This window comes from Silene latifolia, chromosome 7, assembly GCF_048544455.1.
Source record: "Silene latifolia isolate original U9 population chromosome 7, ASM4854445v1, whole genome shotgun sequence".
NCBI lineage: Eukaryota > Viridiplantae > Streptophyta > Magnoliopsida > Caryophyllales > Caryophyllaceae > Silene > Silene latifolia.
The window spans coordinates 102,207,151-102,279,239 of NC_133532.1; the positions used below are offsets into that span (position 1 = coordinate 102,207,151).

Below are 72,089 nucleotides of genomic sequence, written 5' to 3' on the forward strand. Positions count from 1 at the left end.
AGCCTCGTATACCTCTCACATGCTTCATATAAGGTCTTATCCTCTTCTTGAGTGAAGCTTTGTAGTTCACTCTTAACTTTTGCCGTTCTTGAAGGTGGGAAGTACTTGTTCAAAAATGTCGAAGATAACTCATCCCATGTCTTGAAGGAATCCGCGTCACAATTCTTTAACCAATCTTTGGCCGATCCCCTAAGTGAACGGGGGAACAACCTAAGGCGTACCGCATCATCGGAGACCCCATTCATCTTGTACATGTCGCAATTCTCAAGGAACTCATTGAGATGGTCATTATGGTTTTCCAAAGGACCTCCTCCAAATTGATTGTCTTGGACAAGGTTGAGCAAGGCATTTTTGATCTCAAAGTTATTAGCTTGAATTCTTAGCCTTTGGATGCTTGGATTTACTATGTGCTTAGGAGCCATAGTCTCTCTTATCGGAACCGGTTCACCCATGATGTTAGGTTCTTCTAATTCCCCAAATGGATTCTCAAACACTTCAAACGTTTCTTGTTGATCACTTTCTTCTACCGATGGTGTGTCTAATAAACCTCTTCTTCTTAGAGAATTTAGTCTTCTTGCCATAGCCTCAATTTCAAGATCAATTGGGTAAGTTGGTTGACTTCGTCTTTACCGCCTATTCATGCAAAAGACCTACATACTCCAAAGAAAAAGTTAGTAACAAAAGGACTTAGTCTAAATATTAACTAAAGCAATTAATATCTAGCCTTTGCTCCCCGGCAACGGCGCCAAAAACATGATGGTATAAGTTTTACCTCACAAGTGCACGTATCGTTGCACTAGTAAGGGTCGAACACAAGGAGCAAATTAGATTACTAATCATTACGTTCAATGGTTTAGCCAAGTCTAAAAAAAAACAAGTTTGGGTGTTATCTAATAACTAGTCTAAAGAACAAGAAGTAAATGAACTAAGTGAGTATTAAGATTAAGAAAACAAGTAATTGAATATGGGTTTTTATCAATTAGAGAAAGGCCTAGGGCGCGACTTCAACCACCAAAATTTGTGATTCACCATTCAATTTCATTAATTAGTTGTCTAAGGGTAGATATTGGGAGGAACGCCTCTAATTTGCCTATTGTCTTCCTCCCGGGTTCATAATAGGACACTAGTACTATAAATCCAACTCCCTCCCGGGCTCATGAATCAAAATCATAACTCTAGGGTCAAGGCTCACCAAAATTGGCCTATTTCCGCTCACCTCTCCCAAAGACTCAAGGCATTAGGCTCGCGATAATCCACGGTCATCCCACTCCCTCTTCCAAGGGTCGATTTCAAACCGAAAACTAAAGGTACCCTTCTCAAGCTCTCCCTCCCGGGTTCAACTCAAGTAGGCAACTACTCCACAAGAAACGCTTCAACTCCAAACCTAGCCAATTCCCATTGACGGGTCAAGGGTCTAAAGTCAACTACAACCTCCAAGAAGCAATGACAAATTAATCTCTTTAGTTATCCAAACAAATCTCCTTTTAACAACTAATTTGGTGAAATCAAATAAGTAAACAACTCATGTTGGGGTCTAATCGCACCCTGGTAATTAGAATACTCACTAATCATGGTTATTATGGCAAAACAATTGATAAAGGGGGATGCTTTGACACCAAACATGATAATAATTTGATTTCTACAATTAAACATGCAATTGGCTATGTAAAAAGGGAATATAAACTAATTAAACTAAGATTAAGATAAGGGAATGTAAAAAGGAACAAACTTTGTCACAACTAATCAAAGATTCTAACTTTACTAGAGCAACAATATCAAACAACATGAACAAGAGAGAGAAAATTATATTCTAGCACCAAATAAGAGGAATCCAAGCATAAACAATCAAAATAAACTAAAAGAAAGTAAATGTAAACAAATAAAGTAAAAGGAAAGGGAGACAAATTGAAATATACCAACAACAAGAACAATGGAGAAAGAAATGAAGAAACTTGGTGAAAGGAAGTTTGAATCTTGTAAATTGATTGAAGGATTGTCACAAATTACAAGGATTAATTCTATTTATCCCTAAGAGTTGTTATATGAAGGTAGATATATGAAAAAACTGAAGTTTTTGTTTATATACTAGGTTACAAATCAAGTAAAAACGACTTAAAATAATGTCGTTTAAGCTAATAAGAGTATTGCACGAATTTGGAGCTGAGCACTATTGAGATGAGCAAGGCACGTTCAAATGCGCACGGTTGGTGCCTCCCTGATGCCCGTGCGCACTGTGAAGATGAGGAACACACGGTGAGCAAGGCACGGTTGACCCTTCCCTGTTGACCGTGCGCACCTAGCTTCTGGATCCACACTAGACTCCGCCTTTTGTTCTCTTAGGCCTTTCATTCCGTCTTGGGTTGGGCTTCTGGTCATGTGTATGGCATATGGGCCTCCCTTAGTGGGTGTAATATTTCTAAATCATCATCTTCCCTACAAAAAAATGGACAAATACAACCAAAACCGAAACAAACTTTCAAAAGTCGGGTTTTGAGTATTATAGGGAATTAAGACATTGAAATGCATATAAAATACATTCAAGTGAGCTATAAGAAAAGGTTCTCAGGCATAGAAAGAGCTTAAATAACGAAGTTATCAGAAAACCCTACCTCCAAGCTCAAGCACAAAACTAGAAGTCCTCCTCTATGAAGTCTGCTCCTACAATTAACTAAGTAATTCATATCACAATAGGTTCCTACAACAATAATACATATATAATCCCCTATTACAACTATTTAATTACATAAATCCCCAATTAAAACACCTAAATGACAAAACCCCCAGTTTCCCCCAAATTCTAAGGTTTGGGTAAAACAATAGAAGAGATTAAAAGAATAAACAAGGACTCACAATATGAAAAAGGCAAAGGAAAGATGAAGTATGATGCTAGATCCTCAAATCCCAAGCTAAATCCCCTTGAAAGATGATAGAAATGTTTAGAGAGAGTTTGAGAGGGTTTAGAGAGTTTAGGGTTCATAGAAAGGGGCAAAACACTTGTTTATGACCTTATATATATATATATATATATATATATATATATATATATATATATATATATATATATATATATATATATATATATATATATATATCACTCACCTAAAACACGGAATCGGATTACTGCGTTTTATGGGCCTGAACCGGAGTACTCGGACGAGTACTCGATATCACTTGGTCGAATGCCTTGCACTCGGTCAAGTGCGCCAGCCATTCGGCCGAGTGTCACCTAATCAGACCCTAGGTTAAACCTAGAACACACTCGGTCCACCATATTTGGTCGAGTATGGACCATTCGGTCGAGTGCTTCTTAAAACTTATGGGTATTACAGTTAGGATTTGAGAGGAAAGTTTTAGAGAGAGAGAGAGAGAGAGGAGTAAATGTTGTGGGTGAGCGAGGATATGAGTGAATGAGGAATTTAATGAGGGTTAGAAAAATTTGAACGATATAATGGGTTGGGATGAGTTGCCTTTTTTTTGGAGGGAGTAATTAGTGAATTGTAGTGGGTTAGGGAATTATTAGTGGGTTATTTGTTAGTTTAGGGTGGGTTTTGATGGAGAATTATAGTGGGCTAAGAGTGACATTTTGTGTAAATATTGGGTTTCAATTAAGACAAAATGAGGTTTTATTTTGCCAACTAAAAAAAGTGGTGGTGTGGAGTTGAATGAGACCAAAATAGAATAGTATCAGGGGTCGTTTGGTCCGCTTGAGGAATTGAAGTTACAAGGAAGTTACAATTCACATGATTTTACAATTCACATGAAATGGAAAAAAAAAGTGTTTGGTTGGAATGTGGGAAGTGAATTCGGGGGACCTAGGTAAGTAACTTCCCCCATCATGGAGGAATTAGAGTTATTATGGAACTTCAATTCATGTGATTTTGGGCAAACAAACAACCCACCAACTTTACAAATCACATAAATTGCAATTCATGTGTTTTATGTTGGGTAACCAAACAACCCCGTAGTGTGGAGTTGAATGGAGGGAGTAACTTTTATTAGGTAAAGTTATGAAAGGCGGTCCTTATGACCTTGGTTCATATCCCGCCCACATTAAATTCGCCTCTGTGGCTTACTTTAGACACAAAGAAAACAAAGGATGTTAAAGAGATATTCGTATTTATGATAAGAAATATCTCACGCAAGACACATAGACATGAAATTCATTGTGCATAATTTAATACACAATTTTTGAGTAGCATTGTACACAGTACACACAAATAGGGATGGCAATGTGTAGGGTTTGGGTAGGGTCCGCCTAGACCCGGACCCGACCCGAGATTTTCCTTTGGACCCGTACCCGACTCAGACCCGTAAGGGTCTAAAATTTGAGGACCCATACCCGGACCCTATGGGTAAGGGTAGGGTCTGGGTCTACCCGCGGGTCCGAGTTTCAGCCACTTTAGTAACAAGATTGACAACTATAGGGTCTATAATATTAGAAAAAAATCATACTACTTTAACATTATGAGTTTATTAATCTGCCGTTAATGGTGGTTGTCGGTCACGGCTATTAGAGAGGTGGTTGTCGATCGCGTATCGTCTTTGTTGTGGTGGTTTTTTTGTGTCAGTGATGGAGTGGTGGTATTGTCAGAAGAGTTTGGTTGAGTTTTATCACTTTATGGGATGAGAGAAGAGAAAGAGACTTTAGTTGGGTTTCTACAGTCTGCCAGTATGAATTCAGAAAAGTTGTAATTTTGATTTTTTTTCTTTAATAAAGGGTCTAAGGGTCGGGTATGGGTCTCATAACTTAGACCTGGACCCGAAATATTTTCTTAAGACCCATACCCGACCCATATCCATTGGGTCTGAAAAAATAAGACCCATACCCGACCCATTAGGGTCCGACCCTCAGGGTCTGGGTCGGGTCCCCGACCCACTGCCATCCCTACACACAAACCTTTGGAAGGAAGAAAATGTTAAATCATGCAACGGGCCTGGGCCACACCTAAATGGAGGAGAGATAGTCCGTTTTATAAGGTTAAGGAGGTTCCACTCTAAAACCAATTGGCAATAGAGGGAGTAGCCCCTTGCCTTATAAAGTGGTAACTCCTCTCCTCTTTTATCAATGTGGGACACTCACATGTGGGAATATATGGGTGATTTTCTTCACACTCCCCCCTCACATGTGAGACCCATTTAAATCGGTCTGGGGGGCAATTAGGCCTCTCTTCCAGTCGTCAAAGCAAACCGTGTTATTTTCCAACGGTTGCGAATAATAGGCCCAGTTAATTCATCATACCCAGGATAATAACCGTGGGCTCTGATACCATGTTAAATCATGCAACGGGCCTGGGCCACACCCAAATGGAGGAGAGAGAGTCCGTTTCATAAGGTCAAGGAGGTTCCACTCTAAAACCATTGGCAATAGAGGGAGTAGCCCCTTGCCTTATAAAGTGGTAACTCCTCTCCTCTTTTATCAATGTGGGACACTATAATAGGAATATTTATAATAGTTGGGCTTCAACCATCACCTTAAGGTTTTGGTTGAGTTGGTTCATCTATCATGGTATTAGAGCTAGTGTGACCGAAGGTCACGGGTTCAAATCCTGGCAACCTCAAAACTCCTCAAAAACTCGAAGTGGAAACCCAACACACGGTACGGAGGAGCCGGTGCACAACTAACCACTCTTCAAGCCCAACGGGCATTTGAGTGAGGAAGCGTAATAGGAATATTTATAATAGTTGAGCCTCAACCATCACCTTAAGGTTTTGGTTGAGTTGGTTCATCAATATTCCTATTAGAAAAAGCATGTCCCAAAATAACCGATCTTTGATGGAAGAAAATAAGAGGACTGTCTACCTAAAAATTAGGTGTAGCTCGATTTTTTTCTATGTTGGAAGATATTATTTTGCTTTTCATAACAATTGTTAGTATACTTGGGACTTAAAAAGAATGTAATAATGGGAGATGAAGCATAAACAATCAAACAAATTGATAGTTGTTGAAATATCTAAGTTCTCCGTATTTCTGGGAATTGGGATTGCTCATGCTCTGTTTCCTTACTTGTAATCGTGATATTTGAGCTCTAAAAAAAGGTGAAAATGTGTAAAAATAATCAGTAAATACTTCCTCCGTATCTATATCTTCTTCAATTTTATAAAAAAATATAATTTGAAAATACAATTATAACTTACATAAAATATACTTCTTGTATAAAACAGCTTTATATGAAAAGACCGTAAAAGAAAGCTTTTTAGTTAATAAGTTTTCATTTAGAAGTTCACAACACTTCTTTAACAATCCGTTTTACACAATTTTTATATAATGCGAGCTTAAAAAACATACTATTTCGACCTTATTTTATTCGGGTGAAACGAGTTGAAGTGAATTGAATGAAGTTGAGCTGAATTAAACTAAAATGAATGTAGCTGAGGTAAACTGAAATGAATGTAGCTGAGGTAAACTGAATGTAGCTGAAATAAGAGTTTATTTTGTGAAGAGATGAGCTGAATAGAATTAATTGAAGCTAAACAAAATTTAACTGAATAGAGTTGAGCCGAATTAAAATAAATGGAAATTAAGCTGGAAAAAATACGACATTAGTAGCAGTCTGCATATGTCCATCTCAAAACGTTCTAAAACTCCATTTAAACGGACAACCAACTATTTAGTGGACCAAATATATCCACAATGGCCCTTAACCATGGTTAAATGGTGTTAGGTAAGATTAGTAGCCTGTCTCATGACACTTTGATGGATGGTAGGGGAGGGGGATGACGTTGCTCATTGCTGACATGCTCACTGTTGGCGCCTCCCACCTCAGATTTCCCACCTAATATTGCTCTATTGTTTACTTAGGAATTCTCATTTTAGACGAATACTATATGTATCCGTTTAAAGTTATATACGGGTTAAATATTATACTAATTTTATAATAAAACAAATAATAAGTGGGATGTCACCACTTTGTCTTATTATGTAAGTGGTGACATATTTGACTTGTTACACTTTAGACGGATATACCCGTTTAAAGTGAGACTAATTGTTGTTTACCATCCTTTTCTTAATTGTGTATTTATTTTTCAATGTTTAATTATAATATAAAACAACGAAATATATTAAATAAAGTTTTGAAAATATTTTCCGCAATAAAAAAATTTAATTTAATTATATCATCTTGTACAAGCCCAATTAATAAATAACTCATTTTTATATTTTTAAGAGTTCTCTTAATTTTCTCCCAATTCTCTAATGCTTTTTTTTTAAAATTTTGAGATAATTTTATAAATATATGCAATGCCATGATTTTTTTCTATAAATGCAATTACTTATACACTGTACAATGACTTATCCTATCCTATAGTATTACATACAGAGTACCTTAAGTATGATAGAGAATTACTCACGATTGTCAACAAGAGAAATTTACACAAAAAAATATTACATACCCTAGTAATAATAATGAAGTCCTTACTTGTATATTCAAATCTATTAATTTTATGTGAAATCTCTTGACATTAATATTGTAAAACACGAATTACTATATCAATATAAAAGAAATAAAAGCGATTATAAAATTATTTTAGGTAAAATCTTATATAAAATGGTTTTAGACATGAATAGGGGCATTTAGATATGCACCATCATCAAATAGGGTAGATGACATGAGCAGATTTTTTAACATATTTAGGGACATTAATCAACACTATAATTATAATCATAATTTAGTCCTCTAATTTCTTCACAACTCTTCTTCTCTCATTTCCTCACAAGTCTCTCCTACCTCGACCACATTTCCAACCACACCCAACTAGAGAGAGAAACACTCTCTAAACTCCATTTTTTCTCCCTCATTTCATATTCAATCTCCATTTTCATTCATTTGGGCACTAATTATTCACCCCATTTTCTTCAAATTTCCATTTTTTTTTACTGCAAATTTGAAGGAAATTTCATCTGGGTCATCACCAAAAATTGTACATTGCTAATAAAGAAATTCCTTAAAAAATGGAGTCAAACACCATTAAAGTATCAGCTTCAGGATTAATTACTGCACTTCTTAATGGAAACTTTGATCAGTTAAACGCGTCGTTTAAAGATGCAAATACAATTATTGAGAACAAAGATGTGATCATGGTTGTTACTACTTCGATTGCTCTACTTATTGGGTGTGCTTTGTTGTTGATTTGGAGGAAATCCAACGGTGGGAATTCCTCTAAAGTTGTTTCAGATGTTCCTAAACCGTTGATTCTTAAGGAAGAATATGATGAAGATGCAGAGGTTGATGATGGCAAGAAGAAAGTTTCCATCTTTTTTGGTACTCAAACTGGTACTGCTGAAGGATTTGCTAAGGTATCCCAATCAATTGTTTCTTTTTTTTACAACCTTTTAATCAAAAGTAAATAAATGACGTAGGCGAGACACAAATACAATACTTGGGTAGCACGGCCGTACACAAGTTGTAAAACGATTTTTTTTAATAACTACACTACTTGTATACTAATATGATTATGTTTGGATCCGTTTTAGGCTGTCATTGTAAAAGACCGTTTTACACAAGACTAATAAGCGAGGAGGAGAGTAATTATTATCTGGACACAATTTGAAATGTAGATTTATATGTATGATTTTGTACGGTGAAATGTTGAATTGTTTGACTGAAATCAAGTATACTAATGATTTTGATGATGTTGGTGGGGTTGGTAGGCTTTTGCTGAGGAGGCCAAATCAAGATATCAGAAAGCAGCTTTTAAAATTGTGAACTTGGTAAGTTACTAAAATTTTGTTACTCTTTTATTAATTTTAATTTCAAAATTTTAAGTTGCAGATTGTTTGTTTCTTGTGCAAGGCATGGTAGTTTCAAAGCTTAGATAAATTACAACCTATCCTTTCCTGGATTTGTGGAGCAAGAAAAATTTCGATACGATTTGAGTGGATCTTTATGTTGATGATTGATTGATGTTTTTTTTTTTTTATTGGATTATGATGGTAGGATGATTATGCTGAGGATGATGATCAATATGAATCGAAATTTAAGAAGGAAACGATGGCCTTTTTCTTCTTGGCTACGTATGTATCTATTCCCTATCATTTATTTACTTGAGCCTCCTTTCTTGTTACATGTAGAGGTGATTAATTGTGGTTTTGGGATAAACCCATGTGGATTTTTCGGCCTCTGCACTAGCGAAGTAACGGATTTATGATGGGTTAGCAGGCCGGGCCTTTGTGAATATTTGAAAAGCATTCTCTTTACGTACGTGCTTTTTTTAACGGACTGGATGAACCAGGTTACATGTAATGGGAGATTAATGTCCTATTTTCTTTAGGTATGGAGATGGTGAGCCAACTGACGATGGCGCAAGGTTTTACAAGTGGTTTGCTGAGGTATATTTTATCAACTTTTTTTTTTTTTTTTTTTTTTTTGATAAGGAAAGAAAACTGGTATATTTCATCAACTGATTTTTATCTCTTGTATATTCTGGGGATTTTTCAAAAGTCTTAATATATAATACCGTGGTTTTGGTTATTTGGATGACTTTGTGTATTGATCCAAACAACGCAATTTCTGCTATCATTTGAACTGTGAACGGATGGGTTCAACAATGTTCAAATTTATTGTTATTGGAGAAGTGCATGTTTGAACAATGTTAATTACTCCGTCTGATGTCGGCATTGTTGCCGTATATGTTTCTTTTTGAAAAATTCACTCATATTTTGGATCTGCTGAAAAAGAACCTTTTGAAATTTGATTATTTGAACACTGATGTTATATGTAACGAAGACATGGGTTTGACGTGTATGGTACTGTAGGGTAATGAGAAGGGTGAATGGCTTCAAAACCTGCAGTATGGAGTGTTTGGCCTTGGCAACAGGCAGTACGAACATTTCAACAAGGTTTCTCCTTTCTTCCTTCAACTGCTCTACTCTTATTATGCTGTTGTGGACTAATCTTAAGAATTCCTATAAATTTATTGATGTTCTTGTTTATGTGAAAATAGATTGGCAAAGAAGTTGATAGGCTCCTTGCAGATCAAGGTAATACTTGCTTGTCCTTAAGTAAATTATGCTAGCTTGGTGTTTGCATCTATCTAAATTTGTGTGTAAGGACCATCACAATGTAATTGCCAGAGATTACATAGTTGATAGTTTTTTTAAGTCTTGAACATGCAATATTGTAACATGTATTTGCGCCTCTCCTGAAACAGAGCGATTTTACTCTTTTACCTTCAATGTATCTTTTTTGTTATATTATCATAAGTTATAAAATTAATTGTCTTTGTATTAACCAATGCTGGATGTCAGGACTAATCACTGGACATGTGATGACTGATGAATGGATACTTAGGAGTACTTCCATGTGTGTATTAGTTGAAGTGGATAAGCGTCATGTGCTTATAGGATATTGTTGTATCTGAATGTTTTTGGACTAGACAGATACTTTGAATTTAGATAATTCTCATATTAATCATGGGTCAAATAGAGTTGAAATTGTACTGGGGGTATCGATATGTTCATTTCGATGATATACTTTCACTAATCAACTAGGTATGAGGCTGTGAGCTATGTGAAGTTTTGGGTGTTGGGTTAATGTATCTTTGTACACTTTATGACTGTAGGTGCAAAGCGCGTTGTTCCAGTTGGCCTTGGGGATGATGACCAATGCATTGAAGATGACTTCACTGCTTGGTATTTGCTTTTGTTTCGGTCTAGTTCTTATTTTTAATTTCAAGTTTCAGTATGTGTAAAGCTTTATTTGATTACAGGAAGGACCTAGTTTGGCCAGAATTAGACCGGCTTCTTCGCGATGACGACGATGTTTCTGTCTCTACTCCATATACCGCTGCTATACCAGAGTATCGGGTAGTATTTTACGATGATGCAATTTTATCAAATAAGGCTAATGGCTGGGCTAATGCTAATGGCCATGCTATCTTTGATGCTCAACATCCATGCAGGTATATAAAGAGTAAAGTTGATACGTAAATCAATAGTCTGAATTGTTCTCTTGATGTCTGCTGTGATATTTTTGTACCCCTTCTGTTATGTTCACCCGATTCAATTGCAATCTATTTGAAGGGCAAATGTTGCTGTGAGGAGGGAGCTGCATACGTCTGCTTCGGATCGCTCGTGCACCCATTTGGAATTTGACATTTCAGGCACAGGGCTCAAGTAAGTTTCATATTGGTTTAGATACCTTCTTCATTCTTTTTAACTGTCATGTGCACATGCTTTGTTCCAGTTCTTTAATTTGCGTAGGAAATTTTGAGCCACAATTTCTTAACAGAGGGTAATTAACATATTATTCATTTTAACCCAGATATGAAACTGGAGACCATGTTGGAGTCTACTGCGAAAACCATGTGGAGACGGTTGAAGAAGCTGAACGATTACTTGGCCTGAAGCCAGATACATATTTCTCTATCCATTCTGATAATGAGGATGGCTCTCCCATCTCTGGAAGTAAACTACCTCCTCCTTTCCCTTCTTGCACTGTTCGAGCAGCTCTAACTAGATATGCAGATCTGCTAAACTCTCCCAAGAAGGTTCGTCATGCTTCTTCACCTTTTAATGTTTATGTCTTACATCTGTTTGACTCATATATGACTTTAACACTGTAAGCCTGCAACATGTTTTTCAGTCTGCGCTGCTTGCTTTAGCGGCTCATGCTTCTGATGCTAGTGAAGCCGAGCGGTTAAGACACCTTGCTTCGCCTGCTGGGAAGGTGGTTTAATTTTTGGTGCCTTTGAATAGTGCTGTTGTTCATAGCTTTCAGTTTTTTATTTTTTATTTTTTTTTATTTACATAATTATTAATTTGTAATTTCTGCAGGATGAATATTCTCAATGGGTTGTTGCTAGTCAAAGGAGCCTTCTAGAGGTCATGGCTGAGTTCCCCTCGGCTACACCACCACTTGGAGTTTTCTTTGCTGCCGTGGCACCACGCTTGCAACCTAGATATTACTCCATATCATCCTCCCCAAGGTAAGTATAGTTACTTTTTTTTCTTAGGTGGAAGACCCTAATATTTAATTTATTTTGTTCATCTGAACATCATTCCTTGCTCATTACAGGTAAGGGGTTGGTTTCTTCTTTAAAGACCTAATAGTGGCTCACTTCACGGTTTTGTAAATCAATGTTCAAATCGTTTTTTGAAAAGAAAATTAGCTTCTAATTATCTATGCTCTGACTTCTCATCCGTGGAAAAATGATTTCTTCTAATTATCTATGCTCTGATTTTTCGACTTTAGAAAATTACTTATTTTTACTCGTAACAGCCTATTATACATTGCCAGTGGAGCTTAAAGCTCACTATAATCTGACTTGAATCTTTGAGCCAGTACGACAATGTCGACGTTGTTGTTGATTAACTTTGGTTTTTGCCAAGGAAGATTCTAATCATCACATCACTTGTGTGTACAGGGTGGCCCCATTTAGAATTCATGTTACATGTGCATTGGTCCACGATAAAATGCCAACAGGGAGGATTCATAAAGGAGTGTGCTCCACTTGGATGAAGGTACACTGGGGTTTTGATGAAATTTTAATTTTTTTTTTTTTGCTATTAGACTTTGTCAAGGTTTCACCTTATACTTAGCTAGCAAACTGTTTCTGTGGAGCATAGCTCAAGTAGATTACAAAAACTTATATGAACCGTTTTACAAGTAAGACGAATCATTTACCGTATAGTTAAATGCGATATGCAAAGTATATGGGTTGGTCTCACATACGTAGATAGGTAGTCCCTCCGTCCCAATCATTTGTTGACCTTTGATTAAAATACCTCTCACAAAGAATAAGAAAAGGTAATCAAATGATTAGGATGGAGGGAGCATTTAACTATTTGTGTTATCGATGATCCTTCGAATGAGTGAATGATCTCCCTTTCCTTGTCTTTGCAGAATGCTGTGCCTCAAGAAGAAAACCATGAATGTAGTTGGGCCCCTATTTATGTGAGACAGTCCAACTTCAAACTCCCAGCTGACCCATCTGTCCCAATCATAATGATTGGTCCAGGAACCGGATTGGCACCATTTAGGGGATTCTTGCAGGTTTGATAATGAATTTTATGTTTCTTACTCTTATCACAAATTTTCGTGTTGATGTGACAATCAAGGTATTAACAATCTCTTTTCAATTTCCAGGAAAGGTCTGCCTTGAAAGAAGATGGATTGAAGCTTGGGCAAGCTACATTGTTTTTTGGCTGTAGAAACCGTAAAATGGTTAGATTCCTGAGCCTCATGTCCTGATTAGAGTTTTATTGTGGTGAACATGGGCCTGGCAGGCCGGATTTGTGCCAGGTCGGAGTACGTTGGATCATAAAATTAGGCCCAATTATGTGCGCCGCACCAACTCGGGCCAAGTGTGAGGGCCTTTTTGGTCGCCAAACCCGGCCCAATATGTAATATAGATATGTAGCTTATTTGCTCTTGTTGCTTATGTAAGTGCTGTAAACTATGCAGGATTACATTTATGCAGATGAGCTCCAAAACTTTGTTGAGACAGGTGCTATGTCGGAGCTCATTGTTGCTTTCTCGCGAGAGGGACCTACAAAAGAATATGTACAGCACAAAATGGCGGAAAGGGTAAGCTACTGCCTCGAAGCTTCTATTATCATTCTTTTGTGCACCCAATATTACATCACAGGAAGTTTTAATATAAGCGTCATCATTTGCTGAATTTAGGCTTTGGATATATGGAATGTAATATCACAAGGAGGGTACATTTATGTTTGTGGTGATGCCAAAGGCATGGCACGAGATGTCCACCGAACCCTTCACACAATTTTGCAGGAACAGGTAATGTCTTTTGTGTGAATATACCATGCATGACTTCTCTTCTTAGACAAATTCTTGTATGAGGTCTCACATTATGAGACCTTTTTAATAATACACAATACAACTTACTAACACAAAATAAAATAATATGTTCGTATCATACTACGTGATGGAACTAGTTGGTTTGTGGGTGGATGAGGGAAGAATTGGATGGCTGCAAAAGGGAGGAAAACAGATAAGGAAAAATTCCTTCGTCTTTGTGCATTGGTCAAATGGGCAAACCCTTTTTAATCAAATGGAGTATTTAGTAGTATATTATATTATTATTTTTAACGGTCTTTTACTATGTGGTAGCCTCGTAACAGATATCATATGTTGTTAGAATGTCATTGATGAAGAGTTGATGCTATTTAGGCCAACATTATGTAGGATACGAGCTTACCGTTGTGGTCATTTGTATAGGGTGGAATGAGTAGTTCGGAAGCGGAATCCATGGTGAAGAACCTGCAAACTACGGGCAGATACTTGCGCGATGTTTGGTAATGAGCCCTGACAATTTGTGATCCTGAAAGTAATCTGTAGCTATAGCTGGAATTATTCACAAGGAAATTCAAGGCAATGAATGCATCTCACTCCCATGGAAATTAGTAGAATTGTAGGAACAAACTCCAAACCTTCAGTCGATAAGCCTTATCGTTCCAATATGTTCACTCGATAGATAAATAAATAAACGAGGCTTATTAATTGGAGGAAGAGTAATGTACTCTGTGTCATTGGCCTTCCCTTATTTTGTCAAATTCTTTACATTATGAACCACAGTTAAGACTTTAAATTATGGTTACTGAGTAGACAGGATTGGTATCATGGTATGTAAAATGTCATGGAGCTCACATTTTGGAATGTAATACAATTCACATTTTGGACCCAATAACATTATTTTTGTCCTAATGCAGGTTAAACCTCATTACAAATTTACCCAACTAAACTCGGCTAAGAGACTCCTAAAACATCCTCCCAAAGGATAACGCTCAACTCTCATGTGAGGGTTCGAGTATTAATGACCTCTAGATTTGCGTAATTAGTTAGCTAGTTATTGAATCGGGTCAGGCTTGCCAGTTCTATATATAACTACCAACTTCAACCAATAAAGAAAGAGAAATAAAAATTGAAAAATAACTATCCAATCATGAGCTAATCTCACGAGTCTTACTTGAAAGACCTCTAATAGGAATATTGCTTTTATTACTACTTAAAACTCATTCTTAACACAATACACGTGTTATGGTAAAAACTTACACTTCAGCCCTTCAGGAGTACCATCTAGTCAGGGGCGATTCTAGGACTTGATCATAGGGGGTGCAAGTTTAACAATGATTTCGGCAACGGTAAGTCGGAAACTAAAATTTAAATACAAAAATTCGCGAGGATAAAGTAAAACACTAAATTAAAATAAAATTGGATCCAAATAATGAGTAGTCTAATAATATGAGATTTTTTTTATGTTAAACGCAATAGATAGTTGAGTACATACTATTTTATCGTAACTAAATAAATACGATGATTTTATAACTAAATGAGATAAAAGTGAAAAAATGACTCCTTTAGGGATCAAACTCAAGACCATCAGATTGAAAGTTAAGTATCCAACCACTGATCCACTAAACATTTGATGTTCCTTATTAAAACAAACTTCTACATATTTTCGAACAAAGGGGGTGCAGGTGCATCCCCTGCACCCCCATCAAAACCGCCAGTGCATCTAGTTATGAGACTTTGGGTGATGAGTTAAGTAATGTATAGTATCAGGGGTGGACGCAAGAATTTTTAGTAAGGGGGCACCCAAAAAAATTTTTTAATCTGATAAATAAATATTTTCGATTTTTTCCTCTTAAACTAATGTTGTATAAAGTAAAAGCGAAAAATAATTGATCCGGGGTTATTTTGTAATCTGATAAATAATATACAATATTATTTTGAATTTAAAATAAATGTAGTTATAGTTAATGATAAATAAGATCTTGTATTATAATATTACTTTCTAGTACAAATATAAACAATAAAAACAAATGACTCAATGGTTAATAAGTTAATCTACTACCTTGAGGTCTAAGGTTCAAATCCCATAACTATCAATTTTTGCCTACATATTATAACTAACGATGAGATGGGCTTGGCCCAATAACAAAAAAATTGGACACCAGGAATTGAACTTGGCACTTGTTCTTTGCAACTCAGAATCTTAACCAACCCGACTTGTTTATATACGCACTCATAAATATTTATTTTTCAAATTTCCATATTGTCAATATGATTATATACGCACTCATAAATATTTATTTCTCAAATTTCATGGTGGGCACGTGCCCACCCGGCCCCCTGGATCCGCCCCTGTATAGTACAACCCTTTTTAAAGTTTTTTTAGTGTAATTTTTTTTATGACGGAAAATTTGAATTTATATAATTTTAACATTTTACGAGTGTAACTTTGATGTTTTACGAGTGTAAATGTAATATTTTAAGTGTAATTTTGAATTTTTTGTGACGGAAAATTTGAATTTATATAATATTAACATTTTACGAGTGTAACTTTGATGTTTTACGAGTGTAAATGTTATATTTTAAGAGTGTAAATTTGATTTTTTAGGCAATTTTCTATAATAAAATTTGGAATTTATATAATCTTAACATGCTACGAGTGTAAATTTGATGCTTTACGAGTGTAAATGTAGTATTTTAAATGTAAATTTAAAGTTTTACGAGTGTAAATTTAATGTTTTACAAGTATAAATTTGGTCCTTTGAGTGTAACTTTGGTCCTTTACGAGTGTAACTTTGGTCCTTTATGAGTGTAACTGTAGCCCGACCACCGACAAACACCACCACCGTCCGACACAACACCGTCCTCCACCACCAACCCACCCTCATAAAAAAGGTAGACCTTTTAAAAAAAAATCTGAAAAATAAAGCAAAAAAACTAGAGCTGAAACCAAAAAAATAGAATATGAGTGTAACTCTAATGAAATACGAGTGTAAATCTTAAAAAAATATACTATATAACAAGACGAATTTAAACAAGTCGAGATTAAAAAAAAATTAAAACAAAAAGAGATTTGAAAAAAAAATATAAAACTAGTGTAAATGTGAGGAAATATAAGTGTAAATTTAAATGTGAGGAAATAAGAGTTTAATTGTGAGGAAATACAAGTGTACATTTAAAGAAATACGAGTGTAAATGTGAGAAAATACAATTGTAAATTTAAAGAAATGCGAGTGTAAATGTGAGGAATTACAAGTGTAAATTTAAAGAAATACGAGTGTAGCTGTAAAAGAACAAAAAAAAAACCCAGATCTGAAACCACCACAGTGTAACTTTGACATAATAAAATACAAAGTGTAAATCTGAAAAAAAAAAAATATATAACAAGACAAATTTAACAAGACGAGATTTTAAAATATAAAACAAAGCGATATTTAAAATACGAAATCTGAAAAAATGTATACTTCCTATTTTCCAGATTTGGGTTTGAATATGAACAAAACCGACTTGAATATATATAAACAAACACCCATAACAAAACAAAACACCATCCTTTTATGTTATTATAACACCACTTTTTCAACTATAAAAAAATAAAAAAATAAAAAAAAAATAAAGTAAGCAAAACACGACAACAAACACCATCAATAAAAGAAACCAATAAAATCAAGAAAAGACCAATAAAATCAATAAAATCACCAATAAAATCAAACGACAACACCACCATCAATAAAAGAAAAACACAAACAACAACATCACCATCAACGACAACAACATCACCATCGACAACAACCAGATCCGGCGTTTTGGCGTTGGTGGTGGTTGTTGTGGCAGCGTTGGTGAGACAGAGAGAGAGGAGCGGAGTCGTGATAGCGTTGGTGGTGGTCAGATCTGAAAGAACAAAGGAAGAAGTGGCGGTTTTTGGTGATGGGATGATGGAGAGGAAGGATAGTGGTTGTCGTTGGTGGTGGTCAAATCTGAAGGAAGAAAGGAGGAAGTGGTGGTTGTTGAGAAGGAGAACGAATGTGATGGATGTAGGTGAGTGAGGGAGGTATTTCAGGTGGGGTAGTGGTGTCGGGTGGGTGGTTGGTGAGGGGGTTGGTGTCGTGGTGGCAAGTGGAAAAGGTGGTGGATGGCGGCAGCGACGACGTCGACGTGGTGGCCGTGTTGTTGTCATGGAGTTGTTGAGGTGGTGTTGTTATTGTTGTTATCTAGGTTTTCCAGATTTGAAAAATCATTCACTTTTTTTGGGGGATTTTGAATGATTTTGAATTGGCCGGAAAAGGAAAGAGGATGAGGTGGCAGGGTGGGTTGTGGCTCCAATGTGCGGTCATTGGTGGTGCGTGAGGGTGGTGATGGGGGTTGTGGCTCCGGTGTGCTGTCGTCGGTGGCGCGATGGTGGCCAGAGTTGGTGAGGAAGAGAGGTTTTTTTGGAGGGATTTTGAATGATTTTAATTTATTTGGTTTTTGATTTTATTTTTTTTTGAGAGAGAAAGTGAAGGAGTTTTGTGAGATGAGATAAGTGGGTGTAAAAATAAATTATATATAGTGAATTAGTTTTTTTTTTTTGTTGAGAAAAGATCATTATCATTAATAAAAAGTCATACGACATCTACAACATATGCCAAGCTCAATCGGATACAAATCGATTACAACCATAGGAAATAAATTCTTGTTCAAAGAATGAAACACTGCAACAGAGTCTCTATCATCGATTCGCCGCAAAAGGCTTTCATCCATAAGAGGGTCTCCGAATCTTCCATGACGAGTATCCATTTCTTCTGACGTGATTGATTGTAGCCATGAATCGGGCAAAATATGCAAAACCATATAACGATTTATAACAACGCTGATCTTCTGCTGACTTATTAGAAAACTGCAAACGAACCAGAAAACGAAAGCTCTCAAACTGAAAGAAGGACACTACCGATAAACGGGGACAGAGCCCTCAGAAAGAGAGACGAAACAAAAACGAAAGGGGAAATTAAACAAAAACATAAAGGAAACAAAGCGGAACATAGGAGAAAAAAACGAAAGCTACCGCCTCCCTACCAACCCACAACACCGCCAGATCCAAGCACCACCCTGCCACACCACCTCAACAAACTCGTCCGATAAGACCCGAACAACCCACATACACCACGCAGACCGAGAGGAACGGGCAGACCCGTACGATTCGGAACCGGTGTGGGTAAAAAAGGGGAGGAGGGTTAATCGGAAGAGAGGAGACGGGTCGTCGGAGAAAGGTCTTGAGAGACCCCATCCCCGGCGACATGGTAGGGGGTTGATGGGTGGCGGTGGGAGGAAGGAGGAGAACGGCGGCAGCAAAGGGGGAGATTTAGGGTTTTGTTTTTTAGAGAGAAGGGGGAGAGAAAACTAGAGAGAGAAGGCTTTTTAATCCAAATTTATAGTGAATTAGTTTTTAATTAGTGATTAATTGTGTGATTATGAGAAAGAGGGTTAAAACACTCATTAATGATCCTGAGTGTAAATTGATCTAAGCCCTCCATCTTCCTCATCCAAGGGCCCTAAAGAAGACTTATGGACTCAAGGAATTGAAGTTCACTCATTAGATCTCATATATATATATATATATATATATATATATATATATATATATATATATATATATATATATATATATATATATATATATCAAAAATCGGTCACCACTTTGTACGAGTGGATATATGTCGGGTAGACACTACATCGCGTCCGTACCATACAACAATCCATAAGTACATTAAATAATAATTTTGCTGCTATTGATATGAACATTGTTAAAGATAATGTCATTTCTATAAAACCATGAATTCCACCAAATAAAGATAATTTTAATGAAATAATCTTTTAGAATTAAATCTTTGAGATAATTGAGTTTCATAAGAAAGCTTTGACTTGTAATATTCTCATAATTTGACAAAAAAATGTTACAACTAATAATATTCATGTCTTGGATAACCGAACCAATCAATGGACATTCGTAAAAGAATTGATCTTTGTTTTCAATATGATGGTTGCACAAAACACAAATAGGTGGGACATTAATATGACTTTTAAGAAGCTTGCTTTTCGTTGGGAGGCCATCAACACAGGCTATCGAAAGGCAAAATTTTAACTTTGGAGGAATATTCAATTTCCAAATCCAGTGAAATTCACATTTTTCAAGACTTTGATCGAACAAACCTTGTGCTAACCATGTTGCTGTTTTGGTAGAAAATTTCAATCTACGGACAACCCCCAAAGGAGGGTATCCAGAATATCATTATATGGCAGTGGAATGTTAGTAATCTGATTAACAACATCGCTGTTTACTAAATTGGATAATTTACAAACATCCCATTGTTTATAAGAGGTTATGAAATCTTTAACCAAAAGATTAAGATCAGGGGTACTATCATCACCAATATTGATAACTGGGTGGGAAAAGATCCAATTATCAGTCCAAAATTTAATATTGCTACCATTCCCTACCTTCCATCTCAACCCTTTTCTAAATAGAACTCGAAGACTCATAAGTTTACGCCATTGCAGCGAAGAGACTAAATTAGGCTTATGATCAAAGAGTGAACAATTTCTCAGGTATTTTTTAGTAATCACTTTGACCCATATGCTTTCCTTATCCGTAAGAATTTTCCATAAGAGTTTCATTTGAAGAGCCAACCAATCAAATTAGGGGAGCGGTGAGAAAGATTCTTATTCCAGAGAAAGTCTCGATTAATTTTATCTAATCTATTGTGGATTGATGAAGGAAGAAGGAAGCTTTGCATTTGAAAAGTTCCCTTCGCGGCTAAATTAGCATTTACCAGAACTAGTCTACCTGCTTGCGATAAGGAATTCGCTTTCCATTTTGGTAATTGAGTGCAAGAAGATTGAACAATACTTTCAAAAGTTTTTTTAGTCACTCTGCTATCAATTATAGGACATCGTAAATACTTACCTAAATGAGCTTCCTCGTATATATGAAGAATACCCCTAAAAGATTCACGAAGAGAGCGATCAATATTTCTAGTGCATTGAAAAGTAGATTTGTCAAAATTAACAAATTGTCTTGATATCGTGCAAAATTTATCTAATATCGACTTAATGGTTCTACAACTCTGATTAGAGGCTTTAGCGAAAATGATAGTGTCATCCGCAAAAGTAAGAAATGAAATTTTCTCCACCCAAACTCCAATTCTAATACCAATATCACTAGAACTAAGAACACTATTTTTTTGTAGTGATCTTGCTAAAATTTCGGCGCACATAATAAATATATACGGCGAAAGCAGGTCTCCCTGTCGAATACCTCGAGTGGGGCTAAAGACATCGACTGCTGTTCCATTTGGCATTTACTAACATCGAGAAGGAAGTAGTTTTTATACATTCCATAATCCAAGAAGTCCACTTAGCATTAAAACCTATTTGCTTAAAAGTTTCCTCGATAAAGTTCCACTCTAATCGGTCGTATGCCTTTTCCATATCAAGTTTAATCGCAATCCAATCTCCTTTGCCTTTTTTGCGTTTAAACGAGTTGAAAATCTCGTGTGTTAAAAGAATATTATCTTGAATAAAGCGATTAGGTGTAAAAGCACCTTGAAAAGGATGTATAATCTTATGCAAGACACTCTGTAGACGATTAGCCAGGATTTTTGAAATAATTTTATAAATTGTTGAACACAGACTAATAGGGTGAAAGTGGTTTACTGTATGAGGATTATCAACTTTGGGAATCAATGCTATAAAAGTATGATTTATTTCTGTTAGTAATTTATCTGAGTGTTTTGCAGGCTATCACGTATTCTCGAGAGTTTACTCAGTGCGCACCAAAAATAGCGGCTGTGGGTTCTTTTATCACCTAAAAGAAAAAAAATCAACACATTTTTCTTTTTTCGTGGAAACCGATACATTAGTTTCAAAGTATGGCAACTCAAATTTTTTTTGTTGGTTATCTTGGGAATTTTATTAAGACATACTTCTTTTATAGGCTTTTAAGGAAAAAAAAAATGTGGATTTCTATTCAACGTATTAAAGAGATCTCCTAATAAAATTGTTAAATTAAAAATAAGCATCAAAAGTCTAGGGCTACCGTCTAAATTATCTTAAGGTTTTCTACTCTCGCTTGAGGTTTTTCCCACGATTTTGATCGTGAGTGAGGTTTGTTTGGTTGTTTTTCTGTGTGCTTTCGTTTTATCTATGCAGGTTCATCAGTCGAGTATCACGCGAGGCCTATTCAAAATGGGAAAGAGCCAATGGAAGGGGAGGGAGGAAGTAATCAGTTAGCGTTCGAATGGGAAGAGGATACCGATGCTATTAGTACAAATAGTAAGTGCATGTTGGTAGGGAAATTATGGGCATCTAGGGCTATCAATGTGAAAGCGGCTACTGACACAATGATTAGGCTGTGAAATCCATCGAAGCCTATTATAGGTAATGTGGTGGATGCGAAGGCAAAACCTTTGTCTTTAGTTTTGATGCTGAGAGGGACAAAGCGAGGGTTTTAGAGGGGCACCCATGACACTTTGAAAAATTCGTTTGGTGCTTCAATGAGCCAAATCGAGCAGGTAAACTTACCGACGTTCCTCAGTATCATTTTCCGATTTGGTCGTGTGTGTATGATCTCCCCTATTTCGTAGATCAAGTGATAGGAATGTTCAGAAGATTGGATTGAGTTTGGGTTCATTCATTGACGTCGATAGGGGGCCTAATCATGACCTTGATAGGGCATTTAGGGTTCAAATTATTCATGATGTTCGTCAACCTCTTAAAGTTTCTGTGCCGATTAACGTGAAGGAGGGGCGAGTGGTGAAGTTTGATGTCAAGTACGAGAGATTTCCTATATTTTGTTATAGCTGTGGGGTGATGGGACATGGCGAGAAGGACTGTGAGCATAGTCTATATATGAGGAATACGACTTAGCTTTCGGGGAATGGCTAAGAGCATCACCTTGGATAATCACTAAAACGACGCAGGAGGGCTCGGGTAAGGCACTAAGGATCTAAATTCTGCCTTTGGACGGTGAGAAAGTAGACGATGCAGAGCTTGATATTTTGAGAATGATCGACAAACTTAAATCCGTTGCTATTGATCTTAAACATAAAAAAGGAGGGATGAAGGACAAGAATGATGATATGAAGAGTAATTGCGGGTTTAATTTGGAGCGCATGAATTTTCAGGGGAGGGAGGAGGTGACTGATCCAAGGAGTAAGGAGCGAGGGACGGAGGTTATTATTACTGTAATGGAAGGTGGAGATGGTGGGAATTGAATTATTGTCGTTGATGGTGGGGAGGTTATTGTGATGGGACGAGCTTTGGAGGTTGATGGGGCGAGGGCAGAGTTGGGGAATGACGCGGGTGGCGATGGCGGGGAGATGATGGGTGTGTGTAATGATCCCATATTTATAAAGGAAAAATACAGGGAGTAGAATAGGTTGGCGAGGGAGGTGGAGGAAATGCGGAAGAGAAGGGAATGGTAGTATGGTGGTAGTAGGTGGTATTGGTGGGAAGAGGAGTAGGGATGCGGAGGCTGATTATGAAGGGGGAAAGAGACTGAGCTACTTTTGATGGGGGCTTCATAATACCCGAGGAGGAGGTTGAGGGTTCTCAACCCCTCAAGGCCCAATGAGTCTTATAAGCCTTAATTGTAGGCCGGGGAATGGGGAACAACGATATAGTTATTGCCCTTCGTTCATCGTGGTGCGAAGGAGTCCCCACCATATTTTTTTATGCGAAACAAAACTTTGTGGTCGTGAAATGAGGAGCGTAAGAGAGAAGCTGGATGGGTATGATCATGGGGTTGAAGTTGATAGTGTAGGGAGATCGGGTGGTCTTGCCCTTATATGGAAGAAGGAGATCGATTGTTTGCTATTGTCGACTTCTGTTCACCACAGGGACTTTACTGTCCGTGAGGGGTGATGCGTGCTTTTTGTATGGGTTCATTCACATGTTTGACATGCATTTCTATATGCTTATTTGATTATTACATTCCATTTCCTCCCGTATTTGCTACTTTGAGTGTGTTTCATGTCTCTTGTAGGTTTGAGACTCATTTATGCATTTAGAAGCCAAATCCGTTCGGTAAAGGAACAAGTGACAAGCTTGGAAGAGTTTAGACGGGCTTAGGAGAGCAAGAAATGGAGTTTTATACATGTTGTCTATTGATTTGCTACTATTATCAATAGATAGGGGGTTATATGTCGTTAGACATTGCCAATAGACACAGACTCCATCAAAGATTGAAGTTTTTACTCTTTGTCTATTGACAGCATACATGATGTCTATTGACACCTATATGCTGTTTATCGACATTCAGCTGATTGTCGATCGACTACCCTACACATTGTCGATAGACTTGCTCCCATTGTTGATAGACTTGTTGCACTATGTCGATAGACACCTTCATTAGACACAGATTCACGCTATATTGAAGGCTATACTCAATGTCGATCGACAAGCCTTTTATGTCGATTGACTTCTATACAATGTCGAGCGACACTCTACCTATGTCGATCGACTAAGTAGACGGATAAACGAGGGCTTTTAGTCTATTTACTTTTGTTTGGGCTTTAGTATAAAAGCTCTTGTAATCTTTTAATTAGGGTACACTTTATTTTTTATGCAAACAGACACTTGGAAATGACACTACGTAGAAACTTTCTCAAAGTTTTAGATCCAGATTGAATTCTCTCCTATACTTTGCTCGTACTTGGATTTATTTTGGTAATCAATTTAATCTCCTCTTTCGTTTTTCTTATTTAGTTTTAATTATTTCTCTTGCGTTCATCATTAGTTTTAGTTATTGTTTATTTTTCTTTTGATCAATTTAATTATGAATCCTCTTTATTTCTCATCTATTTTAATTATTGTTATCGATTTCAACATGAGTAGCTAAATCTTTTGCTAGGATTTAGGGGATCCATGGAAAGTTAAGGGTTGTTAATTAGGTGATTAGGTAAATCAACTTTATTAGTCTTTATTGTTAACTGCAACATTAAATATACGAATAGTTAATTAAAGGCGACAATTGGTTATTTGATTTGGTAAATCCTGACCTAAGATCAAAATCCTGGTAAGGATTAGACCTGTTGTAATTTGTAAACATTAGAGTGCCCTAGTAAGTTGCGAGAGCCCGCTAGAAGCATTTTAGGGCGAATAGTGATCCGAGAGGACCTTTTCACTTCCTTTTAGACCGGTAATTGAGACTGACCTATGACCCTACCTTAGACCCGCGACAATCCATGGTGAACCGATGATCCTAGTCTTCTCTCCTTATATTTTCACAGTTTAATTTCTCTATTTTAATCCTTTTTACTTTAATTGTCTTAATTATTATCCAAACAAACAAAATTCCCCATTTGTTACATAACAAACTTGAATTAGCAAATAGATTATCATCTTTCTCCCTGTAGATACGATCCCGACTTCCTTAGCTGCATTAGTTAGAGTATAGTTGGTTAATTTTGATAGGGTTGCGACAGTCTCATCAAATTTTGGCGCCGTTGCCGGGGAAGCAACAATTTCTATTTGTTTATTTTAGTTTGTCTTGTCTCAAAGAACTCTAGTTCCTTGAGACGCTCTTATTCTTTTATTTAATGTTTGTTTATGCCCAGGTCTTACAGGTTCGAGCTTGTACCATTCGACTCTGAACCAGAAAAGACTTTCCGAGCTATATGAAACTTTTGGAGAGAAATCCATCAAGCCGAAGACTTGAGTACGCTTGATGTTGTCTTCGCCGCTTTCGTTGCAGAAAATCAGTCTTTAGAGGAAGACACATCTACTTTTGCCCCTACTACGATCATGGCTACACTAGCAAGCCATTCAGAGCCCACCCTTGCATCCATTCCAAAGGGATTCAAGCTACCCACCACCGATGATGACACCTTTGAGATCCGTCCGTCCTACATTAACCCGGTAGAGTGAAATATGTTTGGAGGCGGGGTTAAGGAATATCCTGCTAAACATATGGAGAAGTTCGTTACATACTGTTGCTCCATCCCTTTGACTTCCAGGGTAACTCAAGACCAAGTTAAACAAGTTCTATTCCCTATTTCTCTGCGAGATGGTGCTGCGGAGTGGTTGCGTGATTTTGACATGGAAGCTAATGCTATTACTGACTGGAATACACTAGCTCTTGCATTCTACAAGAGGTATTTTCCACCGCAGAAGACAAATGCTCTTAGAAGCCAAATTACGAGTTTTAAACAGGACCCAACTGAAGACCTTAATGAGGCATGGGTTCTCGTCAAGAGACTAGTCCGCTCCGTTCCTCATCATGGCTTCCAGTTCTGGTTTTTATGCAATCAGTTTTATAATGGGCTGTATGACGATCGTATAGCCTTGCTTGATTCTTCTGCAAATGGAAGGTTTCAAAACAACACTACTGATGCCAATGCTTGGAAATTGATCGATGAGATAACTACTCACACTGCTGAGTATGGTAACCCCATAGGTAGTACAAGAGGGGGTGGTTCAAATAGTGCGGTTGTAGCTCAGTTAGAGGCTCTAACTGCACAAATTGTAGAGCTGAAAACTATCCAATCTTTGGGTAAACAGCAGGCAGTCCATGCTATGGTTCAACAGGAGGTCCCTTGTGAGAGATGTGGTACTAATGGTCATATTGCAGCTGGATGTATGAGTACTATAGAACAAGTTCATGCCTATCAGTCTTTCAAGCAAGGTAGCCCGTACTCTAATTTCTACAATGTGCAAAATCCTACCTCGCCGCCGACCAATGCATATGTCATTCCTCAAAATCGTGGTAATCAACCATAAGGGAACTTTAATAGGCCGCCTCAACAGCAGTTTCAACAGATGCAACCTCCTCCTGAAGCTCCAAACAATGATATGTCAGAAATTGAAGCCATGTTACAATAACAAATGGCGTCTTCAAAGAATCAGGAGGCTCTAATTACTTAATTGTTAGTTCACAAAAAAATTTTGGACAATCAAGTTGCTAAATTATCAAACCAAAAGTCAAGTAGGCAGCCGGGTGCCTTACCTTCTCAGCCAGGTAAACCACATGAAATGGTTAATGTTATCAACCTAAGGAGTGGTTTTACTTATGACGGACCGGCGATGCCTAGAGATGATGCTGACTTGGTTATTGAAGAATCGAATGTTAATGACAAGATTGTTGATCCATTGCCTATTGCTGATGATTCGACTTCTAGTACTGCTAAGAAGTCAAATGCTGATAAAGAGAAGAAAGTTGTTGAGCCATCAATTGTGATCAAGCTCCCATTTCCAGTCCGACAACTGAAATACCAAGCTTGAGCAACAATTTGAGAAGTTCATCAAGCTAGTCAAGAATCTCCAGGTATCCGTTCCATTCACAGAACTCATTACTCACGTACCTTCTTATGCTAAATTTATGAAAGAAATTTTGACTCGTAAGAGAAGTTATGATGAGGTGGAGACTATTGCTTTTACTGAGGAGTGTAGTGCACTCCTACAAAACAAACCTCCACCTAAGTTAGCTGACCCAGGTAGTTTTTTTTTCTATCCCCTGTGCCATAGGCACCAATACTATAAATAATGCTTTATGTGATTTGGGTACTAGTGTCAGTGTCTTACCTTTATCTTTAGCTAAAAAGTTAAGTTTGACTGAGTTTAAATGCACCAATATGACTGTCAAAATGGCATACCGTTCCTTGTCACGACCTTTAGGGATACTAGAGTATGTTCCTATGCGGGTTGGGGAGTTCTTTATACCCGTTGATTTAATTGTGTTGGACATTCCTGAGGATACTCATACCCCTATTATTTTAGGGAGACCATTTTTGCACACTGCTGGTGCAATTATTGACGTAGGAGCAAGGACTCTGACATTTATGGTGGGGAGAGGGGGGGGGGTGAGAAATTGACATACACGCAGTCTAATGTTCGTAGGGCACCTATGCAAGTTGTACCTTGTCATGTTGTTTCCCCTGTAGAATCTGATAGGGTAGCTGATAGTCCTATGGTTGAGTTATGTCTTGTTATTGCTGTGATACCTCTGCCCCATGTTGGGAGCAAGATGGAGGACCATACTGTTGTTTCTCTTCTCCAGGACATGACAGGTTGAGCTCCTACAAGGATTTGGGAGATGGAATTGGTGCTTTGGGTCCAAAGTTTACAGTTGGAGATGTTGATTATGGTGGAATGCCAAGAGATTCGGTGCCGCATGCAAAGAAGGGACACCTGAGGGTTAAGTGTAGTGAGTTAGCCTATGCAACAGTATGTCCTTCTATTTCTGAAGAAGAGGTAACGTGGTGGCCTATGGCCAAGACAAAGACTGCTGAGAGTACTTCATTTAGTCAACAACCATGTTCTGGACTGTTCAGTTATTTTGGTATATGAGGTGATAGAGGTCGAGCGGAACGATATAAACCAGTGTTGAGCGGGAGGCAACCCGGATTGTAAAAGTTTTGTACAAGTGTGCTTTATTTCAGTTTTTAATTAGCATGTTAGTGTGGTTTTAATGAATATAATTTTGGGAAGAGACTTAATTTTTATTTGAGTTTCACACAGGTCCTTATATGCGTGATGTTGTTTGATGCTGATGACCCGGATCTTACGGGTGTTAATTAGTGGCAGCTGGCCACGACCTTCCTATGTTTGATGCTAGTTTGGGGAGGTCCGTTATGCGCTTATTGTGAGTCTATTTTCTTAATTTTTATTCATTTGCATTCATCTTGTTCGTATATCCTTTCCCCTATGTTTAATGCTGCTGTTGTTTGTTGAATACAATGAGGGCATTGTATGATTTGGTTTGGGGAGAGTATACATATGTCTGTGTTGCATCCATATGCATATTTCTTGCATTTCCGCATGCATTTATTTCAAAATACCAAAAAAAATTGAAAAATTTCAAAAAAATACAAAAATATGTTTGCATTTAGGTAGAGTCTTAGGTTGAGTCGGAGTGGCTATATAACGATGATGACATTGCTTTTATACTCTTGCTAACTCGTTTAAGCCTTGCATTTTTGACACCCTATTTTGATAATTTCATTTGCTTTGATTACGAGTTTTTGATAATTTCTACCAAACAAATAGACTTGACCTATTATGTTGGCAAACTACCTATACATTCTAAGGTTTAGAGCTTTATAAACCAGAGACATTCATGACCAGTTTCATTTAGAGTGTGAGTAGTACTCCTTACATGGCATGTAACATCAAATTGCATAAGCGTGAAATTTTTCTCTTATTGCCTGCATACACTCGGGTTTGTGGCGGTGACACATGTAGAGAGGCGACCCTTCCTTTATGTTTTACCTATTAGCCTCACATTAGCCAAATTTGCCTTGTTTTCACACGTTTATTCAACTACATTCGTATATGGCCTACCCTTGTCAAGCTAGTCTTGTTGGTAAGTTTGGAAGTTTTATTGTGGTCAATTTTATCCTTTTGTGATGGATGTTGGAAGGAAGGTGAAAAAAAAAGTGAAAAAGTTATGAAAAAAGAAAGAAGAGAAGAAAAAAAAAATAGGTTGAAAAAAAAAAGATGAAAAAAAAAAGAATATAATTCTCTTAGTACTCCTATTTTTTTATCATTTCCATATTATTTGAGGAGTATTGTTGTTATTGTGAGTGAGTTTATACCACATTTGGCATTATGCTTAATTTTTTGATGTTGGATTAGAAATGGAATATGTTTACTTTTGGTTGTATTCGGTGCTAGCTTGGCATTTACCTCCATATAGCCAAATTATTTTGCCCTTTCTTACCAATTTGCCTCACCTCACATTCATATGTAAGTCCTCGACATGTGTTATGGACCTCGTTTGGTTGAAGTGTATGTGTACGATTACTAGAGATACACTACGCCAAATAATCGGTGCAACAACGGTTAGATAAGGTGATATACCGTTGTAATACAAAATACGGAACCATTATTACATCGACCGTTGTTATTTCGTGACCACGGTTGTTAAAAAGGCGGAACCGTTATGAAATGTAAATAACGGGTTCAGATAACCGTAATACAATATTAAGAACGGTTCAAAAATCGTTGTCTATAATATTGAAGCCGTGGTAGTATTAGTTTGAATGCTCTACGAAAACCTATGACAACGGTTTTACTGAAACACAACTGTTGTAAAATAGTAAATATGACAACGGTTTATGCTTATTAAACTGTTTTAAATGTCATGAATTCGACAACGGTTTGTAATTATTAAACCGTTATATTATGGATGAATATGTCAACGGGTTTCTATTTAAATGCGACCGTTTTCAATAGATTTATTGACCTCGGTTTTATTTTTAACCGCGATCGAATTTATAAATATTTTTTTAAAAAAATTGTTTTAGCGAGTTCAAAGAAATTTCTTTGAAATGCTAGTTTTTGCGATAGTAGGTTCCATTAAAATGTCAGTAAAATAGCATTTCAAAGAACAAGACATTGCAAAATTTCAATCCTGCAACATCAAAATATTACACAGATTGATATATTCAACCCAGCATCAAAATATTATAAACAGGGTGACCAAAACTAAATACACATGGCTCTATATACACACATACATAATGACCGAACTATTGACACTCCGGTAATGAAAGAAAATAAGTGGCCCACTTATTTCTCATGTCGGCGATGTCTTCCTTCGAATAGGTTGGGTCTTTGTTGTTGATTGAAGGTGGGAACTACAAATCAAAATATACTTAATCAAAATAGACAAAATAAGTGAAATATTACACAGAATTAAACCCAAGTTACATTTGAAATAGTTATTAAAACACACTAACCGGTGAGGATATGTCGATATACTTTCGGGTGATAATCTCCCACATGGACCGACAACAGAAAAAGGCACAGTCGTTGTTGCCTGGTTGTTGTACAGGAGACTATTATATAAATCACATACAAATAAGCTAAATTAGATCAACCTCTGGCATACACTTACTTTTATCATGACAAAAGTTGGACTTGATGCTCCAGTTGTTTGAAACACACTAATTCATAAATATATACAGGAAATTATAATTAGCATTTGGCTCAGTAATACTGATGGGACATTAAAAGGATCCTAGTCTTCAAAGGTCATACAATAACAATTGACATTATAATGTAAGGTTGTAAACTTACTCAGTTATCATCTTTACAAATCTCTCAGTGGGAGGATGTTCGCAAGAGTCAATCCAAACACTATGCCTTTTTGCACACTCGATTGCCGTTAGCGACCAATGCTTGCTATGTAATATTGAAAATTGAACTGTTAGTTCATATACATGCATGTAAGTGTGTTAATAAATGAATAGAATCGTGATTCATTATAATAAACTACTATACATACCGATTCTCATTGTATGGGGAAAACCATAGGCTTTTGGGCGTCATCAACCGTTCAGCAATTCTCTCGTTGTACTCTCTGTATGTGTATCCAAAGGACTTATGAGAGAACAATTCAGGTGACACGAATTTGTAGTCATGAGAAACATAGTTCCTCTCAGCCATGTGTGTACACAGGTACCTATTACGTCAAATGGAATGAAGAATGTTATTTTCATTGATGATTTAAATAAACATCACTATTCGTAAAACCAAATGCCAAGTTTTAATTAAAAAACTTACTTCATCCAAATTCCAATGTGCATAGCATCTAACTCGTCAAGGTCGAGAAACTGACACAGTGTTTCCCCATCTATATAAATAGTGAAACCGAAACCCATAACATCCTCTTCGATGTCAATCATGAGTACTACCCCGACAGCTAGCTTCCTTTCAGCCAGCTGGTGCAAAGCTATGAACGTTGGAGTACTCCATTTTTGCTTATAATCATCGGTCTTATATTTAGGTTTAAGAGGAACACCAAGGTTGTGTGCAGCAAGAGTAGATTTAACCCTGGTCTACAATTTAGAAAAAAAAATATATACATTACACGAGACGTCATATATAATTTAAATAACCAAAAAAAAAAGGAAAAACTCACAATCTATTTTTCAAATTATCACTACCTCTTGAATTTTGGGTGGAGAGGCAGTTGAACCAGTGACTTTGGGTGTTGACGTAGTAGTCCTAATTTCAGCCATAATGGCTTCGTGTAACTCCTGAAAATGTAAAAATCCAAATACTTACTATATGTTAGATAAGGTTATCTTAATAAATTTAAACACGTTCATTATATAAAATGCGTTCGCTTTAGCATAACTACCTCGGAGATGTCAACAGTAATGAATTATTCAGGTCATTGCACAATAGAACCCACGACATCTTGCAAAAGCCAATTATCACTATATGGTACTATTAGAATACCATACTTCTCCAGATATAACTCGGTCACTTCCACTTCCCTCCATCCCTCAAGGGGAGCAATGCCTTGATTGCCTTCAATCTCAACTCCCCTAGCAACAACAATTCCCCCCGATGCCACTATAGAGGTTTGGTAGTAAAGAACACAAGGCTTCTTGCAAACGACCTTCACATTTTTAATTAATTAGTATATATACATGCACTACTTTAAATAATAAATTTAATTAATTAGTATATATACAACAATTATAAACTAGTCGTAGTAGCTAATAACTTGTCAAAACCCAGAATTGGAGATGATAAGAACGTGTCTTCGGCTCCCACCTCCACGTCCTTCTCCCCTGCCTTCATGGCTTCCTCTTCATCTGACCCATCTTGATCCTTTGCCATGTCTTTCTCACTTTGCATGCCCGCTTTTTTCTTCTTCTTCTCCCCTGCTTCCTTTATGACTTGCCGAACCATAACCAACTCTTCTTCAGATGGCTTATCCCCCGTTTCCACCATTCCGAGTATCAACCTGGCCGTTGTTTGTAGCTGTGTAGTAGAAATGAATATGATTAAAATTAGTATAATTTCAGAACATATATATATATATATATATATAAATTATGTTGAATAAAATACAGTATTTATATACCTTATCATCACCACTAATTGTCCTTCGAGTATTTTTCCCAAAATACTTAGTGATACCAACATGCGTCGATACCCCTCTCACACGACCTCGATGCTCTGCTTTGCCGATTGCCCTAGCAAGAATATCATCACATCCTTCATGCTTCCATTTTCCTTCCCGTACCTCCTTCTCACAGATCCTCTAGAACACATAAAACCATTATGCAAGTAAATTTTATTTAAACTCACAATTATATAACCGACCACCACTGGTAGGAGTGACATATTTATTCAAACATACAATTTTCTCTTTGACGGCCTTATCATATGGAGTTTCTAATTTTCCATTCTTAGGAGTGTGACCAGCCACCCAAGCATCGTGACGATTGACGGTTCCAAGGTTCTTCTTAATCAATCTATATCCACCTCTGGAGCCATGAAAGACGCTCTCTTTATTTGAAATGTTCTCTTGGTTCCGCCTACTCATAGTCTTCATAAAATGAATTGTATCGAGTAACGTAAGCATATTTCATTACTTATTAAGTTATTACTAATAAAGTGATCCCAATGAGTCGCAGATAAGTTACCTTAAACTTGTCAGACTGCCTATAAGCAATAAAGTTAATCCAATCTTGCTGGCTGATAAACTGATACTTCTTCTTTGGTGGTTTCTTGTTTATCTGCCCGGTCTTCTTGTCGAACAAGCGGTTTTGAGCAACCTTTAACTTCCATGCTCTTAAGGAATCCCCTATCTTTCTTTTTAGGTAACCATCATGTTCTTGGGGGACAGTGTAAGCTGCCTGCATATATGGTGAGCATATTTGGTTAGTTTCGGCTAATAGCACATATCGAATACTAAGATAATTTCATCTCACTGCATTTATTATTGTATATACATACCTTTATTCTCCCCCATAGCTTTTCCTCCAGGTCTTGACTCAACTGATTGATACGCGTCAAACCGAGAGGCACATACTCTCTTACACAATAACTAAACCAAGTCGCGAAATTTGCAGCAAAATCACCATCTAGCAACCCCGTTAATGGATCCCATTCAATTTTATTCGGTATCCCTCTTTCTATTGCTTCTAGGGAAACCCTATGGGTCCTTCGCCCAATATCCGATTCCAAATTATTCTCATCACCTGAATCTTCTTCGTTTGACCTTTTCCCATCATTTCTTTTCCGCTTTCCACCCATATCTAAATAAGAAATTAACAAACTACTAACTTTAAACATTAAGTCGACATAGCAGGAGCACCGTCTCAAATAAATGATCACACAGTATACCTAAAAATATAGATTTGTTTAACACACAATATACTTAAAATAATAGGTGTTGTTTAACACACAATAAACCTAAGATAACTAGGGGATAATATCACAACTAAGAAAATAAAGAGATTAAGTTAATGAGACGAAGGAGTAGGGTTTATTATTACTTCTTCAAAGAGGAGAAGCCAGCCCGGTATGGTGATGACGGAGGGGACGGCAGAGGCAATGAGGATGGCAACAGCAGAGGCGACGACGACGACGGCGGCGACGATGACTGCAAAGACGACGGCGACGGAGAATAGTAGTGGTTCTAGGGAAACTCAGTGTTCGAGGGTTTTAAGTGGGCGAGGAAAAGGTTTGCATGTGTGTTGTTTGAATATTTTATTGAAACTAGTAAACACGGGTTAAGCGAAACCGTATTCTGTATTTTGCAATATGACCACGGCTGACTATAAACTTGTAATTTTTTTCATTATATTACATCAGTTGGTGCCTAACCATTGTCATTTATCTTTCATTGTGTAAAGTTTTTCCCGCAAAAAAAAAAAACATCTTCCATATTTGGTAATTCGTATTAAGTTAGTACAAACTTCTATCCTCAATTAGGCAACTGGGATAGTAAGTGGGGGAAAATGGAAATTCAAGACTAAATTATACACAACTCAATGTAACTTCTTTCCTTAATTGGTTTCCTAAATACAACCCAATGAGCAATTAATAAACATACATTGTTCCTTTTACCTTTCTTGTAACGCATCCATTTTCTTCTCGCTTTCAATATAGCTCTGTTGACGCCGCAATTCCCTTAATCTTTTATTTTCTGCTTCTTCTCACAACTTACGATCCCTATGCACCCATGAACTCACAATATTTGTACCTTGGTTCAATAAAAAATAACTGAACCGTCTGTGCATTGGTCAAATCAAGAATGATGAGAAATATTAGCCATGGGCACACGACTTAAAAAATACCGTATAGTCAAACAATTAATTATTTTTTAATATGATGAGTCGTATCGTCATATCTTACATTTATTTATTTATTTATTTTTTTAATATATTGAGTCGTATGGTCAAACAATTAATAAACGGTGCACGTTGAAGTTAGAACGTCATGATTGACAACGGTTGTAGGTGAACCGTTGTTAATGAACAAATTTACAACGGTTGTAGTTGTAGGCTAACCGTTGTTAATGAACCAATTTACAACGGTTGTAGCTGAACCGTTGTTGATGAACCAATTGACAACGGTTGCAGGTGAATCGTTGTTGATGAGTATTACATAGCAGCAATCTGGATCTTGATTACTGACTGATCTATGGAGTTCAAAAAATGGAAGCAAATCAAACAAGCATAACTCAACACTTTCAAAATGATCATTTCATTTAATTTTAAACCAAATACATTACAGCATTTATCAGAAATCAAAAGATGTATAATAAGCCGGAATAACCCCGGTTAAGTGTAAAAAGCGCTTCTCAACCTGCCACCAATCACGCCACTCTGGTATACCGCTAACTTCCGGGTCATTGGCTTCATATTTTGCAATAACAAATTGAATATATGCAAGGACACGACTTACATGTGGAGATAAGGTTGGAAGAGTACAACTCAACATATCTCTGGCTGCAGCCAAGTTGCAAGTAACAAGCCGAAGAGGGTATGAAGATGATGATGATGATGAGGCTTTGTTAACAAGTTGGACTGCTTCACGCCTCTTAATCCAATAATTCCGTTGATGTTCAAAGGACGCTTTGATTAATGGTAGGTGTTGATCGGCGGGAAGCCTGGCGAGAACCTTCCCATCATCTTCAATCGTTTGTGTAAGTCATTCTTCGTTTTTGATAAAATTAGGGTTCATTGCCACATTGTTTCAAATTTGTGTAATGGGGATGAAATATTGTGATTTGATTAATAAATGTTTGTAAAGGATGCTTTAACATTTATAGTCACATTTAATGTAAAAGTAATCGTTGGTAATTAATTTAATGTAAAAGTTGACTTATTAACAAATATTTTAAACCTACGTAACTTACAATAAATAATTAGAAAATAAAATACACTACCACGCATATATTATTCAAGAAAAATTCATACATAATAAAAAACTAAAAGACGCGCGGTTTTGAAACCATTAATTAGATTAATAATAATAATTAATTAACATAATCATCTTGTAATTCCCCTGCGATTGCGATAAATATTGGGAATTCAATTGTGGATTATTAAGAGGCACTTGTTCTGCCTCCCATGAACGAGGCACAGTGTCAATATAGTGTCAATATGTTCTTAATAGATTAATGTCACACTCGGTTGCAATCCATAAATATTGCACTTGTAACACATTATCCGTATAATAATTTTTCTTCCCAGCATCATGATCCTCGTATCTTGCCTAGAGTTTTCTCGCTTGACGAAAAGATTCCAGCTTCTTCCCAAAACCTTCAAACTCGATCATTGCGTAACCAAGAAAACCATGAACTTTAGTCCAAGCTGGGTGGACCTTTTTAACGTTCGTATAACCACCTTGACGAAGCATATATCTCATCCAAGTAAAACTTCTCGAAAAAGCCTTACAATTGTCATCATATTTGATTTGAAGGTTGTGTATAATACACGTAATAGGATGGACATAACGCGTATTTGATTGTTATTCGGTGGGTGTAGAAGACGACGACGACATGGTGATCGATGTAATATTTTTAATTCAATTATAGGCTATGATTAATTGAACGTTGAATTGGTGAATATGGTTAATTGATCACATTATAAGTGATATTTATAGAAAAATATGTATTCATGTGTGGATATAATAATGGACGGATAGTAAATAATGGTCAAACAAAACAATAAATGTAACGGTTCATTATTTATCATACATGCATCGGTTGAATATTTTACATTGAAAAAGTATAAAACGGTTATTTTTCACCCGTAAATGATAAATGACAACGGGTACAGTGGAACCGTTATATCATAATAGCAAATGATAACGGTTACAAGAAACTCGTAGCTATAACATAACAACGGGTACCAAAAACCGTTGCTAGTGTTAATTTAGTAACGGTTTTTGAAACGCCGTTTTCTTAAACTGGTAACGGTTGTCCAACAACCGTTGATAAGGGTGATTATATAACGAGTTTATGGAAACCTTTAAACGTTTTTGATAACGGTTTGTTAAACAACCGTTGTCACATTATAATAAAAACGGTTTTCGATGGAAACCGTTATTCTTATTAACGCGGTCTAGGTTTCCGTCAATATTTTGAAAACGGTAATCTAAGTGTCATTATTAAATGCATTAAACCATTGTGATACGCTCCTTATTGATGGTCCGATTTGGCGTAGTGATACCTATGATGTTACATTGCATACATGCTTTTGCATGTCGTAGTTAGGTGAGTGACTATTTTTCTTTCTCTCTTACAAAATTTATACTCACCTTGTGCTTAATTGAGAGATGAGTGACCCGTGAGAGTCCGACATAGATCGTCTTACAAGGTCGACGATTTGGTAGTCTTTGGTCATTAATTTAACTCGTTTGCATTTAAATTACTGTGCTTTAGCTTTAGAATTTATTCCTTAGCATGAGTGTTATTATTGCATTAAATAGGTTTAACGAGTCTTTTATATGGCTAGCTCTGAGTTGTATGCCGCTCCATTAGTCTTCCTTCTTAGTGTTTTGTCTATTACTTGCTTGGGGACAAGCAAAGGTTTGGTTTGGGGAGGTTTGATGCGTGCCTTTTGTATGCGTTCATTCACATGTTTGACACATATTTTTATAGGCTTATTTGATTATTACATTCCATTTCCTCCCGTATTTGCTACTGTGGATGTGTTTCATGTCTCTTGTAGGTTTGAGACAAATTTATGCAATTAGAAGCCAAATCCGTTCGGTAAAGGAACAAGAGAGAAGCTTGGAAGAGATTAGACGGGCTTAGGAGAGCAAGAAATGGGGTTTTATACATGTTGTCTATTGACATGCTGCTATTGTCGATAGACAGGGGGTTATATGTCGTCAGACATTGCCAATAGACACAGACTCCATCAAAGATTATAGTTTTTACTCTTTGTATATTGACAACATACATGTTGTCTATTGACACCTATACTAGTATATATCCCGCGCGATTGCGCGGTATTTTAGATAGAAACATTAAAGAAAGTAATAATAAAATTGATATTTAATTCAAGTTAAAATTTAATTGTAAATTTATTATTATTAATATTTTGTATTAACGATGGAAAAGGGAAAGTTCAGTATAATTCAGATGTAAATATAACATGGGTTTTTCTAACGTGTGCCCTAAGGGCACACATTAATAACCTAAATATGGTAACATTTGCAAGAGATTCTTATCAAATATTCAAGTTATTATTGTGTGCCCACCAACAGAGATGATATACTAAAAGTCCAATTACAGATATAATATAATAAAACCCAATTATAGCCAATACATTTAGGTGGGAAATTTTTGGGAAAGTCTTATTCTTTTAGTATAAGGGGATGCTTTCTATCGATATTCAGATGAGTGTCGATCGACCACCCTACACATTGTCGATAGACTTGCGGCACTATGTCGATAGACACCTTCATTAGACACAGATTCACGCTATATTGAAGGCTATGCTCAATGTCAATCGACAAGCCTTTTATGTCGATTCACTTCTACACAATGTCGAGCGACACTCTACCCATGTCGATCGACTAAGTAGACGGATAGACGAGGGCTTTTGGTCTATTTCCTTTTGTTTGGACTTTAGTATAAAAGCTCTTGTAATCTTTTAATTAGGGTACACTTTATTTTTTATGCAAGCAGACACTTGGAAACGATACTACCTAGAAACTTTCTCAAACTTTTAGATCTAGATTGAATTCTCTTCTCTACTTTGCTCGTACTCGGATTTATTTTGGTAATCAATTTAATCTCCTCTTTCGTTCTTCTTATTTAGTTTTAATTATTTATCTTGCGTTCATCATTAGTTTTAGTTACTGTTTATTTCTCTTTTGATCAATTTAATTATGAATCTTCATTATTTCTCATCTATTTTAGTTATTGTTATCGATTTCAACACGAGTAGCTAAATCTTTTGCTAGGATTTAGGGGATCCATGGAAAGGTAAAGGTTGTTAATTAGGCAATTAGGTAAATCAATTTTATTAGTCTTTATTGTTAATTGCAACATTAAATATATGAATAGTTAATTAAAGGCCACAATTGATTATTTGATTTGGTAAATCCTGACCTAAGATCGAAAGCTTGGTAAGGATTAGACATGTTGTAAACATTATAGTGCCCTAGTAAGTTGCGAGAGCCCGCTAGAAGCATTTTAGGGCGAATAGCGATCCGAGAGGACCTTTTTACTGCCTTTTAGACTGTTAATTGAGACTGGCCTATGACCTTACCTTAGACCCGCGGCTGTAATACCTCGCATTCATAAAGACTTAGACTAGACCGAGTAGACGATCCACTCGGCCAAGTGGAGCCTCACTCGACCGAGTGGAGGACCGAGTACACTTTGGTAGTAGGCTGTAAACCTGGAAAAGTGGTCACTCGACCGAGTGATCATCCACTCGACCGAGTGGAGCCCCCATTCGATCGAGTGGAACGACCACTCGACTGAGTGCCGATCTAGTACACCTTATATGGGAAGTTTGTTTGGTGAGATGTCGCTTTTGTGGCTTATCTCTTCAGATTTTGCACCTAAAACTCTTCCCAAACCTTATTCTCACCACTCTCTAAACTTCCCCAAACATCTCTCTAAAATATCCACCAACCAATCCTCTGAAAACCCTAGCATGCAGTGAAGGATTCTTGCCTCCTTGTTCATTCATCTTGTTTGTAAGTTAATTTATACTCCATTTCATTTAATCTTGTCTTAGTAACCATAATTATCCTACCATACTACCTCATAATTAATTAGGTTATGAGAATTAAGAGGAATAATTAAAGAGTTTAATTAGTATATTTATTATAATAGTTTATAGTAATGAATGTAGTAATTAATGTGTGTAGGGAGCTTCATTGAGGAGCACTTCTAGTGAGTAGCTTGTGGATTTGTGAAGATAAGTTTGAGGTAGGGTTTTCCCTACTTAGCTATAATGATATGTGTGTTTAATTGTGCATTTATTGTCATTCATTACCTTTGCCTCATGCTAGTTGCATTATAACATGTTTTGGTAATTAGGGTTTATCACATAATATGACTTTATGATGATTGTGTGAAGGTAAGTATGGTGAATTGTAACACGGTTGGTTACATTGCATTATAACATGTTAAAGAGCAATTAGATGAGAATAAATGAATTAATGAAGAATTGAGCATGATTATACTTATTGTGTTAAAATGGTTGCATAGTTGTGTTGGTTGGACTTATTTGACTTTTTCATGGTTTGGTTGACAATAGAGGATATTGGAGGTTTCTTGGTTACGATTTTTGGAGACGGAAGGCGGTTGAGAAACCGTCTTCCGCTCAAGTCACCCTTGGAGCTTCCTACTCCAAGGAGGATGTGCACATTTAGTACTTGGGTTATGGAGGGACTCGTGTAGTGAGGCACGACGTCTGGCAGGGGACTCGAGTCGCACTCGGGCCCGGTACCACGGATGTGTTCTGAGTACCTTGTGCTGATAGTGACGTCGTGGGCGTTTCTCGGTCACCGGTTTGTGGATATGGGTGTTGGAGGATAACTTTCATTTATTTTCATACCTTTTTCGATTTTTAGTTATTACCTTTGCATTGTCACATTAGTAAGTAGGATTAGTTATTACATTCATTGAACATTTATATCGTTAAGCTAATATTTGGGTTTTGAAATATCTGTGGTGAACCATATGGCGATTTCCGGCCATATGGGGAGCAGTATTGATAGGTTAGCATGCTATATACGAGGACTTGGGGAGAGATCTTCATTAGTTGTCACCATTCTTGATTATCTTAGTTTTTGACATTTAAACTCCATTCTCTTCGATTTGGTTGTACTATTCGGGATGGATTTTATGTCCCTTAAACTTGTAATCGTTTAACTAACTATAACTTATCTATTTATATTATGCGAAGTACTTCTTTACTTGATTGTTCACACTACAAGCTTGGGAAACCAAGTCTTGTAATGCCTCCATGTGTTGAGAATGCCTAGAGGAAAGGGTCCCGACTTATGGGGGTGTTACAAAGTGGTATAAGAGCAACGGTTTTGGAGCCTAAACCAATGAACCAATGAACTAGGGTGATTCAATCTAAAATGAACCCGGTTTGAGTCATAGAGAGATTGTGATAAGTTTGGGAGACGTCCTAAGGTTGTGCCCTTGTCCTCTTAACTTAAGTCGGCCACTACGCATGGGTAATGGGGTGTATTCGGTGCTTGTGATTATTGCATATTCCTTGTTTGGTGTTGTGGGTCTATTATATGCTTAGTGGTGTCTTATATGATAACATTGTTGATGGTAGTAAAAACTTGAGAAGGATGTATTGGATGTATAGATGTAAGCATACATGCTAGTATCGTCATATGTGAGTTGTGCGATGTATCTACGCCTCTACTTTTATCCGTACTTGCATTTAGGAACATGTAAATAGGGTTATGTGTGGACTTGTGTGAGTGGGGATGGATAAATGGCTCAACTGATGTGTACTTGGTCAAGTGGAAAAGGGACTCCGCCGACTAGAAGGCACTCGACCGAGTGCATATGCCACTCGACCAAGTGAAGACCTTTCCAGACTCCATAAACCTCTTGTAAGTTGTGACACTCGGCCGAGTGGGGGACTCACTCGACCGAGTGATAGTACCATTCGACCGAGCAGACCATAGAGGGATTTCTGAAAACATTCTGTAAGTTGAGGCACTCGGCCGAGTGGGACACCACTCGACCGAGTGACATTCCACACTCGATCGAGTGGACCTGTATTGTGCTCAATACCCTTTACCTTCTATTTTGGAGCATGTATTGACGTCTGTTGAAATATTTAAGAGACATAATGCCGAGAACCCCCGCAAGGACTCCTTCACCTCTATATCGCGTGTCCGAGGAATAAATGGAGGGGCTCATTGCTCAAAATTAGGCCCTCACCGAGGCCCTTAGAAATGTCACTAGGGAGAGAGATGCGGTGATGGATGTGTGACACCCCCATACTCCAAGTGTCTTACCAGGACCACTTAAGGTATGAGAACGTCACCATCTTGGTTACCCGAGGCAATGATACTAAAATAGACAATAAATAAAAGTATTTAAATGATAATAAAGTTTAGGTGATACAACAAAGATCCAAAAACTGTCAAAAGGGATACAATTGTTCTTCAAAAGCCAAAGTACTCAAACAACTAAAAAAAACACAGCGGAAGACTCTAAGACTGGTGGTGACTCCATCCCAGCTATCCCTCGCATAAGCCATCATACTTGCTCAACAACTGCTCACCAGTTTTTAAAACAATTAACGGGGTCAGTACTGATTACATAAAAACAAATGTCGCAATGAAACAATATTACAATTAGCTCAAACCAATCTCCAGTCTCCATCTCCAATCTCCACACAACTGACTACACACTAAAGTGTGTAGCCCTGCCAGAGTACACTACAAAACAAAACACGGGAAACTGACGGAAAAAAACCGTCAGAAACGCCTATTTCCCATCAGTCATACGCATTCCTGACGGAAAAACTGCCAGGAATAAAGCGTCACTACAATTGGTCACAGAAAATAATTTCCTGGCGGTTTTTCCGTCAGAATGTAAAATCCTGATGGTTATTCCGTCAAAATTAGCATTTAGGGTGATGTAGCAAGTCAACCTGATGTTGACCATTCTGACGGAAAAACCGTCAGGAGTTTGTCCATTCTGACGGAAATTCCGTCACAAGAGTTAACATTTTGTTGAGCATACTGACGGAAAAACCGTCAGGAGTATGGCATCTCTGACGGAAATTCCGTCAGGATAGTCAACATTTTGTTGACTAAATTGACGGAATTTCCTTCAGGATTTCCACTATTCTGACGGTTTTTCCGTCAATTTGGTCAACATTTTGTTGACTTTCTGACGGAATTTCCGTCAGGACTCATCTGGGCAGTGGCTGGAAACAGCAGCTTGCTGCCCACCACAATGCGGATTTTGCATTGTTTTTACGCACCAAACCTGCACAAACCAAATACAACCATCGACCGCCAAGCGGGAATCCATTATCATGTCGACCGCATGTGCGGAAATCAAGAGTAGACAACGAAATTATCGATAGAAAACCGAACATGATTGGAAGAACGAAGTTGTTAAATAAAAACTAAAGGTCAAATTTTTACATGTCTCATAAAATAATGTCTTTTACACACCAACAAACCTTTTTGCTATTTTTAAGCCAAAAAGATCTATGTTCTTTTTCTTGGCAATAAGGACAAGCACGGTACCCACTTGTGGACCAACCGGAAAGCATGCCATATGCCGGGAAATCATTGATCGTCCACATTAATGCAGCCTTTAATTGAAAATTTTGTTTCTTAGAAACATCGTAGGTGTACACGTCGGTTTCCCAAAGTTCTTTCAATTCTTTAATCAACGGTTGCAGGTACACATCCAAATTTGTCTTAGGGTTCTTAGGACCTGGAACGAGCAGAGATAAGAACATAAATTGTCACTTCATACATAACCAAGGAGGTAAGTTGTACGGAGTGACAATCACGGGCCAACATGAGTAATTCTTCCCAAATTGCCCATAAGGGTTAAATCCATCTGTACCCAAACCAAGTCGAACATTACGAGGCTCACTTGCAAATTCTGAATGCTCTCTATCAAAATGTTTCCACGCTTCTCTATCACTTGGGTGTGCCATTGTCCCCCTTTCTCTTAATCGAGAGTTTCTATGATGCCAACTCATCTCACCTGCTATCTTCTTGGTTGCATATAATCGTTGTAACCTTGGCGCAATCGGGAAATAAGTTAACGGTGTACAAGGAATTCGCCTCCCACTTGAATTTTTTGTACTTTTATACTGAGATGCATGACACTTTGTACATTCCTCAAGATTAGCATTTTCCTCCCAGAAAAGCATGCATCCAGTAGGACATGCATCAATCTTCTGGTGGGGTAGTTGGAGTCCCTTAAGAACATTCTTAATCTCATTAAAATTGCACGCCATGTCATTATTCTTTGGAATAATGTCACCTACGAACGACACAAACCCATTCGCGCATCTAAGAGATATGTTATTCTCACATTTGAGTGTTACCAACCTAGCTGCCGCTTGCAACAAACTCATATTAGTTCCCTCATACACTGGTTGTTTGGCTTTTTCTAGCATTTTAAATAAGGAAGAAACTTGGGGGTTTGGGGTTTCATAACGCACTTCTTCATCGCTAAGGTCGTCGGGATTGAGTTGCTCCTCCAATATTTGTTCAACATTATCACGTAATGCATTTTCCACGAGCTCACAGTAAGGATTTTCACTAACTACGATACTACTTGAACTTCCTTCGTTAGGCATTTCCTCACCGTGATACGTTCATACATGGTAACTATCGGCAAAACCATTCAACCAAAGATGATCTTCAACTACATTTTTCCCTTTAAAAGCTCTGTTATTGCATTTCTTACACGGATACCTTATTTCACCAAAATTCTTATACATACTACTTTGTTCCACGAAGTTAATAAACTCTTTCACCCCCTTTGCAAATTCACGCTTCGGTTTCTTTTTTTCGTCTAATCTTTCATACATCCATTGTCGTTCTAATCTTTTCATGTTTATATATATCTACAATTCAATTTGTTTGTATATGTGTCATAAAAACACAATAACAACCAAAAATAATACTCAATAAACATTATCACCAACAAATAACTATTGTCAACAAGTAGTCTTTTTTTTTTTTTTTTGAATTGAGTCCTTATCACTATAACCTAAACCCATCAATGTACGTTTCAAGTCTCTAGCAAACACACACTTGTGATTTATTAATGAGGAAAAAATTCGGCAGCAATTCCCCTTAGTTCTCCAAATACACAATGTAGAATAAATAATTACTCCACATATGCATTCAGAGAACATTAAAGGAATTCTCACCGAGCTCTTTCCTCATTAACAAATCACAAATACATGTTTACTACCTAAATGACTTGAAACGTACAAAGACAGTCCCAAAACGGGAACTATTCAAAAATTACTCCTAATGAGTAATTTTTGAACGGGTACTAAGTCAATGTGAACATTAATTTCAATAATATTAAAAACAAAACATACAACAATGACTACTTTCTTAATAATGTCAATTAATAAAAAGTAAGTAACATGACTAATTTTTCATTTTAAATATCTAATCTAATTAACATTAATTCAAATTATCATTTTAAAAACATTAACATTACACGAAACTACTATTAACTATTACACAAATTTTAACACTTAAAAAAAATGTCTTCTATCCTAATTCAACATGCATCAACACTAACTACTACTAATTAACCTACTAAGTACTACTAACTATTACAAAATTTTAACATTTCAAAAAAAATGGCTTCTATCCTAATTCAACATGCATCAACACTAACTACTACTAATTAGACTAATTAAACAAAAAAAATAATTAAAAAGAGATTAAAAATACCTAATTAATTTTACTAATAAGTAAAAAAGAAGGATGAGAAAGAAGGTGGAGGGGTGGATGGCGACGGCGGCTGTGGTGGACGGCGGCTGTGGTGGCGGCAACAACCTATACAAATAACATAAATAAAGACAAGAAAAGGAAAAAGGAAAAGGAAAAGGAAAAGGAAAAGGAAAAGGAAAAATAAGAGATAAAAGACAAACCTGGAGTGGTGGTGGTGGTCGGCGGAAGGAGAGGGTGGTGGTGGTGGTGTGGTGGTGTCGGATTTGGGGAAGAGTTTAGGGAAAAAATTGATTTGGGCAAAAATATAATGTGCGATATGAACAAGGCTGTCGCGGCTGAGTTTCTATTTAAGAACGTCCTGACCGAATTTCCGTCAAGAGCCCGTGTTTTTGGAGAGTCCTGACGGAATTTCCGTCAGGAAAGTCAAACAATGTTTGACTTTTTTGACGGCAATTCCGTCAGGATTCACCAAAAACACGGGCTCCTGACGGAAATTCTGTCAGGATGTTTCTTTCAATTATTGCTGTTTCGGCAATAATTGAGGGAAATATCCTGACGGAATTTCCGTCAGAAAGTAATCTTTTTTGAACATCCTGACGGAACTTCCGTCAAGAAAGTCAACGTCTCTTTGACTTTCCTGGCGGAAATTCCGTCAGATTATTTCTTTCAAATATTGCCGTTTGAGTAATAATTTGAAAGGGGACGTGTGACGGATTATCCATCAGTTATTGAGACTCTTCTGACGGATTTTCCGTCAGGATATAATGGCGCCTTTAGCTTTTTTAACGCGCCCGTATTGTCTGATGTATGCTGTCGGATATTCCGTCAAGAATAGACTACTGACGGAATATCCGTCACAAATTCGTCAGTATATTTAAATATCTAACGGACTTCAAATTCCGTCAGAAATACTGTCAGTTTTCCGTGTTTTTTTGTAGTGGTACTCTTCGCAACAAGTACTCCTCGCTGCCAGTGGGGGACCGCAGCCGTTCCCACCTAAGCCCCGCTCATCTCCATCGAGCGATAAACCCAAGTTCATTAATGTGCACATCCCTTCTGTGGCGGGTTCCACAGAAGGCGAATCAGGGTGTGAAGCCACTCCCGCAAGTGACTCCACTCAGCCAGGGACGCACCCCGAAGATCACAAACAGATACACAACCAATCAACAATATGCAATCAATAACCATCAAAATCAAACCAACAATATAATTAACCAACAATCACCATCACAAAGACCACGCATTATGTAGCCAATACTGAGTAGGGAAACCCTACCTGAAAAGCAAACACCAACAATCGATCAAGCATCTAAATTATAATCTTTCCTCAACGAAACCTCCTCCTATAACATATATACATGCAATTACTAACACATTCATATAAATCACCCAAAACCCCCAATATCACCCAATTAGGGTTTAACCAATCTTAACAAAACATTATAAAAATTATATAAAAAGCTTACCCTCGACACAAGGATCACAACGGCGTAAAGAACAATGCAATCCGACACTCCTAGCCTTGGGATTTGCTAATAATGCGGCGAGAACAATCAGCGTAACTTCTAATCTTCTCTTTGAAAGGTTTTAGAGTGTAAAAGTGTTTTAAGAAAAGTGACGAAAGCTTTATATACTAATCCCGCATTATTAACAAAACCCGTCAATCATCACCCGTAAACTCACTTACTCGATCGAGTCCCCAACTTACTCGATCGAGTACCCTACAGGCAGTCTACTGTTTTGCGTAAAACACTACTTACTCGACAGATTAAGCCCCACTCGATAGAGTACCTTAAGACACATAAAACCGTAGTATTACAGTCTTCCCTCCTTAAAAAGAACTTCGTCCCCGAATTTCAAACCACAAAAAAAAAAAAAAAACACACTAACATCACCCCGACACAACAACATAACCAAAACTGACCACAAAACTCAAAACACACCTCCCAAAACAAAACTCAACCCGACTCAAGACAACTACTAATTGTACTAGAACCAACATAAAACATGCAAAACTTTCAAAAACTCTATGCGACCATCTCCTACCCCCCAAAAGAAACAAGGTTACGTCCCCGTAACCACACGTACCTGATAAAAAAGAGACAGATACCGCTCCCTCATAGCCTCCTCCGCCTCCCAAGTAGCCTCCTCAACCTCATGGTTAGACCAAAGAACCTTAAGCAACACTGTCTCACCGTATCTTGTTTTCCTAACCTTGCGATCAAGAATCTGTTTGGACACCTCAAGATAAGACAAGGACTCATCCAGCTCGATGTTCTCTGCCTCTAACACATGTGATGGATCACTAACATACTTCCACAGCTGAGACACATGAAACACATTATGCACTCTATCCAAAGTAGCTGGTAAAGCTAACCTATAAGCAACCTCACCCACACGATCCAAAATCTCATAAGGTCCGATAAACTTCTGACTCAGCTTCCGTTTCTTACCAAATCTCATGACCCACGCATATGAGACACTTTCAAAAGAACCTTGTCCCCAACCTGAAACTCTATGTCACGACGATGTAGATCTGCATAACTCTTTTGTCGATCCTGGGACGCTATCATCCTTTATCTAATCAGCTTAACCTGTTCAACCATCTCCTGTACCATCTATGGTCCCAAAACAACTTCTTCAGCACTATCATCCCAGCAAATCGGACTCCTACATCTCCTCCCATACAATGCCTCAAATGGTGTCATGCCAATACTCGTGTGATAGCTGTTATTGTAAGAAAACTCAATCAAATCTAATCTCTGCTCCCAGCTACCACCAAAATCAATAACACAAGCTCGCAACATGTGCTCTAAAGTCTTGATGGTCCTCTCTGTCTGGCCATCTGTCGTAGGATGAAATGCAGTCCTCATCTTCAAAGTAGTCCCCATCATCTCCTACAACTCCTTCCAAAACCGTGATATGAACCTCGCATCTCTATCGGACACTATATCCTTAGGCACCCCATGCAAACGAACCACATGCTTCCTATAAGCCAAAGCCAACTGTATCTTGGTCCAATTATCTTTCATCGGCACAAAGTGAGCTGACTTAGTCAGTCGGTCAACTATAACCCATATCATGTTATTACCCTGTTGACTCCTCGGCAAACCCACTATAAAATCCTAAGAAATGGACTCCCACTTCCACTCAGGTACCTCAAGAGACTGAATCTTACATGTGGTCGTCGTTGCTCCCCTTTCACTCTCTGACATGTCAAACAACGAGCCAGAAACTCAGCTGCTTCCTTCTTCATCCCAGGCCACCAGAAAGTTTGCTTCAAATCTTTGTATAACTTGTCACCGCCTGGATATACCGAATATGGTGTGTAATGAGCCTCTGTCATGATTATCTTTTTCAACTCCTCATCACTAGGAACACACCATCTCCCATCGAATCTCACACTACCATCTGTATGAATAGAGAATCTAGGCACTGTCCCTTTCTCTACTCCAGTTCTCCACTCCTCAATCTTGGGATCCAAAGCCTGTTTCCTGCGAATGTCATCATAAAGGTCTGGCTCCACTGTCAAATCCCCTCTAGCATCCCCTTTCTGGATCATATGTATCCCCATCTTCCCCACCTTATCTCTGAACCTCAAAAGAGACATAGATGTGCATAGAGAATGCACACTCTTCCTGCTCAAGGCATCTGCAACCACATTGGCTTTCCCTTCATGGTATATAATATCCATGTCATAATCCCCAATCAGCTTCACCTACCTCCTCTGTCTCATGTTCAACTCCTTTTGAGTGAAGATGTACTTGAGACTCTTGTGATCTGAAAACACCTTGAAGGTCGCCCCATAAAGATAGTGCCTCCAAATCTTTAGAGCAAACACAACCGCACCCAACTTTAGATCATGTGTCGGATTGTTCTCCTCATAAGGCTTCAATTTCCTAGAAGCATAGGCAATCACTTTCCCATTCTGCATCAACACACAACCCAACCCATTCCTTGAAGCATCGGTATACACCTCAAAGTTCTCACTCCCTTCAGGTAATGCTAAGATTGGAGCTATGGTCAAACGCTACTTTAATGTCTGGAACGCCGTCTCACAACTTTCATCCCAACGAAACCTGTTCTCTTTCCTCATCAAAGCTGTCATAGGTCTGACTATCTTGGAGAAATCTTTCACGAACCGTCTATAGTACCCTGCCAAACCCAAGAAACTCCTGATCTCTGCCACATTCTTCGGTGCTTCCCACTTAGTAACTGCCTCAATCTTTGCAGGATCCACAGCTACACCCTTCTTTGAGATCACATACCCTAAAAAAGCAACTTCCTCTAACCAGAACTCACACTTAGACAACTTTGCATACAGCTGATTTTCTCACAAAGTCTGCAATACTATCCTCAAATGCTCCTCGTTAGTCTTAGAAAAGACTAAGATATCATCGATAAAGACCACAACAAACCGATCCAAGAACTGACTGAAGACCCGGTTCATCAAATCCATAAACACTGCAGGTGCATTAGAGAACCCAAACGGCATTACAACATACTCATAGTGACCATACCTCGATGTAAAAGTTGTCTTCGGTATGTCCTCCTCCCGAATCTTCACCTGATGGTAACCTGACCTCAAATCAATCTTAGAAAAGACCGCTGCACCGTTCAACTGATCAAACAAAATCATCTATCCTCGGCAAAGGATACTTGTTCTTCACTATAACTCTGTTCAGCTCTCTATAATTGATTCATAACCTCAAGCTCCCATCTTTCTTCTTCAGAAACAAGACCGGTGCTCCCCACGGTGATACACTAGGTCTAATGTATCCCTTCCCAATCAGATCATCCAACTGTTTCTTCAGCTCCTCCAACTCCTTAGGACCAATACGGTACAGTGCCTTAGAGATTGGCCCCGTCCCCGGTTTCAACTCAACGCTGAAATCTATCTCCCTCTTCGGTGGCAACCCCGATATCTCATCTGGAAAGACATCTGGAAACTCTCCCACCACTGGTATCTGCTCAACAGAAGAACTCTCCCCTCTATGGTCTCCACATGGCATAAGATCAACGGACACCCCTTCCTCAGATAGGACTTCAAGGTCACTGCTGTAATCAATTTAACTTTGGGTTTGACAACAAACCCATGATAAGACACACTAATCCCCTTAGGACCTCTCAAAGAAACCCTCTTTGGATGATAATCTATCTTAGCCTTATACTTACCCAACCAGTCCATACCAACTATCATCTCAAAACCCTCCAAAGGAAACTCTAACAAGTTCACTAGTACGTCAACCTGCCCAACTATCATAGACACACCTAAGCCGTTCCCACCTAAGCCCCGCTCATCTCCATCGAGCGATAAACCCAAGTTCATTAATGTGCATATCCCTTGTGTGGCAGGTTCCACAGAAGGCGAATCAAGGGCGTGAAGCCACTCCCGCAAGTGACTCCACTCAGCTAGGGACGCACCACGAAGATCACAGACAGATACACAACCAATAAACAATATACAACCAACAACCATCAAAATCAAACCAACAATATAATTAACCAACAATCACCATCACAAACACCACACATTATGTAGCCAATACTGAGTGGGGAAACCCTATCTGTAAATCAAAACCAACAGTCGATCAAGCAGCTAAATCAGAATCTTTCCTCAACGAAACCTCCTCCTATAACATATATACATACAATTACTACCACATTCATATAAATCAACCAAAACCTCCAATATCACCCAATTAGGGTTTAACCAATCTTAACAAAACTTTATAAAAATTATATAAAAAGGTTACCCTCGACACAAGGATCACAACGGCATAAAGAACAATGCAATCCGACACTCCTAGCCTTGGGATTTGCTAATATTGCGGCGAGAACAATCAACATAACTTCTAATCTTCTCTTTGAAAGGTTTTAGAGTGTAAAAGTGTTTTAAGAAAAGTGACGAAAGCTTTATATAATAATCCCGAATTATTAACAAAACCCGTCAATCATCACCCGTAAACTCACTTACTCTATCGAGTAAGTGACTTACTCGATCGAGTGCCCCTTACTCGATCGAGTCCCCAACTTAGTCGATCGAGTACCCTACATGCAGTCTACTATTTTGCGTAAAAAGCTACTTACTCGACAGAGTAAACCCCACTCGATAGAGTACCTTAAGACATATAAAACCGTAGTATTACAGGATACCTCTGCCGTGAGCACCGCCATCTCGCGCCACCGCCCCACCAAGTACCTTGGGGTGGGGGAGCCTTGTCTCTTTATCGACTGGACAAGGGAAATGGAAAACATGTTCGATGTAATAAGGTGCCTTGAAGAGCGCAAAGTGGAACAAGCCGCCTTCTACTTGGGAGGTCTTGCGGGCGGATGGTGGTATAAAGAAAGGAATGCAATGAGAGACTTCTATGAGGAGAGAGGCGAGACTGCCATCCCTTGGACCGATTTCAAGGTAGAAATGAGAAATGAATTCATCCCCGAGCACGTGAGATGCAAACTCTGGGCGGGGTTCAGCCGCTTTGTTATGACCGATGCTATGACGGTTCAAGATTATTATATCCATTTAAACGAGCTAGCTACTTATGTAGAAGATCTCCACCTTAGCCAATCACACTTGGCTCTAAAATTTGAGGGAGGATTGACCGTCAAGATCCTAGAGAAGCTCCCACCCGGAGAAGTGTCAAGTTGTGAAAGAGGTCTATACTAGGGCCGGAAACACGGAGAGGCTACTCGCCATGACCAAGGATGATAAGGAGAGGTCCGGGGGGAAAATAAAGGCCGAAAGTGAAGGTGGAAGATATCAACCCAAGAAGTCTAAATTCAATCAAGCTAGGTCCTACTCGGGAGGAGCACAAACAAGTGGCTATGGAAGATCAGGTGGCTATGGAGTTAGAGCCGCGAGTGAAGGAGGAGGATTAAGGTGCTACAACTGTGGTTTCCTCGGCCACAAGAAAGTGGAGTGTACTAGCACCCCAAAAGGGCCCAACCGGAGGTTCGGGCCAGGAAACTCATACTTCACTTCTTCTTAAAGCGGGAACAAAAAACGGAATTCGGGGGCATGGAGCAACCCGAGAAATGGGTACTTCACTTTCAATGGTGGCAACAACCGGGGAAATTTCAACCGGGGAGCTCCATCTAGAGCAACAAGCTTCGTGGGAGGCAATGCTTCGGGGAATAGGCCAACCCAATCGGCAAGCACGGTACAAGGTGAACCCAAGTCTAGTGGCAAACTCTTTGCCATGGATAAGAAGAGCACCGAAGAGGTTGCACACGTTGTCTCCGGTACATTTCTTATTAATTCTTATCCTTGTTTCGTTTTATTTGACTCGAGGGCCACTCATCCTTTTATGTCTAAGAGTCATGTGTCGATCCTAGGTTTGGGGGAGGGAGAACTAGGCAATGACAATGTGTCCTTACCTTCGGGAGAGTCCATCATATGTTCAAAAGTATATAAGGAGGTGTTAATCATAGTACATGAAACCAACTTTCCGGTAAACCTCTTTGAATTTGCTTTAGAGGGATTTGAAGTAATCTTAGGGATGGATTGGCTAAGTACGCATAAAGCTAATATAGATTACTATCAAAAGAAAATCTCTTTGAAAGGACGCAAAGGTACTAGGGTGTCATACAAAGGTTACTTAGTCAAACCAAAAGTGAAACTAGTTTCGGCGATGACCTTGAAGACATGTTTGAAGAAGGGTTGTCCTATGCTCTGGTATCATGTATGGGACACTAGTATGGAAAGACTGCAAGCAAATGATATACCGGTGGTGAAGGACTTTGAAGATGTTGTGGATGTGGGAAAATGGAGGTCTTATCCATGGGGTTGAAAATCGTCTTTGAGTCGCCACCAAATTTAAGGAAATTTGGGAAATATTTTTGAAAATTAGATTTGAGTTCGTTGTTGAAAGTACGTGATAGGAAGTTCGTTAATAAAACACCCACCCCCACCCGTTGCAATAACGGCCTCTACTTGGGACTATGATGGCTACTTGGATAAGACTAAAATTGTTATATGAGAGTGCAAAACACCATTTTGATCCTAACATGTGAGCTTGGTTTCTAATTGTTTAATGCATCTAATCTACTTTGTCCAAGTGATTTAACATGTGAAGTTGATTTGAGCTATGCTAACAAGCATTCACAAACATGGCTTGAGGGGAAGGGAAGCAATTGGGGCACTATCTATTACAACCCAGACGATTCTCGTCAACTCAATTTGCAAAGAAATGAATTAAAGATACAACTCGATCTAAATACAATTGCTAAACATGACACACGATATACTCGCCCATTCTAGGCGCCTTGAAATTCATGCCAGTGGTGAGGCCACAGCTCACATGGACTTCGTCCTTGGCCTCATCATCGTTTTGCGCACTCGCTTGATTTAATTAATTAAATACTTCAATTTAACTAACTAAAGCAAAGGTTTTGTAAAATCATTTTGACTCAAAATAAAGGACTAACTTGACCATTATTTAAAGTATAAATTACATTGCTTGAAATGAATTACAATAATTACAACGATTAAATTACAAAAACAATTGAAATAAATCGCAATAATTAGACAAACGGAATAAAACGAAGATACTAAGGAGGTACACATACCGAGGCAAACACACAGCCATACACGGCCCAAGAGGTGGTTGATATGGACTATTCTAGTCATCGAATGTCATCAATCGGATGCTAAGCATGTGCGATTCAACTAGCGAGAAATCGTCATAAGAAGAGATGAATTCATTTAAACTTTTAAAGAAATTCATTTAAAATCCTATGTTGGGTTTATGTATGACCTATGAATGTCTAAATCATTTAACATGCATTCTACAAGTTTAATTAGGCCAAGTTACGATTTAACAATGATAACGATACAAATAAACATACATGCATCATAAATACTCTAAAACAAAATGAACATGTGATTTAATCTTAACTGTTTCATAATTAAAATTAAAACAAGTCATTAAGCATGTGAATACAAATAAACTAATTAAAATTTCATTTTAATTAACTTAAAGAAGCAAGTTGATTCATTTTAAAATTTAAACATGCAATTATTCTAATTAAACATGTTATCGTCATAAATTGAAAAAAAACAAACATATGATTAACATGCTATTTATTCTAAACAGCGATTAAATATCATTAACATCATAATTACAAAACATATTAACTAAAATGAGATGATAATTAAAAGAGGATAAAAAAACAAACAAAAGGCCTTAAGGCCGTGTACTAGCACGAGCAAAAGGGAGATATTGAGTCGGGATTTTGTGCACCCTCAACTTACATGTAGACTTGGACACCACTCGGGATCCCGTATGCAAGTGTTGCTTAGAAGGCGCATCTTCGACGATTTCAAAATAAATATCGAAATAATTTAACAAAATCAATTTCGAAAAACAAAAACATTTTCTCGAGTAAAAGGGCACTTCGTGCACCGATTTTCAAATGAAGATTGTTATTTCGTTTCTTACTCAAATTTAAATCCGAAAGATGTTCTGGAATACTTAGGCTCCAAATATTTGATTTTTAACAAAAAAACCAGACAAAAAATGATTGTAAAATGACGAGAATTTGACGTGAACAGAAGCAGTCCAAAACGCGAGAAAACACAAACAAGAGAGCAAATCGATGCTCTAATATTTGTCTAATCCTTTGTATGAACTATGTGCTTTGTTTCTGGTTATGAGAGGAGTTTAGAGTTGCTTTGTAATGTGATAATTGTGTGTGTATTGCTCGAAAATTAGGTCGAAAAAAGGGTCCTCTAATACCGTGTATGTAGGTCGGTATTTATAGGAAATGGAAGGGGGGGGGGTTGCTTCTAGGGTTCTAAGGGCTCGGTTGTTGGCTTCTTAGGATATTATGATAGCTTGCTTAGAGAGGGAATAAATGAATTTGGTTGAAATATGGAGTGTGGAGGGGAATATGTCAGTTTTGGAAAATATAAAGAAAGGATATTCGGTTTCTGTTTTGAGGGTATTGTGTGAGCTCGTTGGGTGAGGGAAAATATCTATCTTACTTAAGGAATAAGTAAGAGAAAAGGAGGAAGGGGATTGTTTGGATGGGGGCTCGAAATTGGGACAGGAAGTCCCTGTTTTGCCGCGCAAAAATAGGGCACGTGTTTGGGGTTTGGGTGTGTGTTTTTGGCTCGGGTTTGGTGCAGGTTAGGGCTAGGATAGGTGGTGGTTATGGGCTAGGTGGTGGATGTGGTCTAGGCTAGCTGGGAGTTGGGAATGGTGGTCTTTGGGGTGTCGAGGTTGGGCTCGAAAACAGGGGAAAGGGGTTGGAGGTGGGCTGCTTAGGACGCGGGTTTGGAGAAGAAAAGGGAAGGGAATGGGTGGTGGCTAAGGGGGTTCGAACCCGGGACCAATGGAAGGTGGGATGTACCAAAGCTACTCCTCGATTTTCATGCTCAAAGTTATTCTAAAATCGATCTTAAAACCGTCTCAGAAACCTCGTTTAAAACCGATTAAAAAATCAATTCTTCGAATTAAAAAAAAAAAGCGATAAAACACAAAACCGTCACGCATTTAATTTTAAAATAAATTCAAATTAAAAAATTTGAAGAATAAATTATTTTTCAAATAAATTATAAAAGCTTTGAATTTTAAATAAACTCTAAAATATGAAAACCGATGAAATAAATTCCATTTATTTCGAAATAATTTAAATTTTATTTAAATTATAAAACCCTCAAATAACGCTTGTCCACATCACAAAACGGAGTCCGCTAACGAGCGATGTAAGTAAACATGTGTCCTATCATCATCGGGTGTTTTGTCGGGATTTCTGTAAATTCCAATATCGATGGATACGGGTATCTACAAAGCCCCCACTTTGACTGAGGCTTGGACAAGGCGAAAGTCAAAGTATACCCCAAGTCTATTGACCTGAAGATTCCGCGGGTCGTTTATAGTCCATTAGAATTGCGTATATAAGCTCACCAGCCATAACAAGAGATCATACCTAAAAGTTCGCTGGGGATTGACTCTGACAGCGCTGTCGTACACCTATCAAAAATAACTAACTAAACTAACTATATAGCTAGGGAATTCAGGTCGATCTCCTCAGGGAGGCAAGATATCTGTAAGAGTCCGTCTATTTGGTCACAAAATGGGGGGTGTTTAAATTGGTTTTCTAAACTAAAAGGTTTAAAGCAAGAGAAGCAGAGAAAAGAGCGATAAAGGCAGAAAAAGATGATAAACTATCAATAAAGAAGGGACATGTCAGGATTTCGGTTCACTACGGTAGTCCAGTGACTCAACTGTAAACAACTTAGATAAATTACTGCGAGACGGAAAGGGAAAGGTCCTTCCGGTCCACTTTCTATCCTAAACTTCCACTAACTGAACTTCCGTCCTCGTCAGGATAGTCTACTGTTCATAGCAGGTCTATTTAGTCCAATCTTCCGATCCAGGATTAAATTTAACCAGATTAAAAGGGTGACTCAGAAGCGTGCACTCAACTAAGTCGGTAAAATACAGTTATATTGCTATGGTGACAGAATCTCACAATTAATTCATCTAACCTATTTACTACATCGTCACATTTCTACCGTAGATCCCCAAATCTCGACATGAAACAGATTTAGCTACTCATATCGCTATTAATACTATCAATACTAACAACAAATAAATAACCAACATTCAACATGATAAAATGATAATAAAAATGCATAAAAGGTAATTAGGGCAGAAATTAGATGAGACAAAACAAGTAATTAAAATGAACAAATGAAGGATTAATATTAAAGAGGGAGAAAGAGACTACAATCGCGAGAATCCGGCATAAAGAACAAGCAAATCCAAGCGAATTAACCCCGAAAATAAAGTTACAGTGAAGAAGATAGAGTACGCAGTCTTGGAAAATGATAGATGATATATCAGATGCTAAAAAACCTAGTTAACGTATGCTTAAATAGAAAATAAACTAAGTTAAATAACTAAAACAAGTTCACGGGCTAATTAAAGCCCACGAAAGCCAAAACCACTCGATCGAGTAAAACTCCAGATAATCCTCTCGATCGAGTAGAATTGTTACTCGGTCGAGTAACCTCTCTTTCCAGCTCTTCTTGATCGAGAATAAATCCACTCGATCGATCAACCAAGGCTATAAAAACCACTCGATCGAGTAATAAAACCACTCGATCAAGTATTTTTTCTTCAAATCAGCCCAAACTTGTACCCGACTGTCTCGTAAACCGTGCCTTCACGCTTCCCAATGCAGGAACTCACTCCGGAAAATCCCGTCTCCTCAAAATGCATACAAAAAGGACGAAAATGGTACGATTCCTCTACTTTCGCGTTCATTTCTACAAAACAGACAAAACGAACCAAAGTAGCCAATTCGGGGGCAAAATGCAATACAAACAGTATAGAAGTACAAATAAATACGTGCAAAAATAGGCTAAAAAAGACTATACAAAATGCACGTATCAAATCTCCCAAAACCGAACCTTTACTCGTCCTCGAGTAAACTAAAATGCAACTAATGGAATGGAAATGAAAACTCAGAGCTAGCTTAACTTGTCTACTTGAACCAATTTAATGCAACAAAAATTAACAGTCATAGCTAAGCAGTCAATATGCAAACGAGTTATAAGCTGTTCAAAAATATAGCCAACCTATCGACCTTGCAAGACCTACAAAGCATGCATGCAAAGGGTGAATGTTATATGTAAAAGAGAGAAGGAGAAACAGTCACTCACCTAACTGCGACCTACAAAGCATGCATGCAACAAAAATGAAAGACGATTCAAGTACTAATGCACACACTCCAACCAATAATGTCCGTCACAGCCGAGGGCTTACAAATAATATGGGAATAGTGAGGTTCAGGTGATAAAAGGCAAAACAAGTTATGGTAATGTGGAGGTAAAAGCGTCAAGCTAGTTCCTAAACAGGACCATATAAGACCGTTCAATTCTCAACTGACTGAAAGATAAAGTACAAGTGTCGTTCATTTGGCACACAGCTCACTAATCCCATACACAATCTCCTCAAAAATATGGGATAAAACGGAGGAGTGAGACCGTCACAAGATAGAAATGAATACAGACGGACTCAAATGAATAACCAGCTCAATTTTTTTTGAAACTTTTTTTCTTCCTGGTTTTTCTGTCACTGTACACGTGATTCTTCTTTTTTTTCAATTTTTCATTTTTTTTCTTCTTTTTTTTCTTTTCACGTTTTTCACTTCTTTTTTTTTCAATTTCAACTCTTTTTTTCCTTCCTTTATTTATACCAACTCCAATTAAATAATACGGGCCAAACTGCAGACGGAAAAAATATACCACAAAAGGACATACTAAACTAGCTTGACTAGGCAGGCTCAGTTTGGGATGTAGCAAATGGATCAAAAAGGCAAGTTTTAGCTTAAGTGGAGCTAAATGGGTGAAAAATATAAGGAAAAGGAAAAATTTGCAAGCACCTCCCTGCATGTGACACCGACCACAAACCAAAATATGTGCATTTGACAAAAAATCGAATGTCATAAAAGTGCAAAAATGATGAACATGCTATGCAAGGAGTACTACTCTCAATTCCTATTGAACTGGTCATGAATGTCACCAGTTATGGGCTCTAAACCTCAGAAATTGTAAAGTAGGTTGCCAATTTATCAGGTCAAGTCTAAACAGTCAGCTATATTTGAACAAAAAATCGTAGACTATGCGTATGACAAAGCTAATGACTATCAACAGAAGTGCAAGGCTCAAGTAAAAATGACAAGTTATAGTGCAATATAATCACGGAAATCTACCGTTCCGACTCAACCTATATGCAAAAATAAACGTGAATATTTTTGAATTTTTGAAATTTTCTAATTTTTTGGTTCTTTTTTTTAAAATAAATAAACAATGCAAAATGAAATAAATAAACGTGAATGCAAAACAAATGCAAATGCAGACTTAAAAGGATGCAATACCCTCCCCAAACCAAAATGGACAACGCCCTCGTTGTCCTCCAGCATACACCAGCAGATATATACAGGGGAACGGGAATATACAACCAATAAAGAATAAAAATAAAATAAATAGGAGACAAAAATAAAAGAGTGAGATGTACATACAAAACACGAACTTCCCCAAAACCAAATTTTAAAAAACCGGAAGTGAGTAGACCAAATTACTCGTCGGCCTCCTCGTCGCTGTCACGCACGTCCTCCACCGTCACCGTGAAGTCCGGGTCCACCTCCCGCTCTCTCCTCCTCCTCTGCTCAGCTCGAGCTTTCTCCGCCGCCGCCGTCGGGTACTCGTCCTCCTCCTCAGCAGACTCTGGGTACCCCTCAGCTGGGTACCGGTAAAAGGAAGGGTGTGGCCAATCCTCTGGTATCGGGCGGTGTCGACTCATGTGATACTCGTATAGATGGAACAAAGTCAAAGCTAAGTCCCGCTCCATACGAGCTTGTCTCTCTGCAATCTCAACTAACAATTCGTCATGGCGCCCTTGGTCCATGACCGAGGATGCCTCAAAGGGTGGTGGAGGTACAAAATTAGCCGGTAGGATCGGCTGTGTTTGTGTTTGGTCGGCGGGTGCGGGAGTAGGAGCGGAGGTAGGGATCGGGGTGGGTGTAGGAGTGGCCGTGGAAGGCTGGCCGCTCCCAGAAGGTGTGGACCCCTATCCGGTCTCAAGTCTGCACCGCTTCTTAGCGGCGGGTAAAGTAGTAGGTGGGCGGACCAGGAGGTGGTAGTCAGGTAGTGGTAGAAGTCAGGCACCCCGTGCGATAGTAGGCATAGGGGCTAGACGGGGGAGAGTGGTGTAAGGTAAGTCCACGGACAAGGAACCATCTATCTTCCAAGTCCGGAAGTCTGTGGTCAGCCAATGCTGAGAATGCATGGCGTCTAGGCTCAGATACCTATCTCCTTCTAGGTACGGTAGGTCACGAGGCTAGACAGGGAAAAGGTAACAGGCAAGAATGGTGGCTATGCCACCGTAGACAATAGATCCTGTGACCTTCTCCCCCTGGGCCTGGAAGTACTGGGCGGTCAGATAGGCAATGTTAAGGGTAAAAGGACCCTCGCAACCAATGTTCAGGTAACCGTCTAAGATGGAGAGCTCGTTATTGTTGATGTTGTTTGGCTCCCTACGGCCAAAAATGGTGCTCCTCATCAGTCTAAAAAAGTAACGGGCAGGGGGAAGGTGGACTTGCGCGAGGTTTTGCTCGGGAAAGGTGGTCTGGGCCAAGGTCCGTCAAAGCTGATGAATGACCTTCCTAGGGGCAGCAGTGGCGCCCGTAAAGGAAAGGCCGAGTTTGGTACCAAACTCCTCCAACATCATCGAAAAAGTCCGATTGAACAACCGGAAAGACACAGAAAAACTAGTGGGGACAGCGTCGTGTGCCCCGGAGGAGAAGGTGAAGGAGCTGAAGATCTCAAGACTCAGCTCCAGAAAGGTGTGGTCACTCATAGTGATGAGTCCGACCATCCTCGTGCCCCGTAAAAGCTCACAAACTGACTCGTAGAAGCTGAGTCTCTCAAGTGTCGACTGGTCTAAAAACTGGGTAGGGAAAAACTCACAGCCGACTATGTTATAAAACCTCTTACGATGTACACCATTAACGAAAATTACCTGCGGGAACTCAGGGTGGAAGTCGAGGGAGTCGTCCCCTCGGACAGTGACCGTGCCAGAAGGAGTAGCAGAAGTAGAAGTACTAGGAGCTGGTGTAGCACGAGCATGTCCACAACCTCGGCCCCGGCCTCTAGAACCTGAGGTAGAAGCCCGTCCAGTGACGGTGCGAGGAACTAAGGTCGCCGTAGCACATTGCAAGCTAATCGGTGAGTCCGCCACAGTGTGCTCACCGTGGGTCAAGTAGAGGCCGTGGGTCGCTGTGACCACCACCGAGGAAGAAAGACTAGCAAAAGCATCTTTGTTGGGCCGGATCGATGTGGCAATAAAAACAGGCTAGCAACAGTGGTAGCAGGCGTAAAAACTGTACCAGCAGCAGAGACTAAGAACACAGGGGCTGCGGTACTAACAGAAGTGGAGGCGGTGGTGACAGCAGGGACCATCGTCTCAGACAAGGATGGACTAGAAGTCGAGCTAGTAGAGGGTAGAGAGTTACAATCCATCCTGAATAAGTAGGGCAGGGGAATTTGATAAGAAAAAAGCAGCTAAACATCATGAAAACAGCGTGAAAACAGTATGAAATCGGCATGAAAATTCCCCTAACCAGTCGAAAAATTCGACTTACAGCACAAAAGTTCCCAATTTTTCCTCAAAAACTTGAATGACAGCAGGTAAGTGCGATAGGGTACGGGTAACAGGCAACAATGGCAGCCAATTAAGCAAGAATAGAGGTAAATTAAGCAAATGGTAGGAACAAAACCCAGATGACAGTCGAAAATTTCGACTGAAAATAGACCTAATCGCAATTTTCTCGCAAAAAATTCGAACTTAAACAAGTAAAAACAAAGAGGTATGAGAATTAATCATCAAGCAAGACAAATAGGGCAAACAATTACAGTTATAGTCGAAAAAACTCGACCAAACAAGGAATTTTGAACCCGAACCCTAATTCACCTAATAATAAGCAAAATTAATGAAATTAAAATGCAAAGAGGTGTAGGGAATACTTACTTGATGATTAGGAACCTACAAATAGCAATTAATGGGCAAGAAACAAGCAAAATGGCGATTTTTTTGATCGAAAAATCGCAAACCCTAGAATCCTCAATAGACCGTGTAAAACAACGAAAATCAAAGGGAAAGTAGAGGGCTTTTAACGATTAATTAACAATAAACACAATGTAGGTGACGGATTTGGCAAATGGGCAAGAAATATGGAGGATTTTGGGGTTTTTGATCGCAAAAGGGAAGGGAGACGGAAAATTGGGAATAAAATGAATTAGAAATAAAAAAAGAGGGAAGTTAAAGAAACTCCCTACGTGTAATTTCCACTTTTACTCGATCGAGTGGTTTAGAACTGCTCGATCGAGTCCTTGTATTTATCTACTCGATCGAGTAAAAATTTACTCGATCGAGAACTCCCCTTTTCAGCTTTAGTCGATCGAGTAATATGGAATCACTCGATCGAGTACAAAAAGTACTCGATCGAGCTCTTTTCCTCGTGTAAGCTCTTGAATTCGCCATTCTTCCTTTGAATTTGCGTAAAATTCCCCAAACCTGCATAGAAACACTCGCAAAAGTATCCAAAATACCAAATACGCAAAATAACAGTCTATAGTCTCTAATCTACGCTAAAAAATTATCTAAATTCTAATTGTCCTAATTAAAAGCAATAAATAAAATTCAACGGAAAATTTTAAAAATTGTTTTTACAAGTTGGTACACGGGGCATTTCCCCGCTCACTGCCCAAGGCAATTCAGTAGCCCCTTGGAGGGCTTCTGACTTGAGGACTTCATCTCAGCAACATTGATCGTCCTCTTTAATTTCCACGAGCTTGAACTTGAATCGTTAGGAGGAGAATAGTTGACGTCCACATACGCGTGAACCTTTATCATCCTAACTCCTTTCTCACCGGCTTTAACATCACTGCTCCCACTTTGACTGACATTAATTGCACAATGCCCTTTGACAGCTCCTACATTATTTTCATTTGTACCTGCAGCAAGGAAAACAGACGAACTTTCCTCCTTTTTGCTCTCAACCTGAGGCGGAGGGGTCACAATAGCAGCACAATGCTCCAAATTTTCATTTGGAGTGTCAATAATAGGGTCAATAGAAGAGAGGGCATTGCAAGGCCGAGCTTGCATGGGAGCCCTCCTGAACTTAGACTGATGGAATATCAGCTCCTCGTCCCCAACCTGAAAAGTCAATGTCTTGCCCCCGACGTCTATTACTGCACGGGCAGTAAATAAAAATGGTCTCCCAAAATAATAGGGGTATGGGCATCTTCGGGGATGTCAAGTACAACAAAGTCAACGGGAATAAAGAACCTCCCGATCTTAACAGGTATGTCTTCTATGACACCTAATGGTCATGATATGCTACGGTCGGCCATCTGAACAGTCATGTTTGTGCAATTAAACTTTGTAAAACCAAGTCTCTTAGCCAGAGACAACGGTAGGACACTCACGCTAGCGCCAAGATCGCATAACGCAATATCAATCAAATGGGTACCAATATGACACGGAATCGAAAAACTACCCGGGTCTGACTGTTTGGGAGGTAACATATTTTGAACTAGGGCCGTCCCTACCTCGGTCAAAGCTACTGTCTCATGATCATTAATGTGCCTTTTACGCGATAAAATTTCTTTCATAAATTTAAGGTAAGAGGGTACCTGTGTCAAAAGTTCGGCGAATGGCACAGTGACCTGCAAGCTTCTCAGGAGTTCGGCAAATTTGCCGAATTGTTGACTAGCTTTAGTACTCTGCAGTGGCCTCGGGAAGGGCACCGTGATGGGTATCTCGAGTCCCTTGTTCCTCTCTTCCTACGTGTCAGCCGGATCAAGCTCCAAATCCTTCGGACGCTTCTTTCCTCTCGAACGAGGTCTTTCAGGCGATTTTTCACTCGATCAAGCACTAGCAGGCTCTCGATCGAGCTGTTCTTTATCAATAATACTCGATCGACCAAAAATACCATTCGATCGAGTAGTTTCTTCAACAAAATCACTCGATCGACCAGAAATTTCACTCGATCGAGTAATTTCTTTTCCCTGTTCACTCGATCGAGTAGAATTTTTACTCGATCGAGTCCTTTCTTCAGCAAAATCACTCGATCGACCCCTAGTAATCAGTCGATCGAGTACTTTCCTTGTCGTCAACTCCTTTTCTTCGCCAGAACACTATTCATCAGCTATAATTACCTTCCCCGGGTCTGATTTCGACATGTCCGGTCCCTCATATGAACGACCGCTCCTCAAATTAATTAAATTTACCGTCTCATGTGGATTTTTGTCAGCTTCTGACGATAAATGACCCGGTTTCCTTGTGGAATGGTTCGCGGCTAACTGGGCAACTTGAGTTTCAAGTGCCTTGATTGATGCATCTTTTTGTTGATCACTCAGCTGCCACTACTTTGTCAAAGACTGCAGCATTGTCTTCAACTCACCTAGCTCACTTATTCCACCAGAAGATGACGCACCTTGATTAGGTGTAGGAAAGGAAGGAGGCTTCTGAAAGCCTTGTTGAGTCTTATGTGGAGGGACATACGGCTGCTGCTGCTGCGGAGGATGGGTAGGGTTGAGCACATTTTGACTAGTCCACCTCAAATTGGGATGGACTGCCCCTTGGTTGTTATAATAGGAACCCCCTCCTTGCCTGTATTGTTGAAAAGCAAGGACATGTTCCTTCTCCGTAAGACAGCCAACAGCAGTGTGACCGTCATTGCTCCCACATATCTCACATGTAACAGTCTCCCCTCTAGTAAGCAGATGAACCGTCTGAGGCTTCCCAGAGAATGCAGCTCCAACTTATCAAACCTAGCATTCATGGCTTCCAGCTGAGCCACAACTTGCTTATCGACTACATGAACTGTTTTAATACCATCCCTCGGGTTTCCATACTCAGCACAGTGGTTTGCCATCTCTTCAATAAGAGCCCATCCCTTATCATCGTCAGTGTTCTCTTGGAATCTTCCATTAGAAGATGCATCAAGTATGACTCTGTGATCATCGTACAGCCCATTGTAGAACTGGTTGGACAGAAACCATGGATCAAAACCATGGTAAGGAAGAGACCTCACCAACTTCTTGAAACGGGACCATGCTTCATAAAAAGTCTCATCAGGGGCCTGCTTGAAACTTGTGATCTTTGCCCTCATCTGATTGGTGCGCTGTGGAGGGAAATATCTCTTATAAAAGGCAAGAGCAAGGGTCTCCCAGTATGTAACTCCCGTGGCTATGCGGTCCAAATCAGTTAGCCACTCCCTGGCCGAGTCGGTCAAAGAAAAAGGGAACAGAACCTCCTTAATCTTGTCTTGAGTTACCCCCTTTGTGGCGGGGATAGTAGAACAGTAGTCCGTAAAGACCTCTATATGCTTCCTCGGATCTTCACCTGCCACACCTCTAAAGATATTTCTCTCTACTAGATTGATATAGGAAGGACGGATCTCAAATGTATTCCCATCCTCAGTCTGGAGATTGAAACCCTTTGGAATTGATGATGCTTTAGGCTCCGAATGACTAGCAATGTTTGGCATCTTTACTGGTTGGCTTACAGAACTAGAAGTATCTTCTTCAAAAGATGGATTTTTACTCAAAAAGGAAATCTTTGAAGCTCTGTTCGAAAGTACTCAAGTCTTCCTTTCGTGATTCTCTTTGCAGACGGAGTCTATGCCTAAATAGTCTCTCTGGCTCAGAATCAGCTGCAACTAACTCAAACCTATCTGACCTGGGCATACACAACACTGAAAGAAAATAAATAAGAACTGCCTCAAGGAATAAAAATTCCCTGAGACGGATAAAATAAACGAAACAAAGACAGATAGGGCAATTGCCTCCCCGGCAACAGCTCCAAAATTTGACAGGGCTGTCGTATACCTATCAAAAATAATAACTAAACTAACTATATAGCTAAGGAAGTCAGGTCGATCTCCTCAGGGAGGCAAGATATTCGTAAGAGTCCGTCTATTTGGTCACAAAATGGGGGGGGTGTTTAAATTGGTTTTCTAAACTAAAAGGTTTAAAGGAAGAGAAGCAGAGAAAAGAGCGATAAAGGCAGAAAAAGATGATAAACTATCAATAAAGAAGGGACATGTCAGGATTTCGGTTCACTACGGTAGTCCAGTGACTCAACCGTAAACAACTTAGATAATTTACTGCGAGACGAAAAGGGAAAGGTCCTTCCGGTCCACTTTCTATCCTAAACTTCCACTAACTTAACTTCCGTCCTCGTCAGGGTAGTCTATTGTTCATAGCAGGTCTATTTAGTCCAATCTTCCGATCCAAGATTAAATTTAACCAGATTAAAAGGGTGACTCAGAAGCTTGCACTCAACTAAGTCGGTAAAATACAGTTATATTTCTATGGTGACAGAATCTCACAATTAATTCATCTAACCTATTTACTATATCGTCACATTTCTATCGTAGATCCCCTAATCCCGACATGAAACAGATTTAGCTACTCATATCGCTATTAATACTATCAATACTAACAACAAATAAATAACCAACATTCAACATGATAAAATGATAATAAAAATGCATAAAAGGTAATTAGGGCAGAAATTAGATGAGACAAAACAAGTAATTAAAATGAACAAATGAAGGATTAATATTAAAGAGGGAGAAAGAGATTACAATCGCGAGAATCCGGCGTAAAGAACAAGCAAATCCGACCGAAATAACCCCGAAAATAAAGTTACGGTGAAGAAGAGAGAGTACGCAGTCTTGGAAAATGATAGATGATATATCAGATGCTAAAAAACTTAGTTAACGTATGCTTAAATAGAAAATAAACTAAGTTCAATAACTAAAACAAGTTCACGGGCTAATTAAAGCCCACGAAAGCCAAAACCACTCGATCGAGTAGTTTGAAACCACTCGATCGAGTAAAACTCCAGATAATCCTCTCGATCGAGTAGAATTGTTACTCGGTCGAGTAACCTCTCTTTCCAGCTCTTCTTGATCGAGTATAAATCCACTCTATCGATCAACCAAGGCTATAAAAACCACTCGATCGAGTAATAAAACCACTCGATCGAGTATTTTTCCTTCAAATCAGCCCAAATGCGTACCCGACTGCCTCATAAACCGTGCCTTCACGCTTCCCAATGCAGGAACTCACTCGGGAAAATCCCGTCTCCTCAAAATGCATGCAAAAAGGACGAAAAATGGTACGATTCCACTACTTTCGCGTTCATTTCTACAAAACGGACAGAACGAACCAAAGTAGCCAATTCGGAGGCAAAATGCAATATAAACAGTATGAAAGTACATATAAATACGTGCAAAAATAGGCTAAAAAAGACTATACAAAATGCACGTATCAGACTCTTGCTTTCGTTGCGTCAAATCGTCATCATTGGTCGTCGACCCATAAATTTGCTTATATGGTGGGTTGAGCCTTATCCTTAGGCACCTACGTATCCGTTGTGATGGAATCAAACCCGCATCGTAGTTCGACATACCTTGGCCTTGGCATTCTGCAGTCTCGGCCCAAAACGGAGTTTTTCGAAAGGAGGTTGTCGTCATACTTTGGAGATACCTCTATCATGATGTCCATACTCTTCGAATTGCATGTGCATTAGCTCCCTTGAGCTGCGATTTTTTTATCATTAGTGCCCAACATTTCAGCAACGTTGTTGTAATATCACTGGTTGCATTCCGCTGGGGAATATTTTCATCTTAGTAACCCGACATAGATTACCTTACTTGGTGGAGACTTATCCGTTCATCATTATAGCGGTGTCTAAAGCTGAAAGCGACAGAGCCCCCAATTGCATTGGGTCTAAAGTCCTAAATGGAGCGTACCTGCTAAAACTTGGACATATATCACACGAAAGCACACAATGCTATTCCGAACTTTTGGAAATCATAGCTAAAACATAGATGGGCCCAAGGCCCAAACTAAAACATTGAATTGGGTTTCTGACCTGATTTGACGTTTCATTTTGAAAATGAGATTCGCCCGAATTATTTCATTCGAATATGGACTTCACCCGAAACTGACATTTGAAAATGGGCTTCGCCCGGAACTAACATTTGAAAATGAGCTTCGCCCAGAGCTAAATTTTCGTTTTGAAAATGGGCTTCACCCGGAATCAACATTTCATTTTGGAAATGGGCTTCGCCCGGATATAACATTTTTCGAAAAAAAGCTATTGATTTTGAAATTTGGATGAGCTTTGCATATGATGGGTAGACATGTTTCGAGTTTCTGACTAGGGTGATTGATCCATAAATAAACATGGGCAAGACATAGCCCGTAAAACATAAAAAAATCTGTAAGTGTGTACGGGTTTTAATTCTAATATTGACTCGCTGGGGGATAGAAATGTAGACTATCCATTCTGGGCCGCGAAACAAAAATAAAGCCCGTGACAACAAACTTTGGTGCAAGAAGCGATAAAGGGTGATGAGGAAACCTGGAGGCCCACGCCCCAAGGCCACTCGTCCGTGCTACTTGGGCAGCAAGCAAGGGTTTCCTAAACCCTAGCTAAAACTCTCTCGTTATTTTCCTATATAAGGAGATCATAATAAGAAACAAACCGTAACTTCTTATTCTTTTCTTCATAAAAACTTCTTGCCAAACATGAATTCTCTTCAAAAAGCCATGACATCTTGGGCCTTTAATTTCAAAGGATTGGAATCTAAAATACTTGTTGATACGGGATTGCAACAACTAGTCCCGTTGAGGCAGGTCTTGCATGAAATTGTTTTTCTTAATGAGTGCTTAAAATTCTGGGACCCTATCCATCATGTTTTTGCCTTTCTTGAAGGAGAGATTTGTCCCTTTCCGGAAGAAATTATTATTCTAGGAGGTTGGGGGATTGGGCTAACTCCTGTTATTCCCGACTTTTAGAAGGGATGGGCGAACAAGTATCGTGACTTCCTTGGTTTGTCACGTGATGAGGCGCATGCCTTCGTTGATGGGGAGCGAGTAAACTTACTCGCCATTGCTCAGAAATTTGGTCGTGCTGATGACCCATTGATTCCTACGGCGTTCCGTCGCAGGGCTTTTGGATTGATTATACTTCATCTTTATGCTTTTGAGGAGGATATTGAGGTACCAACTTGTTATGGTAAAGCGAAATTCATCCGAATTGTTAAACAAATGGAAAATCGCAGAAGCCCAGATTGGCTCATTCTTGCTGAAATTATTTCTGGGTTAGATGCTCAGAAGACCAACCCAAACCTTGCTTACACTGGATCAACCTGTCTTCTACAGGTATATGACTTTTTCGCTGTTCTCTTTTTTGTTTGCAGCATTTTTTTTTCGTTTTTTTTGTTCCGTTCTTTTTCTTTTTTTCATTCTCTTTTTTCTTTTTTTTTCCATTCTTTTTTTTTTTGCCCAACTCCTTTCTTTTCAGTGGGTTTGACATCATTTCCTGTAGTCTGACCTGTTTTCTCGGTCCTTCCTTTTTCATAGATCTGGCTATGTGAGAGACTCGAGTTGGTTGATCCACCGAAGGTTCCGGATATATATCAGGTGAGAAGCTTCACCTCTCGTCACCGTTGTTTTGCTACTGGGAAGAAGGAGCCTTTCTGGCGACAACGGCTTTCTGCCAATGCTGGGTTACATGTTAGATGGGCCTTACCTTGGCTCCGCCTCACTGCAGTTACTGGTTTGTTTGAAACTGATAGAATCAGACATATCACTCTTTTGGGCTTGGAGTGGTCCACCCATATCTACCTGGACCGTGTTCTTCGACAGGTTGGTCGCCAGCAACGGATTCCCGCCATTGAGCCTGTTTGTGGCCAAGTCAAGGAAGTAACTCTTGCGAGGTGCAACGCGTGGTTGGAGTCTTGAACTCGGAGGACTATTTGGTATATTTCTAGGCCGTTTGCCTCTAGTTGGGTGTCACCTTCTTATTTGCGGTGGACTATTAAGCTTTCTTTTAAGGCCCGAAGGGAACTTTATAAGGATGAAACCATTGACTACAAATACCACAAGGAAGGGGAGAAGAGCCGAGAATTCTTTACTCGGACGACCCCGATTTCATCTAGGTCCGAAACAGAGATTGACTCGACTCCTAGACTGACTCTTTGGTTTCAGATGTGTGGAAGAGGTTAGGTCCGAGGAGTCAAAGTGGGTTGACCCTTGCAGAAAGACTTGGTCCTCAACCTAGTGTGAAAGACAGATTGGGCCCTCGTGAAGAATTGATGATTCCTCCGAAGAAAAGAGCCCGAGCGATGATGGGTTAGACTTTGTCACGTCGTGATGGGGCGTGTGGCCCGGCTGAGGGTGGCAAAGAGTAGTCTTCGACATTACTATTTACTATTACTATTATTGTTTGTGTACTTTCCTTTTTTAGTGGTGTGTGATGGGCTTCGCCCGAAATAAAATATTGTAACCGACTTCACCCGGAATTTAGAATAAATAAAAACTTATTATTTATTAGAAATCCCCAGTTTTCTGCATCAAAAATTTCGTTTTTGTTTATGTTTCGGTTGTACTCTTAACTAAGAGTTGCCTAGATATCTGCTTTGTGTGAGATCCCTGAAAAAAAATCTCCTTTTTGAAAATATATAAATAAGTATGGAGTCGCCAGTAGGTTTTATAAAAAAACATACAAAAATAAGGTTAACGGAAAAGGCCCCTTTTGATCCCTGGTATGGGGACTGATCCGTCACTCCGGTCTGAACCAAAGATTGCGGATTCGGGGGTAAAGGTACGATCATGGAAGGTGTTAGGCACCCGGATCGCCCATCAAACTGACGGCCTCTACTATTTATTTATAATATTATATATTTGACGAAATTTAAGACAGAAAAAAGAAAGTTAGTAACAAACGTTAAATAATTATATTTATAAGACAAATTAATAGGTTAGTTTATACAATAAATAGATAAAATAAATAAAAGACAAAATAAAAGAGCTAATTAAAAGAAAGAGTAGAGAAAAGCTTATTTGAATCCCAGTCACTTCGGAACTATGTGGATGTTATATTAATGAATTTTGACTTTGTCGTTAATTATTAGGCTCTTATGTCTTATATGGAAAGACGGATAATTTTATTGTATGTGAGTGATTTTTGATTGATCTAAAATTGAGATAGTATATTTGAGACGGGGTATATATATATGAGAGTAGAGCTTTTGGGACCGACTGTGTATATGAATGTTGGTATTTGTATCTCGGGTCTGTATCCTCTGGAATATTTGTTGTCCATCCTCCGTCTGTATATTTTTGTGAGCCCCCCCTCTGTGAAGGTATTAGGATGGTATTTATACTTATGTCCGTCGCATGGAATCTGACCGAGGCTTAGAATTTGTACCCGATAAGAGTTTCAGCTTGTGTTTTGTTCTCTCCCTTATCACTTTATCCCCTTGACTTTTTTATTTGTAATTAGGAGTTGTAGTACCAGTGGGGTACGTTTAAGTGTTTAACACTATTTTAATTTGAGACCCGTTTTCTTAGAATACGTACGTAATCATTTGAATCGCATTATAGTCTGGCTCTTCGTTAGTCAGTAATATTACTCACTAATATGGCACATGGTGAATTGTACGTAAAGAGGTAGATGCCCCCGGCCCATTTGCAGTTAAATATCGTCTTGAGTGCGACATATAAAAATGTATAATTTATCAGTTGTTTACGGTTTTGTGCCGTGAATTTATTAAAACGGGCTAAATAGGAATAAAGGGCTAAAGGGTGGTTTTGGAAAATAAGCGTAAAGAGCCATTAATTATAACATTGTCAATTTTCATTTAGTCATTAAATTTGAGCCTCATCATCGGGTACCCGTAAGGCTAGGTAGACATTTTGAGGTGTCTACACTTTGCAACAGAATCAAACCGAGTCTGTAGTTCTTACATAAAATATTTTATGCAGTGTTGACAAACAACTCACAACTTATTCTAAAAACATTTGAAATTCAAAAATTATTTCATAACATTTGAGAATGAGGTCATCAAGGATAGTATTTCTTCAGCTGGTCCAAATTCGTAGGGTTTGTGAAGTCATTCCCATCCAAATCTATTAATCGAACAGTGTCTCCTAACAAAATCTTCTTTACTAAATAAGGGCCTGCCCAATTTGGTTTAAACTTACCAGTCGTGTCAATTGGTAACAAAGCTCTGACTGACTTAAGAACTAAGTCTCCTTCGTTGATC

The 72,089-nt window shown here is 38.6% G+C and overlaps 2 protein-coding genes across 2 annotated transcripts; both read left to right on the forward strand.

Moving 5' to 3' along the window:
• Window positions 1-7,619: 7,619 nt before the first annotated feature.
• Window positions 7,620-14,643, forward strand: LOC141592430 (NADPH--cytochrome P450 reductase-like). Its single transcript, XM_074413104.1, has 18 exons — window positions 7,620-8,293; window positions 8,648-8,707; window positions 8,934-9,010; window positions 9,268-9,325; window positions 9,752-9,835; window positions 9,940-9,976; window positions 10,558-10,627; window positions 10,705-10,896; window positions 11,018-11,110; window positions 11,259-11,484; window positions 11,580-11,663; window positions 11,771-11,922; window positions 12,361-12,457; window positions 12,840-12,989; window positions 13,083-13,160; window positions 13,401-13,523; window positions 13,623-13,736; window positions 14,178-14,643. The coding sequence occupies exons 1-18, from the start codon at window positions 7,949-7,951 to the stop codon at window positions 14,256-14,258; spliced, it is 2,121 nt and encodes a 706-aa protein (XP_074269205.1). The 5' UTR covers window positions 7,620-7,948; the 3' UTR covers window positions 14,259-14,643.
• Window positions 14,644-25,655: 11,012 nt separating this feature from the next.
• On the forward strand, window positions 25,656-26,504 carry LOC141590430 (uncharacterized). The gene has a single exon (XM_074411024.1). It carries the CDS (start codon window positions 25,656-25,658, stop codon window positions 26,502-26,504), a length of 849 nt encoding a protein of 282 aa, XP_074267125.1.
• The last annotated feature ends 45,585 nt before the right edge of the window (window positions 26,505-72,089 follow it).

What these genes read in the sequence shown, in the direction of transcription:
- LOC141592430 (XM_074413104.1), top strand. Translation starts at nt 7,949, where the DNA reads ATGGAGTCAAACACCATTAAAGTATCAGCTTCAGGATTAATTACTGCA. An exon ending in GAAGATGACTTCACTGCTTG is followed by an intron (nt 10,628 to 10,704) that starts GTATTTGCTTTT and finishes ATTTGATTACAG; the next exon opens with GAAGGACCTAGTTTGGCCAG. An exon ending in AGCACAAAATGGCGGAAAGG is followed by an intron (nt 13,524 to 13,622) that starts GTAAGCTACTGC and finishes TGCTGAATTTAG; the next exon opens with GCTTTGGATATATGGAATGT.
- LOC141590430 (XM_074411024.1), top strand. Translation starts at nt 25,656, where the DNA reads ATGTTTGGAGGCGGGGTTAAGGAATATCCTGCTAAACATATGGAGAAG.